The 56,601-nt window shown below is 38.8% G+C and overlaps 5 protein-coding genes across 5 annotated transcripts; all 5 read left to right on the top strand.

Annotated features, from left to right (window-relative positions):
• Nucleotides 1-7,452: 7,452 nt before the first annotated feature.
• On the top strand, nucleotides 7,453-8,394 carry LOC110149215 (olfactory receptor 52H1-like). The gene has a single exon (XM_020911602.1). It carries the CDS (start codon nucleotides 7,453-7,455, stop codon nucleotides 8,392-8,394), a length of 942 nt encoding a protein of 313 aa, XP_020767261.1.
• Nucleotides 8,395-19,236: 10,842 nt separating this feature from the next.
• Nucleotides 19,237-20,190, top strand: LOC110149213 (olfactory receptor 52H1-like). The gene has a single exon (XM_020911601.2). The coding sequence runs from the start codon at nucleotides 19,237-19,239 to the stop codon at nucleotides 20,188-20,190; it is 954 nt and encodes a 317-aa protein (XP_020767260.2).
• Nucleotides 20,191-28,830: 8,640 nt separating this feature from the next.
• On the top strand, nucleotides 28,831-29,781 carry LOC110149216 (olfactory receptor 52D1-like). Its single transcript, XM_020911603.2, has one exon. It carries the CDS (start codon nucleotides 28,831-28,833, stop codon nucleotides 29,779-29,781), a length of 951 nt encoding a protein of 316 aa, XP_020767262.2.
• Nucleotides 29,782-38,979: 9,198 nt separating this feature from the next.
• On the top strand, nucleotides 38,980-40,003 carry LOC110149218 (olfactory receptor 52E4-like). The gene has a single exon (XM_020911605.2). The coding sequence runs from the start codon at nucleotides 38,989-38,991 to the stop codon at nucleotides 39,964-39,966; it is 978 nt and encodes a 325-aa protein (XP_020767264.2). The 5' UTR covers nucleotides 38,980-38,988; the 3' UTR covers nucleotides 39,967-40,003.
• Nucleotides 40,004-54,203: 14,200 nt separating this feature from the next.
• LOC110149219 (olfactory receptor 52E4-like) lies at nucleotides 54,204-55,181 on the top strand. The gene has a single exon (XM_020911607.2). It carries the CDS (start codon nucleotides 54,204-54,206, stop codon nucleotides 55,179-55,181), a length of 978 nt encoding a protein of 325 aa, XP_020767266.2.
• Nucleotides 55,182-56,601: the final 1,420 nt, after the last annotated feature.

The following is a 56,601-nucleotide window of genomic DNA, read 5'->3' on the forward strand; positions in this document are numbered from 1 at the left end:
ATCACTTTTTGACTCATGTTTTCTTTTTTCTCAGTAGGATGTGAATGGCATCATGAAAAGCTACTTATGGGAAGACAGAGATGGTCCTTTTATACTGGTAAAATAATTTAAAGCTAATAGAGTTATCTGGTGGACAATTAAGATAAAACAATGCTCAAGGCAGAAAAACAAGAGTATATATTTAGCTTAGATTTCTGTTCACAAATCATGGCTAGATTGTTCTGTAAACTTTGAAAGGACCACATTCTATGGTAGAGAATTTTGGTCATAGGAAGTTGAAGAGTTTGGGTCAGGACCAGTATTAGGAATGAGATAGTATCAAAACCCTTTGGCTTCATAAATTTAACTCACACTGTGTGTTACTATGTAACTCAGGTTCCCATATTTAGTATGTGCTTGGCTTATCATGTGAAGGTTGAGTCTTTACCTGTGAAGCACCTAGAATTAGAGACAACTCCTCTATATTTAACTTTCTGCTATGGGAATAAAAGAGATACAGTTTTCCTTTATCTTTCTGTTTAGATTCCCCAAAACAGACTTGAATCTTAAGGAATATTCTAAATATTGCTGCAAAGAGTTGATTCAACTTGGGCACATAATTTAGGCGCCAGAATGGAACAGTGCCATCCATGTGTCTGAATTTGCACACCGATGTGCCAGCATCAGACTCTTTACAAGCACATGAGATTCAGACCACTATTCATTTAGTATTCATGATGTCTTCTCCAGTTGTTTGTAATTATTCCCAGAGATCATGAAATATCATGCTGTTCTGAGAACCTCCCTTTAAGGGAGCAGCCTTTGAAGATTTGGGGACTCTAGACTGTGTTCTCATACCAGATATGTCACAAACACCCAGGAGCCTGATCCAGCTACATCACATTCTGACATCTTCCTGGGAACACATATCTATGCAGTGATTCCACAAATTAAGTTTTCTAGGTACCAAAGTTTTGTTATATTTATCATTCCATTTAATATCATATGATCTCAAGGAGGAAGAGAGGGGGAGATTAATGATTTCATTTCGAAAAGAAAACTGTCTTTCTGACAGGTAAAGGTTATCTCAAATCACCCAAAGGTAACTGGGACATGAGCACTTTTTTTTTTGAGCACATTTCTTCTGGCTCCAAGGTCAGGCATCCACTCTTCCCTTTCCAAGGTTTCCAAGAAGACAGTTCAAGTGCATAAATGGAGTAAAAGTATTGCAAGTCAGTGGTTTTAGAGGGACAAAAACCCAACAGTGTGGGGATCAATTTTTGTTTTCTCTAGAAGTGAAACCTTGACTCTGAAGTAGCCAGAAACTTTCCCAAAGGAACAGAGAAGAGTATTTCGAGCTCCTGATTTGACAGACATACTATGAGTGTTTAATGGTGAAGCATGCTGCCCCAGAGGGTGTCTGTGTGATTCGTGTGATGGAGAAAAATGTAGGAGAAGACTCTATTTCTAAGTGTGGGTTGGGAGAGGGAAGCCAGACACTATCTGCTGATGATATGATCATTTTTATGGGAAGTGACCAGGAACTTTGTTCATCCTCTCTTTCACCACTTCACTACTTCACCATAATCTGAAAGAAATAGATTATAGTGCTGATTCCTTTGCTTATATTAAATATTGTGGATTTTTTTTTTTCTAATCATTTCAGAGCTGACAGATGTGTAACGCTACTGGGGTAAGAAGACATCATAGTATTATCAAGCCACCTTATTCTCAGCATCTTTCAGAATTTTTCATTTTCTAGTTGGTCTCATGTTTTGAGACCCATGTTTTCCCTCCCAACACAACAAATATTGTCTTTCCACTGAAGTTATTCTATAGATCCCGTTCAAAATGTCTCAAATAAAACTACGTCATGGCGCTAACCCAAAAGTGAAAGTGAAAGTTGCTCAATCCTGTTGGACTCCTTGTGAGCCCATGGATTATACAGTCTATGGAATTCTCTAGGCCAGAATACTGGAGTGGGTAGTCTTTCCCTTCTCCAGGATTTTCCCAATCCAGGGATCGAACCCAGGTCTCCCACATTGCAGGTAGATTCTTTACAAGCTGAGCCACAAGGGAAGCCCACCTTAACTCAACCCAACCCAACCCAACCCAACTCTATAATTTTACCGTAGTTCACGTGACCCTTCATCCTCCCATAGGTAAATCAAACATTGCCATTTCTGTGGGTCAGAACATAACATTTCTGCACAATAGGAGATATACCTATCAATGGGATATAACTGATTGCCAAAGACATAACTGATTGCCCAAAATAATCCCTGGCACTTGTGGTGCCAGGCAAAAGAAGCAAGCATATACAATGGAGAAAAAAGCAATCTCTTCAATAAGTGGTGCTGGGAAAAACTGGACAGCTTACATATAAAGCAATGAAATTAGAACACTTTCTCATATACAAAAATAAACTCATAATGGATTAAAGACTAACAATAAGACTTGAAGCCATAAAAATATCAGAAAAAAAACATAGGCAGAACACTCTGATATAAATTGTAGCAATATTTTGGGGGGATCTGTTCTAGGGCTTCCCAGGTGGCGCAGTGGGAAAGAACCTTCTTGCAATGCAGGAGACGTGAGTTCAATCCTTGGGTGGGGAAGATCCTTTGAAGTAGGAAATGGCAACCCTCTCCAGTATTCTTGCTTGGAAAATTTCATGGACAGAGGCATCTGGCAGGCTACAGTCCATGGAAATCACGTGACTGAGCTACTCTGCCCTCCTAAGTCAAAGGGAAAAAAAAGCAAAAATAAACAAATGGGACCTAACTTAAAACTTTTTGTAGCAAAGGGAACTATTGACAAAATGAAATACAACCTAGAAATGAGAGAATATTTTTATAAATTATATGTGTGATAAGGTGTTAATATCTAAAATGTATTAATATTAATATAAGCAGCTCATACAACTCAATATGAAAACAATCCAATTAAAAAGTAAGCAGAAACCATTTTCAGGGCAGCAAAGGAGACACAGAGAGAACAGACTTGTGGACACAGGGGAAGGCGAGAGTGGGATGAATTGCGAGTGGCATTGAAACATATACATTACCATATGTAAAATAGGAAGTTACCGGGAATTTGATGTATGACACCAGGAGCCCAAACCAGGTGCGCTGTGAACCTTGAGGGGTGGTATGGAGTGAGAGGTGGGAGGGAGATTCAAGCGAGGTGGGGGGAGGGAGGGATGTGTATATGCCTATGGCTGATAGATGTTGATGTATGGCAAAAACCAACACAACATTGTAAAGCAATTACCTTCCAATTAAAAATAAATTACTTGTAAAAAAAACTGAGCACCAAGCCTCAAGAGACATTTTTCCTAAGATACACAGATGGCCAACAGGCACATGAAAAGGTATTTAACACTGCTAGTCATCAGAGAAATGTAGATTAAAACGACAATGAGATATCGTGTCACATTCATCAGAAAGGCTATCATCAAAAAGAAGAGGAAGGCAGAAGAGAAAAGTCAGAGTGAAATGTGAATATGGAACATTGCTGGCTTTGAAGATGGAGGAAAGGGACTAGATGCTAGAAAAAGCTAGTGAACAGATTACCTTCTAGAATTTTCAGAATGGAATACAGTCTTCTCAACCCCTTGATTAAGTGACACATATGCAAGAATTTTGAATTACAAAACTATAAGGTAATAAATTTGTGCTATTTTAAGCCATGAAGTCTGTGATAATTTGTTTTAGCAGCTATAGGAAAAAAGTATTCCGCATCCAACAAAAAAGGGGTATTTGTATTTTTTAAGAACATATGGACATCTTAACCCATTATTGAGGAAATCAAAAGACTACATTAATTCAGTCACATATAATATTTATATTACTTATAATACAAATATACAGTATTATAAACATATAAAGTAGTTCCATATGAATGTATAGATTTCATGCATTCAAGATAAAAACTCTGAGTGTGTGTGTATGTGTTCTTGTAAGTTCAGAAATTGCTTTTAAAGCTATCATGGTAATGCAAAGTGTCAGGAATGGTTAAAAATTTTTGGAAGAAAAAGATGGAACACTTATATTCTAATATCAAGACTAGAAAATTTTAAGTGTAAAGAAAAGTGAAAGTGTTAGTCACTCATTTGTGTCTGACTCTTTGTGACCATGGACTGCAGCCCACCAGGCTCCTCTGTCCATGGAATTTTCTCAGACAAGAATACTGGAGTGGGTTGCCATTTCCTTCTCCAGGGGATCTTCCCCACCCAGGGATTGAATCTGGGTCTCCCACATTGCAGGCAGACTCTTTACCAACTGAGCCATCAGGGAAGGTTTTAAGTGTAAACCTACAATATTTATGCAAGTTTATACAACTAGAATAATTAATGAAAGCCAAAAGTAGGGGAACATTCTTAGACCTATAAGAATTCTGTCTCAACAGACAGAATTTTCTAGATTGAAACTCTCAGGGATCCAATATCCACAGTGTACTGAAACCATCAAACTTCATTCCATCTCAAGGGAGAGAAGTTAATATGTTTGATTTTATTCCTTGTCTGGGAATGGGAAATGGAGGGGGTATAACTTACGTTCTCTCTCCTGGGGATATAAGAAAATGCATAAATGTTTTCTTTCATCTCTTTCAGAATCTCTTCCAGCCTAAAATTTTGCTTTAAATGGAAACTTCCCACTACTTCTGTGAAGCAAGAGACAAGACAGAGTTCGGTGAGTTGAAAACTATAATCAACTAGAAAGAAGAAAAATGCTACACTGGCTCTGTGATTTTATCAAATAACATAGCCTTGAGTTTATCTAGTGTCCAAGTAGAGGCTGTGCCCTGGAGGACATGACTCTGGGAGGAAGATGTTCCCAAGTACTGTGACCGGTAACAGCAGGGGATTCATAAGCAAAGAAGACCTCTCTGGGTAAAAGGCTGAGGTCAGTCAAATGATTTTGACTAAAGCAGCAGACCGTGGTTTGGATGTTTCTTTTTGACTCCCCTTTGTAGTTTTAATGATTAGGGGTTTATTTTCTCCTTTTATTATTATTTTTTTCCCTGTGACCCTGACAAAATGTGCTTCTTTTCAGGAGGCAGTTAGTCTATCCTCCAAAGGACTGAGTTGCAATCTAGCTTAAATTTAGTTACATTTTTGAGCTTTCTTGGTCTATTTATTCTTCATGCTACAAGAGATGATGTCACCATCTTTTTAAGGGAGGATTTTGCAAGGTCTGTTGTTCTCTTTATTCTAAAAAGTTCAGTGCCTGTAAGAGTTCAGTCTGCATCAGATCTGGAGGAATAATTTAGAAAATATATTCTTGGGCTTCCCTGGTGGCTCAGTGGTAAAGTATCCACCTGCAACACAGGAGATCCGGGAAGATTCCACATGCCCACGTGCCACAACTATTCAGTCTGTGCTCTAGAGCCCAGGAGCTGCCGCTATTGAGCCCTTGTGCTGCAGCTACTGAAGCCCACACACCCTAGAGCTCATGCTCCACAAAAAGGAAGCCATAGCAATGAGAAACCCATAGGCTGAAACTAGAGAGTAGCCTCTGCTCTCCATAACTAGAGAAAAGCCCATGCAGCAACAAACACCCAGCACAGTGAAAAATAAATAAATAAAAGTATAATTATTTTTTTTAAAGTAAAGCAGCTTTAATAAAATAGAATATATTTAAGGGGCAAAAAGCTGTCTTTGGACAGTGGAGACTAGTTGCATTCTTCTTAAGTAGATGTTTTGTTCACTTAGGCTAATCCAGGGCTTTTGCAACAACCAAAACCATCCCTTGTGAGAAGCTCACTATGTAAAGCTTTGAGCAGGAGTAGGAAAGAGATATCTCAAAATTCTACATGGCTCAATCCACTTCTGCCTCCTTGTGCACAAAACTCTAGAAAACTGACAAATACAATGATATAGAGCTGTTATAGCTTGTCCACAAAGTCCACTTCCTTCTTTAAAAACTTTGAATGATTTTGTAAATATGTGATGGAGTGGAAGAACTAAACCTCTCCAAAACTGGCCTAAAGATGGCTCAAGTTGTGCTGGGCCTTTCTGATGCTGTGCTCCCTGGTAACTATGTTACTGATTGTCTTTTCAAAAGTACTTTATAAAATAAGTCACAGAATAGAGTTAAAACTCAAAGGATATTTCTAATACAAAAGTCATCTTAAAGGCCGGCTCTATATGTGTAAAACAGAATTCCCAAAATGGATTTGCAGTTCCAGTACTGGCAGATTAGAAAATGAAAACACTGGTCGAAACTTTATTAGTCTTTATTTCAACTCTTGGAGGTGAAAATCTCCTCCACTTGACTTCGCCTAGGTTAAGTCACTCTGGCTGATATCTAGAATGGAGGCATTCCCGGACCACCGATGAGGAGAGGTGTCTCCCCAGTTTATGTCAGGAAGCAGATCCCCCAAAGCATAGGGCATTGCCCCTGAAGTCATAAATTATCCTCTGAGCTCACTGCTCTCTATCTGAGTCACAGAAATGTTGCTCATTTGTCTTGTGCATTTCCTGACAGATGCCTTCTCTTATGGGCTTCCCAGGTGGCACAGTGGTAAAGAATCTGGCTGCCAGTGCAAGAGATATAGGAGACTCAAGTTTGATCCCCGGGTTGGGAAGATTCTTTGGAGTAGGAAATGGCAACCCGCTCCAGTATTCTTGCTGGGATAATCCCATGGACAGTGGAGCCTGGTGGGCTACAGTTCATGGTGTAGCAGAGTTGGACATGACTGAGTACCCATCCCTTTTCTTAATATTCTTAATATTTTATATTAATAATTAATTAATATTAATAATTAATATTCTTAATATTTTCTTAACATCCCAGTAAGCATACCTTAATCTGAACTGTATTTCAATCTCTGTGTAACAAAGCGCCCATATTACACACAATACTAGAATATGTCCTTTCTTTTTCTCCACCCCTGTCATTACTTTTCTGCTACTTTATTGAAACACCTCAGCTTATTTTATCAAACCCAGTGTCTAAGACATAGTATTTGCTCCTTATAGGTCAGTTACTCCTTTTTTGTCTTGTCTCACCCCATTTAATAATTTTAATATTTTTCTATTTTCCTCTCTCGCTTCCTCTCTCTCTCCCTCATACATGTCTCCTTTCTCCTCATACATAATTTATTTCTTCATTTGAACCTATGCCTATCCTAAATATTCTCCATTGGTTAAAGGGACATGGTTATTTAGGTTTAATCATATGAAATTGTTGACCTACAAAAATAACTATTTCACATGGCTTATTAACAAATGCATAAAGAAATGAAGTGGGGCCAATGGCGAAGCAAAGAGGGCAATAACAAGTCAATTCTACAGATACTAGCTCGTCCTGGGGAGAAGGTACTTCTCATAGAGGAACGCTGAATGTGACAGCTGCTCTCCTCAACAGTGCTCACCACCAAAGTGGAATTGTTATCTTTCATGTTGTATTCTGACAGCTGATTTGTCCGCAGGGCTCAAAAACCAGTGGATCCCAGGCTGAGAAGACCATGTATAACTTGAGCTGTTACAATCCCGGTTCCTTTACCCTTGCTGGAATACCTGGCCTGGAGAAGTTTCACATCTGGATTGGGATTCCCTTTTGTGTCATCTATGTTCTGGCTGTTGTGGGCAATGGCACCCTCCTCTACCTCATTGTCATTGAGGACAGCCTCCATGAGCCCATGTTTTTCTTCCTCTTTATGCTGGCCACCACGGACCTCATCTTGTCTACTGCCACGGTGCCCAAACTGCTCAGTAACCTCTGGCTTGGCTCCCAGGAAATAACTTTCACTGATTGTCTCACCCAAATGTTCTTCCTCCACTTCAGCTTTGTAGTGGACTCAGCCATCCTGCTGGCCATGGCACTGGATCGCTATGTGGCCATCTGCTTTCCCTTGAGATACACCACCGTCCTGGCTCCTCAGGTGATTATCAAGCTTGTGGTGGGCATTGTTGTGAGGAGTTTCTTGGTCATCTTGCCAGATGTCTTTCTGCTGAAGCGGTTACCCTTCTGCGGAACACGAATCATCCCCCACACATACTGTGAGCATATAGGTGTCGCTCAGCTTTCCTCTGCCAACATCTCCATCAACATCTGGTATGGATTTTCAGTGCCTGTCATGACTGTTGTCTCAGATGTGATCTTTATTGCTGTCTCCTATATCTTCATCCTCCGTGCTGTCTTTCATCTCTCATCCCAAGGTGCCCGCCAAAAGGCACTCGGCACCTGTGGTTCCCACATCTGTGTCATCCTCATGTTTTACACACCTGCCGCCTTCTCCATCCTCGCCCATCGCTTTGGGCACAGTGTACCTCGAAATATGCTCATTTTATTTGCCAACCTCTATGTGGCCATCCCTCCCGCTCTAAATCCTATAGTGTATGGAGTGAAGACCAAGAAGATCCAGGACAAATTTATTCTCCTCTTTACTTTGAAGAAGACACAATGAGTCTTCATTGTGGGGAGCACCACTGAAGGAGAAATTAAGGCAAAATTGATAAGATAAAATTTTACATAACATGGGAAGACATAAAATAAAGTTATAACTACTATTTATTTGAAATTTTAGAGTTCTACTCATGTAATAAACATATAAGCAGGAGGGAGAAGGGAGAAGTAAAGTCTTTGGGACTTCTAGAAAATCAAAGATTTTTTTGATTTAGCTTTTCTCACCACTTGTATGGAGAAACTGATGATGGGTACAGAACAGCAATAAGAGTAAGGTTTATATATTTCCTATTCCAAGTTTTGAGATTTGATGGCTAGATATTTCCTAGCATGCAACCTACCCCTGTGTTTCCCAGTTTTTTAATCAAAGGCAAAGCCTCCTGTCTTTTTAACTAGCTATTAATTCTTTCTACTACAACTAACAAACTTAGGGCTTCACACTTCAGTCTTGATTCTAACATTATTAATCCCTCCTCCTCTGCCCTTTATTGCTTTACTTTGCTATTTTCCCTACCAATATTAGATTACAAAAAGTGGATTATCTTTTATATCTATTTTCTTCAACTGAGTGCTCCAATAAAGTTTTCACTGCCCTTGGCCCATATTTTACAACTTTAATTTAATTTATAATAATTATATTTAACTTAAAAATTTACATTTGAATATTTAACTTAAAATTATTTTGAAAATATATTTCATTCAAAAATAATTTGAGAGAATATTAATTTATTTCACAGATGAGGAAACAGAAACATGATTACCAAAAGACAAAGAGAGATTTAAGATCAAAACCCAAGTCTGTCTGATTCTGTGTTCTTTATCCTATTGCTTCCTGGATAGCTACTCACTGAACTGGTTCACAGTCTTCTGAAACTTAATTTTCCAAAACTGACCTAGAAATTCAGTAGCTTTCTCTATAAAAAGTGTTCTTCCTTTCCTGTCTTTCTGTACTGGAAATAACACCACTTCAAACCTGAATTCCAAAGCAAGGTAACTGTAGTTTGTCTTTCATTTTTTCTATATCACCATCCAACAAAATGAACTCAATATTTGAGTTTGAAGAGCTTAAAAGCCATTACAGTGTGTATATACATCACATTCTCACCTTTATCATGGCCAGCTACTTTGGACCCTTATCTATTATTTGTCTCTCTTGAGAGCCTTTCAAAATCATCCTTTTAAGTGAGTTCCAACCCTATTCCATCCAACCCACTTTCTCTATAAAAGCCAAAGTGTTCATTTTACAAGTTAAATATGATTGTTTCACTATGTGCATTGAAACTCTTCAATAGTTCCATCCTTTAGATCATGAATAAGTATTGTCCTTATGATCACTTCAGGGAATGGAAGACTAACAGAAACAGCAATCTTCCATGAAAATCAGAACCTTGTACTTCATTCACACTTTATGTTTATTTTCATGTCATTTGCACTTCCCCAACTCTTTGACAAGTAATTTCAAAAACGTTGGGTTTTTTCTTTTGGATTGTCATACTCAATATTCTGTTATTTTGCAAAAAAAAAAAAAAAAAAACTCATTGTGGGTAGAATGCATGTTGGGTAGGAGTCATCCATTCTCTTAAGAAACTGTCCCAGGATAAAACCGACTGTTCTGAAATCTCAACTTAAAAAGAAGCCATGCTTTAATCAATATGAACAAATTAAATTCCTTAGGAGTAAATAAGAAGTGAAGAGTAAAACTGGAATTCTAAAATAAGATCCTTTGTGTATGTGTGTGTTGACTTTTTTTCTTTTTGTGTGCAACAACCTTTAGAGAATTTAGAAGAGACACATGCAAGGACTGTTTTATTCATAGCAGTCTCATAAACCATCATACTTATTTGCTTATTATTTATCAATCTATTCCTATATTATGAATTCCTTGAAGATAGAAACTTAGACCTAGGCCTCTTCTTTCACCCTGTCTTTTTATAAAAATACCTGACACACCATGTGTTCTCAATAAAGGTTTCATGCATACACAAAATTCATCAGGAACCCTTTCCTCCATGCCATTGTCTCTTGCTTTTCATTTCTCCTCTATCCAGTTTAGATTCCATAGTGTATCATTTTAGTTATCGTTTGTTTATCTTAAATGCAATTTGTCCTAAACTCAACTGTCTCTCTTACACACTCAGTTGACAAAAAATATTCCAGAAAAACAAAGTTACCCCTACATTTTGAAGAAGTTGGAATAAATGATCCCACTGGGCACATTGATACTACTGTTAATAAATTATGACAATATACCACCATACTTGCTGAATTTCAGCTTCTCAGATGTATCAGATTCTTCTTGTCTCTTCTACCTGTGTTTTCTTTTTATTCTTTGCTTGGAAATTCCTTTTCAGGCTTCAGTTGAAAATCCTTCCTCAGATATGTCTCCTTTAACTCTGTGTATCAGATTGGTGTCTATTGTATACATTCTCATTGCACAATGTCCTTTTTATTTCAGGACTTATCACAAGTTTAATAAGATGATTGCTAGTATACATAACTATGTCATTGAGGACCAGGTTAGTTTCTGCATTTTTTAATCACATTCCTATCACTTGCAAAGCTACTAGTTATTACAGGTATGCAATAAGTATTTGCATAAGAAAAGAGTTGAAGCATGATTTTTGCTTAATGAATAAAATCCCTATTTTGCATGATGGGAGTCCACCTGGATGTATGTAGTCACAGAAAAAGACATTTTGTCCACAGTAAGGTACTAGCTGTTTTTCCACTTATTCCTCAAACCTCTTCTTTAATCTTTTCCAAGTTATTACTTTTCCATAGTTGTGGAAACTGAACATTTCCAGAACAGTTTAAGTATTGTATTAGAGCACAAAGGAAGAGGTGTGTGGAACAAGGGATAAATTACGGATTTTGACCACTAGACAGTGAAAGCAGACTACCTCATTGAGCTGTTGGGTGGTCCTCTTGAAGGTCTTCTAATTAGAAGTCTATACCAATAGACTATACCTAGACTGGCTATCTATGATCTTCAGACCTGCACTTTGTGTTAGAGATTTGCACCACATTAACAAAGAATTAGCAGCTTGCAATCTAAATAATGAGTTGAACACAAAGTGATGATTCTCAACTGATGAAAGACGGAGAGAACTGCCAAGCAAGACTGAACACTGAAATAAATGTCTAAAAAGGTATTTCTTTTTAGAAATATCTTCCCACCTGGGAAAATGGTAGCCACAGTGAGAATTGTTTCCAGCATTTTATTGTCTAAGACTAGAAGTAGATGCATTTCCATTCAACAGACATTTCTAGATTATCCACTATGAAACAAGGGATTCAAAATAAAATGAAACATTCTCTGCACCAGAAGTTTAGGAGTTCTGGACTGGACCTGGAAGCATGGTGAGTTTCTTTATCAAATTACTTATCAAGCTAGGTCAAGACCCCACTGAAACGCAAGTATGCTACTATCTTAGATTCCAGAATTACCAAGTCACCACTCATTAAAGCAGAGGTGTCAGTTCCTAAACTGGGAAAGTGTTAATTTCATTGGCTCATGCCCTAGATTGGCCTGGGGACTTGGGACCTGAGAACCATACTTCCCTCTGGTTTAGAGGTCCTCTTCTAACTTGTCTCTAATCCCTGGAGATGACAAGGGAAGTACATTTGCACTCCACTCTTCCAGACTTTGTGTTTGTCCTTCTCTACTGTAAGCATGATCCTATGTCTTTCTCCCTTGTGGTGCCTATTATCACCATCCCTGGGACTGCTTTTTTCCCCCTCTGATCCATTTTTTGCTTGCTGTGTTTCTGCAGTCTCCAGTTCTTACCCTGACTTTGCAAAACAATTCCAGACCAGGACTTCCAAGGTATCAGCCAGTGGTGAACTTTATTGAGTTTTACTGAGCAGGGAATAAAGCTGGTGAGAAATGGAGGTGGTGGGAAGCAGAGAGGGGCTCCTAGAGTGGGCTCTAGGAAATAGGAAAGGCCAAGATTAGAACTTTGAATAAAATTCTATTAATAGAGATGACATTTATGGTAAGAGTATGACATGAAAAAGAATTATCTATTAGAAGTTTAATTCTGAGTCCCTCTCCCATTGCTTTCCCCAAAATGTTTCTAGATTTTTCTGAAAAGCAAAAGTGTTAAGTGCTAAGGATATTAAAAAAAAAACAAAAAACAAAAAAAACATTTAAAGAGAATAAATGGTCATGATAGACTTACGAATGGTTATAACCAACTGGGGCCCACCATTTGGAAATTAAAATTTGATATGCCACCTCAGGGGCTTCCCTGGTAGCTCAGCTGATAAAGAATCTGCTTGCAATGCAGGAAACCCCAGTTCAATTTCTGAGTCAGGAAGTTCCCCTGGAGAAGGGATAGCTACCACTCCAGTATTCTTGGGCTTCCTTGATGGCTTAGATGGTAAAGAATCTGCCTGCAATGCAGAAGACCTGGGTTCGATCCCTGGGTTAGGAAGATCCCCTGGAGGAGGGCATGGCAACCCACTCCAGTATTCTTGCCTGGAGAATCCCCATGGGACAGAGGAGCCTGACAGGCAATAGTCCACGGGGTCGCAAAGAGTTGGACATGATTGAGAGACTAAACACAGCACAGAACGCCACCTGAGAGACTTGGGTTATTTTGTGTAAACATGGGTTTGTATTTGTGAATGCATTTTTAAATGTGTCCTGTTTGGGGGGATGACGGAGCAAGCACTAAGATATCCACCTGTCCTACACACCATGGAGGGGCACAAACAAATACATAATGCAGGTGAACGGTTACTTTCTGAAGTGGGTCTTACAACAGTCCTTCTGTGACCCATGGACCAACCATGAACTTCCTCTTTCTCAAAAGGGGCAGAAAGGAGATCTTCACAAAGGCACATAGCATAAAAAGGAAAATAATCATAAGGCATAGATTATACTATTTCATGATCAAGATGTTATGGAAGGACCTTTCCCATATTTAACTTAGAGCTGGAGGAAACAGCATGTGGCGATATAGGACATGTTATTGCAATATACCTAACCTTAGGAGAGAGGAAGAAAATGCTCAGCAATCAGTCACAAATCAGTAAATAAGGTGGGACTAGAATGCATGCTGAAGACAAAATATTTAGGATTCTGTCATGAAAAGGACTGTAATCAAAGACAGAGACAGTACTGATTATTAAAAAGACTGCATCATAGTGACTACTGGACAGTTTCAACAAAGTATGAAAATGTAAATGCAGGGACCTTTCCATTGTTATCTACTTTGAAGGTAGGTAAGCAAGGTTCTACTAATTTTTCTCATCTAGCTCTGTCCTACCTTTCAGACCATCTCAGTGGTTTGTAGTGTCTGGTTTTCCTAGGTCTGTTGGTGGGAGTTTTTACCTGGTTTAGAAGTATTTAACATGAGAAGAAAATTTTCATGCTTTTCTAGATCTTCCATTTTCAGAGTTGAAGTGTAGGAGCTTGTTGTGTTTTGGTAGGCTGTGAAGGAGAAGATTGAGGGAGAAGAAGGTGAATGGTAGGGTAGGTACTTGAGTAAACTGTGGCCATGATCAAGTCAAGGAGAATGAAGAACAACAGGCCCCTCCTGTCACTCATTTATTCAACAAATATTTATTGAATGCTCTGTAGCAGACACTGAACAGGGATAGAACAATTAAATTAGCAGACATGATATCTGTCCTCTTAAAGTTTGCCATTTATTAAGGGAGAAAGCTAAATAAAATGTGATAAATATTCTGTTTGGGTAATGTGGAGTGCCAGGAATATACCTGGGCATATGATCTAATTTGAGTGTTGTTCAGGAAAGCTTGCTGTGTACTGTAGATGGGTAGAAGTTACCTAGAGAAGGAGAGTCTATTAAGTTGAAAAAATGTCCAAGATCAAATTTAGGTGCAAAATAATTCAGACAAAAATATTCCCAGAAACTGAAAGTCATATTGAGGGTGACATATTTGGTAGACCAAAGTTATCTCACGTTTGACATGGGAGACACTTTATGGCCTTTGCCACTTGGAATCTGGTGTTCGTTAATATAATACTTGTTTCAGACTGAACAGAAGAAATCACTGAGTGTCTTTAAAGTGGCATTGAGGAATACACGATGACAATGATATCAGTAAAGCCACGGGGCCTGATTAGGTAGAAAATCAAGAGCTGTATATAGATTCTTGTTATGAGGTATGCCAGCCAGAGATGTATAGATGTGGATACTAGTCACACAACCAGTTAGTGTGTCTTCAAATTAATATCCATCTGCTTACCTTATTAGATAGAAAACAAATGGGAATATTTTGAATAATCTTTCCAACCACTCTGTAATGCCAGGAGACAAAGTAGAAGACAAGAAAAGACAACAAGACAAACTGCTTCAAGGTTAAAGAGATGAAAGAACACTGATGTTTCTTTTACTACTACACTTTCCTTCAGTCCTCCATCAGTTGACACATTTTACCAATTCTGTCTTCTGTCTCCCAAAGAAGTTTATTAATCTCCTCTGTGACATTCGTTTAGGTCTCCATTGTCCACCTCACTGCGGCAATTATCACACTCTAGTGCTTTTTACACAATATGTTCTTTTTCCATCTGGGCACACATTAGGACTTAAAAAAATTTCACTGTTTCAAAGTTTATAAAATAGTTATAATGGTCTTCAAAAAACCCCTAGATTTTCTGGCTTCCTATATGCTCAGAAATCAATTGTATCCTACATAAAATATCTAGTCTTTAAAAGTAATATCAAATGATACTGTTGATTAAATTTAGTCTGGGCACTATTTGGAGGGAGATAGATCTCTGCCAACCTTTCCTTTTTATTTCATGTAAATTGTTTATTTAGGTTTTATTATTATCCATGAATCATATTTGTTAATTTATATTTTCCTAAGTATCATCAATTTTACTTTACTTATCAAAAGTTAGAATTAATTTTTAAAGTATCACTATTGTTAGAAAATATATATTTTTATCATTAGAGATTATTTTTATCTTGATTCTAATCATCATGCTTACGTCTTTCTCTTATGCTTTTAGAGACTTAATTGATCACATTTACCATATTTTTCTCTTTTTAAAATAATTAGTTTCCAATTTTTGACATAATATCAAGTTATGGAGCAAAAGATAATATTTATACTATTCATATTATAGTATTTCTCATTCACTTGAAGGTGAGTTTAAGACTAGAATTTTGAATATTAAAGCAGCATCTAATACTTTTTGAAGTTTTGCCATTTAGTGAGATTGTTAGTGCTATATCTACATTTTGTCTTCCTTCTTTATTTAATGTTTGTTGCTTACTTATTTACCTAAATGTATTTCTTAAAAGCATTCTTATATGGATTTTAGATACATACCTTTTAAATAAAATTTAGAGGTTTTATTATGACTTGAGTTACATGTATTTTTTTGATTCAGGAGGAATTTTGTTATAGCTAGTGTGAGTTGTGAATCTAGCTACATTTTTTCTACAATAGACAACAAATAATTGTCAAACTATCTGTGGAATAATTCCGTATTTTCTCACTGATTTTTGATTCCTCCAATTGCAAATAGTTTTCAAGTTATGACATTTGGCAGCTATATATTTTGCTCTTTAGGCATATTTATTCTTGAGCCATCATTATACTATGTAATTTATTTATGTTTATTTAATTCATTTTTTATATTTATATATTTAATAAGTATATTGAAGTTAATCATGCCATTTTATCTTTAAATCATAAATAATATAGGACTGATTTATTATCATTTAAAATATGTTCCTAACATGCATTTTATTAATTTTAAATATATTCTGAAATCATATTACCCTTTAAATATAAATCTTAAGTGGATTTTGTTAAAATAATTGGCAGTAATCATTTCTTAATATTTTATTTTTACAAAAGCTCATTTTATAAAACAAATTATATACATATGAAGTTAAAAGTTCAAATTTCTTTCCTCACCTTACCCTAAATTTGAGAAATATTGCTTAGAACAGTTGATGTATATTCCTCCAGCTTTTTGAATGCAAATACCATGAATACCAAATCAACATTAACGTAATAACATTATACTGCAATCTTTTTCCACATAAATATATTTTGGCATCTTTTAATTTACATAAGCATAGCTTTACTTTATTCTTTTTCTCAACTCTATATTCTTCCATTATATGAAGAGATTGTAAATGTTAAAGTCATTTCCATATTAAAAGCTAAACTGGTGTCACCTTTTCAATTTTCATATTTTTTATATTATAATTTCACTCAAATTTTAGATTATATGTTGCTACTGTGAATATCTTCATGCCATTTGTTTTATTTGTTTAACTGAATCTTCGGAAATATTCCTTAGTTGGAACTACTCTGGGCAATGAATATGTGCATTTTATGTTTTGATACATATTGCCAAGTTAGTTTCTAAGAATGTTACACAGTAAACTCTTGTAAAATAGTTATAATAGTTCTTTTTTCCTCAGACCCTTAACAGAGTTGGACATCAATGATATAATCAGTGTTTGTGATTTTTCTAATCCTACAATATACCATATCCTTGTTTTATATTGAGTTTAATTATTTATGAGACTGAGAATATTCTACATATGTGTTAAAGATTAGAATTTATTTTTACATGACTCTGTTTATAATTATTGTCAATTTTCCCATTGAGTCAAAGGACTTTACTGTAGTGATTTCTAAATATACCTTAAATAATTTTTTTAAGACAATGTTTTTATTTTGTAAATCTCTTTGATATCTGGCTTTATAGAAGACAGATGGATTCTCATGTCAGCGTCTACATTCCATCTCTCATAATACATTATTGTTACACATATATCTACTACTTTTTTAGAAGATTCTTTTCCCATATAGGCCATTACAGAGTATTAAGTAGAGGTCTCTGTGCTACATAAATATATATACTAACAGAATTTTGTATTTTTCATTTGGATTAATCTTTAATTATGCTATTTTTGTTATGTGATTCATTGCCTCCTGTGTAATTTTGCTTCTCTGTGCATTGGTCTCTCCTGTAAATGAATCTTTTTTTTTTTTTTTTAACTGAATCTATTTTTAATGAAATGGATCCTACCTAGATTTGAGCACAGATGATGCTGGCACAGCTCCTGACTGCCAGCCTTACCATTTCTCTCTGGAATTACAAATTTTCCACTCCCCTTTTCTCACTGGTTAGGATAGACCCTGCATCACATCTGCCTTTAATTTTTCAAGGCATATTAAGTATGTTTGAGTCAGCCTATGCAGAAGTCTTGGTGGGAAATGATGGTATGTAAGACAGAGCAGTCAATGAATGGGTAGTAAAAAGTGGATGTAATATAGAGATACTTAGGGAGTCAATGCCTGCAATGTGATAATTGTTTGAAAGATGAATAGGGTGACTGATATGAGGGAGTTTGACTAAGATAATTTCAAGGCTTTTAGATATAGAAATTGATGATGTTACACTATCATTTGCTGAGTTGAAAAACAGTATATTAGAAGCAGATCTGGGGCAATGAGAAGAGAAATATGGTAGTTTGGAACATACTGAGTTGGGTGCACTTGTGAGGTTTTTCAGTGAAGATGGCAGGCATAGGATAACTAGTTGCAAAAAGTATAAGCTAACTAATTCCAAGACTGAGGAGAGTAATATTTTCAAAATTATAAACTTAACAGTCTTCAACATAGGAGTCACAGTTAAAGTCATGGTGTTTGGAGATATTACCCATGTGGAGTTTGTCAACTTAGAAAGCAACAGACATGGACAGATCACTGAAAAATACCAACACCCAAGAACAGGTAGAAAAGGGTGGCTCATTCCCTGGTGGCTCAACAGTAAAGAATCCACTTGCCAGTGCGGATTTGGGAAGATTTAACATGCTACAGAGCAGCTAAGCCCGTGTGCTACAACTACTAAAGCCCAGGCATCTTAGAGCCCATGCTCCGTGGGAAGAGAAGTCATCACAATGAGAAGCTGATGCACATCACTGGCCACACAAAAAGCCCATGCATAAATGAAGACCCAGCACAGCCATCAGTAAATATTAGTAAATAAATAAAATAATATATTAGGAAAGAACAAGTAGAAAAATGAGTCAATACTGAAGTTGGAGTAAAAAATTTCTGTGTCATGTCACAAAATAAGACAGCTTGGAAGAAAGGCTCAACTGTTTTGATGAGGTTTCATAAGACTGAGTAATTTTACTAATTAGATAGGGTCAAGAAGATCATTGCATAGTGCTGCCAGGAGACTGGGCTCCCTTTGCTGGGGTAGTTTTCCAGGATTAAGGAGAGGGTTCTATTTTTTCACCAAGACAAATCTGACATAGTAAGTTACTGGAGAATGTCTGATATTCAAAACTTTTCCAACCTGGGCATATCTGAAGTGGCAGAGTAAACGACTTCAATCTTAGATTTTATAGAAGAATTTTCTTTGTCTTCTCTTTACATTTGTAGGGTGTAGAGAAGAATAAAGAAGAGACTGCATGGTCTGCTTTAGTTTCATACATTAAGCCTATCTTTTCAGCCCCTTGTGACCTTTGGGCTTCTCATTGAACTTTTTTCCAAATCCCTGACCAGTGATGTTTCTTTGCATAATATTATTTTTGCACATACTTTCTTAGAAAGTTTCCTGAGTTGCTGCTAGCCAGCAGGACTTGCTTTAGAGTTACATGACTTTTATCTCTGGGAAAAATTATTTCTATTATGACTTAAAATTGTGACTAAAAGCTTTGCAAATACTTATGAGTAAAGAGAAGAGAAGGATAGTTCATTACTTTCTAGAACTGAAAGTGAGCAGATGATACTGGAGAAGGCTCAGAGATGCATGTCTGTAGATAATGTTAACAATCAGTAATGAACTTTCCATTTTCAGTCTGTGAGACACAACCTATCCAAGATCATGATGGCTACGTTCAACTTGACCAGCTTCGTGAATCCAGGCTCATTCATCCTGCTTGGAATCCCAGGACTGGAGCACTTCCACATCTGGATCGGGATTCCCTTCTTTATCATTTACCTTGTGGCTCTTGCAGGCAACAGTGTCCTTCTCTATCTTATTTCCATGGAGCGCAGCCTTCATGAGCCCATGTTCTTTTTCCTCTCCATGCTGGCGGCTACAGATCTCATCCTGTCTAACACATGTGTACCCAAAACATTCAGCATCTTCTGGCTGGGTCCTCAGGAAATCACCTTTCCTGGATGTCTTACTCAGATGTTTTTTCTCCACTATAGCTTTGCCATGGATTCTGCCACCCTGCTGGCCATGGCATTTGATCGCTATATTGCTATTTGCTTCCCCCTAAGATATAACACTATTCTCACCCGTCAGGTTATTACTAAGATTGTAATGGGTATCATCAGCAGGAGCTTCTGTATCATCTTCCCATGCGTGTTCCTATTAAAGCGACTGCCTTTCTGCCAAACACTCATCATTCCACACACATACTGTGAGCACATAGGCATTGCCCAACTCGCCTGTGCAGACATCTCCATCAACATCTGGTATGGTTTTGCTGTGCCGGTAATGACTGTTACATCAGACTTGATCCTCATTGGCGTCTCCTACACTCTCATCCTTCGTGCTGTCTTTAACCTTCCATCCCAGGATGCCCGCCAGAAAGCCCTCAACACATGTGGCTCCCATATTTGTGTCATTCTTATATTCTACATACCAGCCATATTCTCTGTCCTCACTCACCGTTTTGGTCACAATATTCCTCACTCCTTCCACATATTGATTGCCAACCTCTATGTGGCCATCCCTCCTGCCCTCAATCCAATCATCTATGGGGTGAAAACCAAGCAGATTCGGGAAAAGATAATCCTACTCTTCTTCCTTAAAGGGACCCAGTGACATGAGACTGAGAGTTTGGGAAAGAAAACAGGTAACCATATCCATTTTGGAACACATTTCATTTTTTTCAAAGCTAGAATACAATGACAACTTAAATTTTTATGAAATCCTAGAATTCCACTGTGAGTTGAAAGTGGAACTTCAACTTCATTATAAGAAGCAATGAGACAGGATAAGAAAGTAGATATCAAGAAGGGAGACAAGATGTGAAGATGTGTACCTGAAAAGATAGATCAACAAAAAGTTTCTATACCATTATGAAGTAGATTTCTGAGTCTCATGGCATAAGATGAGGATCATGTATAATTTGGATAGACTATTAGCATTATAAATAAGTTGCAAGAGATAAGCAAAGGTCTACCAATTTGGAATATCTTTGTAGGACACTTTCCAGTTGAGAGTTATAGAAGCTAGCAAGTGATTACCCTCTTTTAAGAATCATTCAGGAAAATTATTAATCTAAACATGGTTCTCAAACATTGGTTGGTGCCACAATCACCTAGGGAACTTGGCAAAAATGTAGAAGTCCAGGCTAGATTGTAATTCACTGGGCTTTTGGGTTCTTTACATTTCTATGTATGATTCTGATACCTAAGAAATCTTGGATCCTTCCAGATCAAAAGTCCTGATCCTTTGAAAACCTGTAGACTTGGTTCTTGTAGTAACTTCCTGGGCCTGGAAGTAGCATAGTTCTTTATGTTCAGCATAGCTACTTTACTTCTTTCCTCATATTATTTATCCACCTCAAAACTCCACAACTTGAGATTTCATGTTCTAAAAATATACTATCAATTATATATACTTTTTGCAGTTTTTAAAGAACTTTGAGCACAAAAACTTTTTATCAATATTGTTGATTATTTTAATGTCCATAGAAATGATCCTTTAATAACTTGGTGTGGTTGATTGCATTTTCCAAAAATTGCCACAATAATAATATATTCCATCTTCTATGCTTTTCTGTAGTGCGAACTTGCCATTCCCATGTTAACCAGTGGAATATAATTCTACTTCTTTTGAACCTGTGCTAGACATACGGATTCTTTTACAAACAGAATTCAGTGTTAGTAATATTTGAAGCTTCTGAAATTAAACCATAATTTTTTTTTTTTTTTGCCGTTTCTAGCTGAGTCTCTTGAAATACTTGACCTTGGTGTGCTCCCTCCTAGAATTCAACTACTGTGCAATGAGCATCCCCAGCAACATGGAGAAGCCATGTCTAAATATTCTGGAGGGTGGCCCCAGTGGAGACTCCAGTTAACAGTCAGCAACAACTGCCAGTTATGTTGGTAAGCCATTTAGAACTTCCTGTCCAGCTGAGACTTCAAGTATCTATAGCATCTCAACTGACATCTCTCTGTAATGCATGAAAGACTAAAAGACAGAACTTGTCATCTAGTCAAAGCCAAGCCATAGAACCATGAGAAGTAATAATTTGCTATTTTAGGCCAATAAATATGGGAATGGTTAGTCATGAAACAATAGATCAATAATGTAGAATTTAGTAATAGGAAGTATGGTGTTGGTATACAAAAAAAGCATAAAACATGCTGCATTCGCTGTGGAATAAGGCAACAGGCAGAAGCTGAAAGGGCCTTGAGGAAGCTGTTAATGAAGTCTTGAAAAACAGTGAGAAAATTATTACTACAGGCTGGAGACAAATGAGGACTATGTAGTTTTAGAAAGTTTGGTAATGTCACACCTACAATACTGTGAAAAACAGAAAATATAACTAATTAACTGATATATTTGGCTGAGGAGATTTTGAGGCAGAATACCAAAAATATCAACATTATTTTTATGTCACTTATGATAAAGTACAGATAAAGAGATATAAGCTAAAATGAAAACATTCAGTGTTTAATCATTGTTAGAGTAAATGCAAAGGAGTCATGACTGCCTGGAATCAAAGTTTTATTTATTTTTTTTTAATTACCCACACAATAGTCTTTCCAAATGACAAAGGACTCGCAAAAGAAACAATGCTCTCAGGGTATAATGTCATCTTTAGGATGAGTCTGTAAGATCCTTTGTTAAGAATACAGAAAAAGAAGAAAAAAAAAAGAACACAGAAATATTTAGGGATATGCCTAATAAATCTTTTTAATTAGATAAAGAAGCTTCTAAGAATCTTAATCTTCTCAAGAAGAGTCATAGCTCATGATTCTTCTTAAGAAGATTTCTTTCTTAAGAAGAATTCTTCTTAAGAAGAATCATAGCTCAAGAATCATAGAGAATCATAGCTCATGCAAAATCAGACAGGTGGCAATCTGGAAGATATTTGTGGGTATGACTTTTGTCTAATGCAGTAAACACTCAAAGAGTCAGAGAAAATCACAGTTTTTAAGACTAAATAGATATAAGCACCATCATTTTGGACTAAAAGGGACAGAGTGCAAAATTAGAAGGGGATTTTGGGCTTTCAACTTTATTATTCTGGAAATAGACTGAAAAAAGTATTCAGATGTAAACACACTTTGTTTCTCATTGAAGTGCAAAGGTGACATGGAATATAGAGCTAATTGCCTAAAGGGCTAGCCTGGTGGTTCAGACAGTAAAGAATCTGCCCGTAATGTGCAAAACCCAGATTCGATTCCTGGTTCAGGAAGATTCCCTGGAGAAGGGAACGGCAACCTACTCCAGTATTCTTGCCTGGAGAATTCCAAGGACAGAGGAGCCTGGAGGGCTATAGTCCATGGGGTTGCAAAGAGTCAGACACGACTGAGTGACTAACATTTAACTTAGCCAAGAGCCATGGAGAATCATTCCCAGGGAGTAGAACTAGGTTCTTATTAAGAAACTGATGATACTTACCTTTGAACAAATTTTAAAAAACTACACTTAAAAAAAAAAAAAACTACACTTAAAAAAAAAAACTACACTTTAAAAAAAAGCTTTTAGAAAACTACACTGACTGTACGATGATTCTCTCAATATTTTACAAGTGAATATTGCAGTTATCTTATCTGCATATCACCATGGTATGTTGCCTGTGTGAGCAGTTGATTTGTTTCCCATTTCTTTACTCCACAGGTCTTGAAAGGAACTGCACTCAAGGATCTATATGCAAGGAACTGAACTCAAGGAGTCCTATTCACACATTGTCCAGATTTAAAGGTTGAAATCCTGGACTTTGAACTATTCCCATACTATGAACGAGACCTGGAAATCTTAGGGAAAAGGTAAATGCATTTTGCATGTAGGAGGAGATCATTATTGTGGCCAAAGCGTATGTTGTTGCAGGTTTTATTTTCCCAAAATGGCCAAAACAATATTTTGCATCCCATGTAATTTCTTCAATATGATCTTGCTATTGCTTCAAAAAGTCCAATTTAATTCTACCCCCTCTTATCTGGGCTGCCTTAGAGACTTTGGAAAAAAGAATGCAATAGATGTAATGTTTCAGAATATCCAAGACTAGATTTTAAGAAATCTTACATCTTCCTCATTGGTGTTATTGTATTTTTGGATATTCTCTCTAGAAGACAGACATTATATTGTGAGAATCCCAACCCACATGGAGAGTTTATGTGATTAATAGTCTGTCTGAGCTCCTAGTTAATAGCCAGAATCAACTGCATCAATTTTAAAGACACTTAGAAATGACTACAACTTCATAAAAAATCCGATTGCAGTCATTTGTGTGTGTGAGAGAAATCTCAAATGACAATAGCTCATAAAATCAATAACAGATAATAATAAATTGTTTTAAATCACTACCTTGGGGGAGTAGTTTGTAATGCAGTTACAAATAACTGAAACAGTTTGATTTTCAGTACTCTGGATTTTTCTCCAAAACTCTTAACCATTCTACTTCATCAATTTCATTGTTTGGAAATACATACATATATAATATGGAAATATATATATATATATGTATATGTGGAATGTATATGTGTCTTCACAATATATAAGCATTCAGTTCCTGACCCATTACCTCCTGTTTTCTAATTCACTTTCTCTTGAATCCCAATGCAATAATCCTTCAATTTCAATGCAATAATAATAAAACTCATTACATTTTCACATTGCCTCATTTTTTCTCCTCCTTACCAGCATGAATTTAAGGTTCATTCCTAGAATTACTGTTTAGTACAAATGCTTTCTCCTTTTCACTCTCCTTTACCTAGCATGCATGTGCACATGCACACACACACTTTATTGTACTTTTTCAGTAACAGGACACTTGTCATTTCTATTCTAACTTCATTGGCTAAAACCAGCCACATGTGAGCATGCGCACTCAGTTGCTCGGTCATGTTCAAACTCTTTGCAACCCCATGGACTGTAGCCTGCCAGGCTCCTCTCTCCATGGAATTTTCCAGGCAAGAACACTGGAGCAGGTTGCCATTTCCTCCTCCAAGGGATCTTCCCGACCCAGGGTTCGAACCTGGATCTCCTGAATCTCCTTCATTGGTAAGCGAATTCTTTACCACTGAGCCACTAGGAAGTTCAGCCTGCCACATGGCCCCATCTACATACATCAGAAGCACATATACAGAAAGGAAAGACAAGTCAGACATATGAGAATTAAAAAACCTCTACTGCAGAATCCAGCCAACCTTGCCTTTTTGTCTCTGGTCTCATCTACTCCTGTTTACCCGCCCCCCTCACTCTTGCCTTACTTGCCTTCCTGAATCTCAAACACATCAGATACAGTATAATTCATGGCCTTGATAATTCACTTGCTGTAAATGTCCAAGTTTCATGTTGCATCAATTAAATCAGCATGGTTATGGGTAGGATTAATGCATCAGCAGTTTTCATAATAAAAAGCCCCAGGAGTTTCCAGTCTACAGTAAAGTTTTGGAACCACCAACTTTAAGTATAATTAATAGCTTTATTTTACAGATGAGGAATCTGAGAATTTGAAAAATTGAAAATGTATTTGAAATTTCTCAGTTAGTAAATATCAGAGCTAGGACTCAAATTTGTATATCTCTCAGTCCCATCTGCTATATTTCCTGTATAAAATAGATTCTTCTGTGTGTGAGCACTAGAATAAAGGAAATCATCTTTCAAGTTTCTTTATGCGTGTGTGCTAAGGCCCTTTAGCAGTATCCAACTCTAAAAGTGTTGCAACCCTATGGACTGCAGCCCACAAGGCTCCTCTGTCCATGGGATTCTCCAAGCAGGAATACTGGAGTGGGTTGCCATGCCCTCCTCCAGGGAATCTTCCAGAGATTGTACCCTTGTCTTTTACAACTCCTTCACTAGCAGGCAGATAGATTCTTTACCACTATAGTCACCTGGGAGACCCTAAGTTTCTTCATACTTACTCTCAAATAACTTTTCAAAAATCTTGCACAAATTTAAACACCAACTTGCATGAAATTCACAAACAAATTGGGAATAGCATTTTGCACTGAATATGTATTTATAGTTCAATACCAGTGAATCAGATACTAGATCTGGGGCGTGAGAGGGAGAAGAGTGGTGACAGGATAACTAAGATGTTTACGATGATGTGAGATCTGCCCAGTGAGTACACTTGAAATAAATCTGAGTTCGCCGTGTCTCTTTTTCCTTGGAAAGCCATATTCCCATAGCTCAGAATCACTCTAGTCCTAGATAATCTTAGATGATGGTCCTATTCTGGGAGGAAATGCCATTGTTTCCTGTCACATATTTCCCAAGTACACACTTTCCATGTTGCCTTAATTTATAGGAATTTTTCTTGACCCAATCAACCTAACATTCAATTTTGCATTTCCCCTCCAGGATACCTAGCTGAACCAAGTGAGAGTTTGATGGAAAACACTGAAGAATATTTCAGAAGACTAATATGTAACTTCCTTAGAGCATTGTTGGAAAAGCATGTATGTTTTACTGGACTATAACTAACAGTACCTTTGTGTATATAGCTTATCATCTGGTACAATTAGATGAAGGAAAAAAGAACAAACGTTACCCAAATGGAGTCACAAAATGTTAAGAGAATAACGATTCAAGCTCAAGCTAGAGGAATTCAGATCAAACATAGTGATTATTTTCTTGAGAACAGGAGACCCAAAGGAAGTTGTGCAAAATCCAACTCCAGGTAGATCTCTTCCCAGTCTATTTTTATTCCATGTTGCCTCCTTTCTCTTTGAATTTCCCTTCTCAATAGTTTGATACAATTTGACAAAATACAACTTTTTCTCAAGGGCTGAGTGAGTATTAACTTACTGTGAGGCAGTGATGATCCCTCCTGACTTAAAAAAATGCCCAGCATTTAAGAGAAGACTCTGACATGACTGTGTTTCCCCAGAGATCTTCTTTGCAAATTCGCTTTTACTTTTAGCAGCCGGGAGCACTGGTGCTCTGAGCCACACCACAGCCCCTTTGGGTCTAAAAAGCCTTCAGAGGGTAGAGATAAATGAGATCAAATCTCAGATCCTGGACATACACTATTTTGTGCTGGATCAAGATTTCTCGAGTGCAACTGACCACCAGTGCTGGGAGTAAGTGTTTAATGGACAAAAAGGATAGAAAAATGTTGAAGACTGTTCTGTAAAGCCAAGAGCAGAGGTAGGGAGGAGATACAGAGGGATAACAGTCCTACGAACATATTGATGTCCTTGTCTACTCCAGAAGTCATCTCAGATTGGCATCCAACTCCAGTACAGGAGGTATAGTTTCTTGAAGCCTTATTGCATACCAAAGTGAGCCATCAGTAAGTCTTTCTTTTATTTTTATCTCAGTTGTTTTGTTGCAGTTGGAGATTTTAGTCCCTTACTATTTCACTTATGGGTTCAAGATAAGTCAATCCAAGCTCTAAGAGTAGCTTTTCTTAAAGCAATAATGAGGTAAGAACGTCTCATTCTGCATCTTGTTCTCACTATCAGTCAGGCTAGCCAGGCGGGAGTAAAGACACATACATTTGTTAGAAAGCAACCTTGTACCTGAGTACCTAGGACCCTAGAGTGCTCTCAGAAAGCATAGGGAATCAGCAAACAGATTTCCAATTTCCTCCATGCCTGAGGATTCCATCCTCCAAGTCTAATTCTCTTAATTCTGTCCTACAATTTCTCACACAGAAAGTTTCAGAGTCCACAAAGCTAGGAATACCTGTTGCATTACCCCAGGTTCTGTTTGTCCTGTTCATGGCAAAATCAGATCTCTCTCTTATTGAATAGTCTAAGAGAAGTTCTTTCTTTAACAGAAATGATATGCATGCCTTCATCTTTACTCTTTCTTGGTGGCAGCACAAAACACATTCCCTTTATTTTAAAAGACTCATATATCAGAATTGTCTTTTGCTCCCAAGGAAGATTAATGAGGGGACCTCAATGACATTGCCATGTTGATGAGCTCATTGAGGAGCCATCCATCTCGTATCTTGAGAGTCCACCTAACCTAACTAACTGAGGACTAGTTTTGGCTGTCTCTGAGAACAGTTCTTGATTTAAAAGAGGGTGAAACCACAGTGCCTTCAACCATGGCTTATAAGCTCAAGAAAGACCAATATGTGTTTCAAATTGAGAGACTAAATAAAGTTTCCTCTTCTGAAAGGCAAATATATAGTTAAACTAACTGACTCAGACATTTGCAAAAGCACAAGAAGTATCAGTGAGTATTGTAACAAATGTTTTTTAAAATATAGGACTGCACTATATACTTTATATGATTTTCTCAATTAATTATTTGAAAAAACCCTAAAATATTATTATCTGAAATTTATATTGGAAAACTGAAGACTGAGGAGAATAAAATATTTGCTGAGGATAATACAGTTAGCAAGTAACAGCAACCAGATCAGATTTTGAACCCAGCTGTCTAAATCTAGTCTCTTATTTTCCGGACTGGACCACATAAAGAAGGTGACAATCCTGGAAACTGAGTTGTACAAGAGATGCTTGAATCATTTGAGGAAAACTCAGATTTGGAGACTAAATTTAATTTCCTCAGAGGAGCTTTCTCTAAGCAGAAACTGGCTTATGTATCTTTTCTTCATAGCATACATAACATGGAAACCACTTTCAAAGGTGTGGGTATAAGTGTAAGAAAACTACAAGTGCGTATGAAGTTATTGGGTTAGTGATAGCAGGCACTGTCACAACCCTTGGACCAAAGGAACAAGAGGAGAAGTATGGCTAAAAGAGAAAACCAAGGCCAAAAAGGCTGCTAGCAGAGAGGTGTGTCCAGCTTGCAGCAACCTTGCTGGGGGAAAGCTGAAGGAAAAAATCCCTGACCTCCCTCCAGTTGCCAGATGGTGCTTCCCATTGTCACATCAAACCAGAAATGAGAGGGCAAGGAAATCTGTCAATGTAGCCCAGTGTCTCAGAGACCAGAACAAGATAGAAAGTGGCAGAGAATCGACCAAAGGAGAAATATACAAGATATTCCTCACAGCATGCACTAAGAAAGGTTATATTTGCATGATATTAATAGTTGATGATTTTCACATGTTAGAATATTAGGCAGAAATGGAGAGGTTTCACTGGAAGATGAAAATCTTAGAAGTGGGCATATTAGTTACAAAGCTGTTTTAATTACTCAGGAAAGAAATGTGGAAGGAATGATTTGGAGTAGAACTGGTAGAAATGGAAGAAAGGTATGAAATTAAAGATTTGTAGGAGAAATAGATTGTTTCTAGGATGAATTTATTTCACCTTATAATAGCTTTCAAAAAGATAAAGCCTGATTCTCTGCATCATTATGGTTTCTGCATCTGTCCCCAATGACACTACCTTCCATCCTCCCACATTTATTCTACTTGGGATCCCTGGGATGAAAGACCAGCACATTTGGGCTGCCATCCCCTTCTGCTCCATGTATATCCTCGCTCTGGTTGGCAATGGAACTATCCTCTACATCATTATGAAGGAGAGAACTCTGCACGAGCCGATGTATCTCTTTCTGTGCCTGCTGTCTATCACTGACCTGGTACTCTGTTCGACCACATTGCCCAAAATGCTAGCAATCTTCTGGCTTAAGTCCCACATAATATCCTACCAAGGCTGCCTCACCCAGATGTTTTTTGTTCATGCAATCTTTGCCACAGAATCAGCTGTTCTGCTGGCCATGGCTTTTGACCGCTATGTGGCTATCTGCTGTCCACTTCATTATGCATCCATCCTCAGCGCCATGGTGATTGGGAAGATTGGTCTGGCATGTGTGGTCCGTGGCCTTCTCTTTGTTTTCCCCTTTGTCATACTCATAGAACGCTTACCTTTCTGTGGACATCACATCATCCCTCACACCTACTGTGAACATATGGGCATTGCCAAACTGGCCTGTGCCAACATCAGGCCCAACACCATTTATGGTCTCACCGTGGCCCTTTCAGTCACCGGCATGGACATGGTCCTCATCGCCACTTCCTATGCCCTGATCCTGAGGGCTGTGCTGCGCCTGCCCTCCAAGGATGCCCAGTTCCGAGCATTTAGCACTTGTGGAGCTCACATATGTGTGATTCTTGTATTCTATGTACCTGCCTTTTTTTCCTTTTTCGCCCACCGCTTTGGCCAGCAAATACCTCCTCACGTGCATATTGTACTTGCAAATCTCTATCTCCTTATGCCCCCTGTCCTCAACCCCTTGGTCTATGGCATTAACACCAAACAGATCCGCCTGAGAATATTTGACTTTTTTATGGGGAGAAGATAGTTACCTCTCTCCATAACCCAAGGAAGAACTGGTAAAGCTATAACTAATTTGCTACTTTCTCAAACATCTCTTATCCTTGTACTAGAAGTTGCTGCTTCTGCCAATCCTAGCAAGTCAGTTGTTGTTGTCCAGTCATTAGGTCATATCTGACACTTTGTGATCACATGAACTACAGCACACCAGGCTTCTCTGTCTGTCCTTCACTATCTCCTGGAGTTTGCTCAAACTCAAGTCCATTGAATCAATGATGCCATACAACCACCACATCCTTTTTTGCTCCCTTCTCCTCCTGCCCTCAATCTTTCCCACCATCAGGGTCTTTTCCAATGAACTGGCTCTTTGCATCAGGTGGTCAAAGTATTGGAGCTTCAGCTTCAGCAACAATCTTTCCAATGAACATTCAGGATTGATTCCCTTTAGGACTGACTAGTTTGATCTTATTGCAGTCCAAGGAACTCAAGAGTTTTCTCCAGCACCACAATGAGAAAGGATCAGTTCTTCAATGGTCAGCCTTCTTTATGGTCCAACTCTCATATCAGTACACGACTACTGGAAAAACCATAGCTTTGACTATATCGACCTGTGTCAGCAAAGTGATATCTCAGATTTTTAATATACTGTCTACGTTTGTTATAAATTTTCTTCCAAGGAGCAAGCATCTTTTAATGTTGTGGCTGTTGTCACCATCTGCAGTGATTTTAGAGCCCAAGAAAATAAAACCTGCCACTGTTTCCACTTTTTCCCCACCTATTTGTCAATGAAATGATGGGACTGGATGCTATGACCTTAGTATTTTGACTGTTGAGTTTTAAGCCAGTTTTTCCACTCTCCTCTTCACCTTCATCAAGAGGCTCTTTAGTTCCTGTGTTCTTTCTGCCATTAGGGTGGTGTCATCTGCATATCTGAGGTTATTGATATTTCTCCTTGTAATCTTGATTCCAGCTTGTGCTTCATCCAGCCTGGCATTTCGCATGATGTACTCTGCATATAAATTAAATAAGCAGGCTGACAATATACAGCCTTGACGTACTTCTTTCCCAGTTTTGAACCAGCCCATTGTTCCATGTCCAGTTCCAACAGTTGCTTCTTGCCCTGCATACAGTTTTCTCAGGAGGCAGGTAAGGTGGTCTGTTATTCCCATCTTTTAAAGAATTTTCCACAGTTTGTTGTGATCCACACAGTCACAGCAAGTCAGTACCACATATTATCTGAGAGGTTTTGAAGAACAACTCATTTATACCTGCTAAATATATAGAAAATTATTTTCCTATAATGCTATTACAAGGCCTGTTCATGTTCCTGTAAGTCTTGAATCTTCCTAGGAAAAGATCAGGAAGCAATGTAGTAACTTTAAATTGATAGTAAGAACCATAGAAAGCTATTCTTTCTATAAAAGAAATCCCATGTGCTGGAAGTAGAGAAAAAGTGGTCAAAAAAGAACTATTTACTAAGAGCCAGCCTTAAGAAATTAAGAATCACACACACACACACACACACACACACACACACACACACTGATTAAATGATTGTTCACACTTTCTTTGACCAAGAGTGTTTGCAGTAGAAGTGTCAGTCCTAGGTCAGAGATGGCTGTGAGAGGGCAGGATCCTTTGGATCTGGAATTAGATTTGAAAGAGATGAGATGGCTGCTGGGTGCTTTATTGTGAGAAGTCTGGAAACACATATGTCAATGGGAAAGCTACAGCACAGGTTTCTCAACAAATTACTTCAGAGTGAGACTTTGTAGCTAATACATTTACCTTATGACCAATGACCTTTGCATTTTCCTGATATTGTCAGAGCAATTAAGTTTTACATGTAAATTATTTTGTGGGTCACTATGGACACATCCTGATCTTTTCTTTATCTCATATAGTCAACAACACATTGTATATCCTAGAATCCCCAGGACACAGTTTTCTGCTAATGTTATCCAAATTGACATAATAGAACAATGAAAAGAAATAGGCTTACAATCACACAGGAAGAAAGACAAATATCTTTACTAACGAATGACAGGATTTTTCTACAGAGAAAACCCATAAACCTCTAGAGATAGATTTTTAAAACTAATGATATTTCAAGAAATTTGCTGAGTTCAAAGCAAATAAATAAAATCACAAACTAACACATTTTTATGTAAAGCCACCATTAGGAATGCATATTTTAAAATTTATAGCAATAGCAACAAAATCTATGGTACTTTAATCCAACAGAAATGTGCATGGTCTCTATGTTAAACAATTAAGAAAGTAATTGAAATATAGTTGAAAAAATAAAAAAGAATATACAGGATCGCCCTGCGGAAAGCCAGGTCCTGTAACTGATTCTCTTGACTCCAAGATTGAGCTTCAAAGGTTGGTCCCAGACACATTCCAGAGAATTTTGTACCAGAACTCAGATGAACCATCCAGTTTACTACTGATACATGCCTGAACACCGTTTCAGGAGAGGCCCTTCCCCCGTCGGCTACTCTGTCTCTCATCAGTTAGAAGAGCTGGATGTGGGGGGAGGCAGGAGCCCAGGGCCATGCTTGATTTCTACTGACCCTTCTTGCCATATGGGACTCGAAGTGTGCCCCCCGGCCCCACCCTGCCTGCCCCCTTCTCATGGAGCTTTAAAACCTTACTACTTTTATTTAAAGAGGAACCGATTGGAGCAAATGGCTTCCCCTGCCCTGAACTCCCTGCGTTCCCTGTGGGGGACGCAGGAGGCATGGGAGGTAGGGGAGTGGTGCATGAACACCTTCTCCCAGGGCTTGGAGACATCTTCCTGGAGACATGGCTACAGGCTGTTGCATATGTTTGTTTGGAAACCAAGCCGAATGCCTGCCGGGCAGCCAGAGGTCTGGGTGAAGGCTGACTCCCCTGCTCAGCTCAGGGGCGCATGTCCTAGGCCAGCCTGCCATCCCTGGAGCAGGGGGGCCACCTCCCAGGGTCCATTCCTGGGTCAGGGTGCCTGGGCGTGTGGTGGGAGGCTCACCTTGGAGAGTCCTTGTCCCAAGGGCCAAGGCCCCTGAGGGCTGGAGGGTAGCTGAGCAGCCGTGCATTGTTGGAGGCAGGGCCGCTATGGATCCCACTGGTCAGGAATCAGCCTGGGAATCTGTATGCTGGGTGCACTCGGGGTCTCAGCCTCCCTGGCCTTCTCAGATGGCCCTCCTCCTCCCAAAGCTATTGATGGAGCTTCTCTGAGATTGTTTGCCAAATCCCACGTTAGACTCCAAGGGTCCAAGACCATTTCCATCTGAACACATGTTTTCCTTACCTGTAGGAACTTGTGTTTTTTTTTTTTTTTCCAACCAGCACCACACCATGCTTCCGAAGGCCACATTTCTCCTTTCCCCATCTACACTGAAGTAGTCCAGTTTTACAGTTCCCAGTCTTGCCTTGGCTTGCTTGGATAAAACTTTGTATGTATTTTGTAAGACATAGATTCTATATTGTAATAATGCCCTATGCAAAAAGAAAAAAAAGTTAATGAAACTGTAAATTTTACTGTTTTAACGTGTATGCATGTTTAGTGAAGTTTACATTTTGAAGTCAAATTTGTGATTCATTATTTTTAGAAATTAAATAAAAAAGAATGTATATTATGAAATTCATGGATATGAAAAATAATAAAAATAGGAAAAGTAGAAATAATGAAAGATAAAGGCATGCACTTACCAGGAGAAATATAGGCAAAAATTTTTTATCAAATCAACCTCAACCATCTCAGTACTAAGAACAAAGCAGTGAAAACCACTTTTACACTACTTAAATTGGCATATACTTAGAACAAAAATCAGAAAATACTAAAAAAGGAGAGGATATAGAGAAATAGTAATACTTATGCATTGCCAATGGGATATTAAATGTACGTCCACTGGTTTCAAGATCAATTTAAAATATTTAGCAAAGTTAGAGATATGCATATCTTACAAACCAAAAATTTCACTCCTCAATATTATCTTTTGAGGCACACTGCAAAAGTGAACAGATATCTTTAAATAAGAATATTAAACACCATTTATTTTATCATTATTATCTTCAAATGTTTGTTTTTACTGTTGAATTTCAGACTCACTTTGGCAAGATTTCAAATAAAATAAATCATTAAAATGTGTTTGGATTTGCCATTAATTTATAAATTCATTTAAGAAGTTATAGCCTTTAAATAGTTGTGCTGGATTCCCTCGTGGTACAGTGGGTAAGAATCTGCCTGTCAATGTAGGGGAAACGGGTTTAATCCCTGGTCTAAGAGGATTCGACATGGCTTAGAACAGCTGAGCCCATGTGTCACAACTACTGAGTCCATGCTCTAGAACACTTGAGCTGCAACTACTGAGCCCAAGTGCCACAAACTACTGAGCCCAAACGCCCTAGAGCGTGTGCTCCATAAGAGATGCCACCACAGTGCAGAACCCTTGCACCACAGCAAAGAATAACCCCTGATCATGGCCACTATATAAAGCCCATATGCAGCAATGAAGACCTAACGTAACCAATAAATAAATGAACAAATAAATTATTTTTAAAAGTTTTGCTTTTGGTGTCTATATACATGGGAAAACAAAAACAAGTAAAATCTCATGAACTAGGAAACATATTTAGCTAATATTTAAATGACATTATTTGCCTAGTCTTTCATTCATTCATTTGGCAATTACATATGCCCACTATGTACCATGAAACTAGAGATCTCTTCAAGAAAATTAGAGATACCAAGGGAAATTTTCATGCAAAGATGGGCACAATAGAGGACAGAAATGGTATGAATCTAACAGAAGCAGAAGATATTAAGAACAGGTAGCAAGAATACACAGAAGAACTATACAAAAAAAGATCATGACACAGAGAATCACGATGGTGTGATCCCTCACCTAGAGGCAGACATCATGGAATGCAAAGTCAAGTGGGCCTTGGGAAGCATCACTACGAACAAAGCTAGTGGAGGTGATGGAATTCCAGTTGCACTATTTCAAATCCTAAAAGATGATGCTATGAAAGTGCTGCAATCAATATGCCAGCAAATTTGAAAACTCAGCAGTGGCCACAGGACTGGAAAAGGTCAGTTTTCATTCCAATCCCAAAGAAAGACAATGCCAAAGAATGCTCAAACTACCACACAATTGCACTCATCTCACATGCTAGCAAAGTAATGCTCAAAATTCTCCAAGCCAGGCTTCAACAGTACATGAACCATGAACTTCCAGATGTTCAAGTTGGTTTTAGAAAAGGCAGAGGAACCAGAAATCAAATTTCTAATATCCATTGGATCATTGAAAAAGCAAGAGATTTTCAGAAAAACATCTACTTACACTATATTGACTATGCCAAAGACTTTGGCTGTGTAGATCACAATAAACTGTGGAAAATTCTGAAAGAGATGGGAATACCACACCACCTGACCTGCCTCTTTAGGAATCTGTATGCAGATCATGAAGCAACAGTTAGAATTGGACATGGAATAAGAGACTGGTTCCAAATAGGAAAAGGAGTACGTCAAGGCTGTGTGATGTCACTCCGATTATTTCACTTATATGCAGAGTACATCATGAGAAATGCTGGACTGGAGGAAGCACAAGCTGGGATCAAGACTTCAAGGAGAAATATCAATAACCTCATATATGCAGATGACACCATCCTTAAGGCAGAAAGTGAAGAAGAATTAAAGAGCCTCTTGATGAAAGTGAAAGAGGAGAGTGAAAAAGTTGGCTTAAAGCTCAACATTCAGAAAACTAAGATCATGGCATCTGGTCCCATCATTTCATGGCAAATAGATGGGGAAACAGTGGGAACAGTGGCTGATTTTATTTTTCTGGGCTCCAAAATCACTGCAGATGGTGATTGCAGCCATGAAATTAAAAGACGCTTACTCCTTGGAAGGAAAGTTATGACCAACCTAGACAGCATATTAAAAAGCAGAGACATTACTTTGCCAACAAAGGTTTGTCTAGTCAAGGCTATGGTTTTTCCAGTGGTTATGTATGGATGTGAGAGTTGGACTATAAAGAAAGCTGAGTGCCAAAGAATTGATGCTTTTGAACTGTGGTGTTGGAGAAGACTCTTGAGAGTCCCTTGGACTGCAAGGAGATCCAACTAGTCCATCCTAAAGATCAGTCCTGGGTGTTCATTGGAAGGACTGATGTTGAAGCTGAAACTCCAATACTTTGGCCACATGATGCAAAGAGCTGACTCATTTGAAAAGATCCTGATGCTGGGAAAGACTGAAAATGGGAGGAGAAGGGTTGACAGAGGATGAGATGGTTGGATGGCATCACCTACTTAATGGACATGAGTTTGAGCAAACTCCGGGAGTTGGTGATGGACAGGGAGGCCTGGCGTGCTGCAGTCCATGGGGTCTCAGAGAGTCAGATGCAACTGAGCAACTGAACTCACAGATGTGCTGTGCTGTACTTATCTCAGTCATGTCTGACTCTTTGCAACTCCATGGACTGTAGCCCACCAGGCTCCTCTGTCCATGGGATTCTCCAGGCAAGAGTACTATAGTGGATTGCCATGTTGTCCTCAAGGGATCTTCCCAACCCACAGATCGAACCCAGGTCTCCAGCATTGCAGGCGGATTCTTTACTGTCTGAGCCACCAGGGAAACCCAAGAATACTGGAGTGGGTAGCCTATCCCTTCTCCAGGGGATCTTCCCAACCCAGGAATTGAACTGGGGTCTCTTACATTGCAGGCAGATTCTTTACCAGCTGAGCTACCAGGGAAACCTACTATGTGGCATATAAGATGCTAATGAGAGGGACAGACTATTTGCAGAGAAATCAGATGGGGCTATTATCCCAGAGTGGTGTGATTATCCAGAAAATTAAGGTGAAAAGTTTTGACTAAAGTGAGAATCCTCTGGTTGATAATAGAAAGTGCTTAATGGAATTAGGGGCATACTATGAAGAAAGGTTTCTTTAGTCATTGTGTTCAGGTATTTGACAGGCCTGAGGATAAAATAATGGGGAGCAGGACTAGGAAGAAATGGTTATTTTTGGTTGCTACCTGTCATTCAGGACCACCTTGGGACACAGAGAAAAACAAATGACTGAGGTCAAGATTTCTGCATGCTATTAGAGTTAGAGCTTTCTGTAGGGGAAGCTGTGTGGATGTGTCTATGAGCAGGTGCATCTATGTTTGCCCTTATGGTGATGCAATGATAAAGAATCTGCCTGCCAATGCAGGTGATACAAGAGATTTGGATTAGATCCCTGGGAAGATTTCTTGAATTAGGAAATGGCAACCTACTTCAGTATTCTTGCTTGGAAAATTCCATGGACAGAGGAGCCTAGTGAACAACAGTCTATGAGGTCGCACAAAGTTGGACATGACTGAGCAACTAAGCACGTAAGTACATTGATGTACTCTTTCTACTGATGTACTGACTGACCCAGCACATTTATTTTGTCACTCACATTCCTTTGCCATTGTTTCACTCTTAGTGACACCTGACTGTGAACAAAGTCTCCCTACAGAGCCTGTCTGCAGGCAGAACTTGCACTACATCGGGATTTAGAATCTGGCTCCCTGAGGCCCATTTCTGATACATCTTTGAAAGATTTTATGATGGTTTTGTTCTGTCTTGTGCATTTTGCAATGGGCTTGGAGAGATATTTTTGAAGACTTTAATGATTTTCTCTCTTTGGAACCATGAGAAAGGAAACATGGTCACATTTGGACTCAGAGATTGAGAGGATGCTGAGACAGGAGAGGCTGTGCGTGCTGAGTAACATAGGTGGTATCGAAGGAAATGCCCTGGAGGTGTTTGGATCAAAACTATTAACCTGAGAAAAAAGCTAGAGTGAAGTCAGAAAGCACTGAGGGATAGACAGAACTCGAGACTACTAACACCACTTTACCAGGGTATCAACAACAGGGTTTGTGCCTCTGACTATTTCATGAGCTTGAATACTTCAGCCAGGAAGTAAAGTCTCCCTGGTTCTCAAATGCTCACACATGTGGGAATGGGGTCTTTGAGGGTGTCCAAACTGCAAAATCCTAATCTAGTTCCAGACTCAGATTTAACTTTACCCCCTCTTCTCCAAGATCCCCTGGAGAAGGAAATAGTGACTGACTCCAGTACTCTTGCCTGGGAAATCCCATGGATGGAGGAGGCTGGCAGACTATAGTCCATGGGGTGGCAAGAGTCAGACACAACTGAGTAACTTCACTTTCACTTTTCCCTCTCTCAGGCTCTTTTAGGACTGCCAGATACAGTGTTATTCCCAACATCCCTAAGGTCTACCAGCATTATCTTTTGGGAGCTCAAGGCAACCTTCAGCATCAATCTTACAATTAATAGCAGTAGTGTGTATGTTTAGGGGATGAAGGAGTCACGAAGAGCTAATTTTGGATGCCCTGGGGGCCTTTACTTAAGTTATTTAATGAGACACACCATGGATTCTGTGTGCCTGAATGAGAGGAGTAGAGAGATGCTGGGCTATGAGTGTGCTCTTCAAGAGGCAAATGAATGTTTGCTAAGCCATGCCTACATACCTGTGTATGTACTCACTCACAGACATTTGAAGACGGTGTGTGGGACTAGCTTTCCACTCTCTTATTGCCTCACATTCAGGTAAATGATTCTAGGTGAGTATGGACTTGATATTCACATTCTGGTGGCCTCATCTCAGAGATTCAGATGATCAGAATCTTACTGCCTGCTTTATTCTTGTTCAGCATTTTACAGTTCCCATGATTCCTAAGCCTGTAATAAATGTGTATTATTTAGCTTGTGGATAAGAATTCTACTGTAAGTTTTCAAGTTCTCTTATTTTATAAATAGTTTTTTGTTGAACTGTTTATTTGGCCTTTGGTTTATTGAGAAAGGAATGTGATATTTTATCAGTTGTTCTCTGTATTTCTATGTATGTTTGTTTCATATACTTTGAGTTATAGTCTTTAAGTGAAAATACATTAAAAAATATATGCAATGTATTCTTGTAAATTTAATGGCATGTTTTGGTAATTATGAATCCATCTGTCCTCAATAAAATAGCTACTATAAAATATATTCTATCAGCTATTAATTTTATACCACATTATTACTATTCTGCCATAGCATATAATTCTTTCCTATTCTAATAAAAAATCAGAATTATTTTTGTGTATCTTAATATTCTAACTTTTATTACTACTTTGAAAATCTTGATTCTTTTTAAAATCCAGACTCAGTTGTTTCTGAATTGCCCTTTTCAGGTATTCCACCAGGGGACCAGCATGACTGGCTGCAATGCCTCCCAGGGCCACCCCTCTTTCTTCCTTCTCCAAGGCATTCCTGGGATGGAGAACAAACACAAGTGGATCTCTATTCCTTTCTCTTCCATGTACTTTGTCACCATCCTGGGGAACTGCACCATCCTCTTCACCATCTCCACAGAGCGCTCCCTGCATAAGCCCATGTTCCTGCTCCTTGGCATGCTGGCCCTCACGGACCTGGGCATGTCCACAACCACCATCCCCAAGGTGCTGTGCATCTTCTGGTTTGACCAGAGTGACATCAGCTTTGAGGGCTGCCTGGTCCAGCTGTTCTTCCTCCACTTCACCTCTGCCTTGCAGTCTGCCATCCTCATGTCCATGGCCTTTGACCGCTACGTGGCCATCTGTGAGCCCCTGCGCTATGCCACCATCCTTTCCAACAGCCGCATCGGGCTCATCGGCCTCGTGAGTTTAGTGAGAGCTGTCCTGCTCATTCTCCCCATGCCCATCCTCCTCCAGCAGATGCCCTTTCATGCCAGGCATGTCATCCCCACCACCTACTGCGAGCACATGGCTGTGGTGAAGATGGTGTGTGTGGACACCACAGTCAACAGGGTGTATGGTCTGGTGGTGGCCTTGTTGGTTGCTGGGGTAGACATCTCAGCTATTGCCTCATCTTATGTGCTGATCATCCGGGCTGTAATGCGGCTCTCTTCTAAGGAAGCCCACCAGAAAGCAGTAAATACCTGCACCACACACATTTGTGTCATGCTTATCTCTTACACTCCCTCACTGTTTTCTTTTCTCACTCATCGCTTTGGCCAGGGAATCCCACTTCATGTGCACACCATTCTTGGCAGCCTCTACTTCCTTGTACCTCCAATGCTTAATCCTATTATTTATGCAGTGAAAACCAAAGAGTTTCGGGACAAATTGACAAAATATGGGTGCTGGAAGAAGAAGCTTGTAAACATTATCCATAATCAGAAACCTCTCTGATTATTAGTGCTGGTGGGTATGAGAAAAAAAAAAAAAATAGATGCTGTTCCTGGAGAAATTGGCTCATGGGAAAAATATATCATACTTGCAGATTAGCAACCAAAATCATTCGACAGATGGGCTAAGACATAGGAGACCCACCTTGTTCACAGTAATTTAAAAGAAAGGCAGTTATCCTCGGTTAAATAAAAATAATGACATATTCTTCCATAACAGACATACATGTTGGGCAAATTATATGTGGTCATACATCTAAGTACAAGCACTTGGAACAATAACATACTGTACATATAAAGTAGGGTGGTATTTTTCCATAAGAACATAAGAGCAAATAATAACTTGCTCACCACTTTGTCACTTCAAGGCTAAGGTGTAATGTACCTGCATGTTTAAGGAGAAATAGAAAGTGGTGAAAGCTGAGGTGAGTGAGAAGGAACAGGGAAAGTTCTAAATTGCATTTAGGGTCATTATTTTATTATCTCTTCTGCAGAAGGCTTACATTTAGGGATCAAGAATTGTTGTTTCCTTGAAGAAGTAGGCAATTTGGGTGTGAATATCACCTCCAGCAGTTAACAGAGAAATTTGAACAGATAATAAAAAATGGGAAAATTCTAATTTTAAAAAGATTTGTATGTATCTTAATTAATTTCATATTTTAATTCTTCAAGTCAACTCTCCTACCCTTTCCAACTAATTCCAGTGTCTGTCAGAATCTCTTAAAAAGAAAGAATTCTGAGAAATTCTGCTGATGGTTATAGTTATAAAAGTTGGTTTTATACTGAACATTTTTGACTACAGATATCTACAAGGCAGTTTCTCTGGGAACATGGGAGGAAGTCAAGAACAAGAACTTGAAGCAGCTTTTGGAGCTCTGAGCCTCTGCTCAGACATGGGAATTCATTCAATTTAGAAGTTATTGTTTAAGACTTTTAGACAATGATTATGGATATTCTGCAAATAATTAAAGATGCGTGGAGGCTGAAACAAAAATGATTCTAGGATTTGTCATCCTATTGTAGAACCAATCTATGAAGGCAGAATTTGGAGAAAAAGAATACCCACCATAGGGTCAACATGGCCACTATTTAAAGGAGAGTCATGATACTTAAACTAGAGGGGAATGAAAAACTTCTCCAGTGTAGTACCAGCTATAATAAATAATAATAAAGGCTTCCAATACACTGAATAATTCAATAACAAGATCTGAGAAAGGAGGCATATTTCAAAGCTTGAAATAATGCAACCTCAAGGAGAAAAAATAAAATTATGGATTGCGTAGGAAGTGTGTCTTCTATGAATGGAGAAAACTTGCAGAAGCAATAATGGTTGAGCACTGCCTACCTCTAATGCATACCAAGAGCAGGTATTTAACCTACCCACAAACATATAGATTAAAAAGACCCACAAATTACTCAGCACAATGCTTTATGATTAATCATAATATTTATATTACATGTTGGAAATGACTAATGTGAACTTTTGAATCTAGTTATAGAAGGAAATACAGACTTGTTCTCTCCTCTCCCTGAGCTTTGCCTCCCTTCCTTATCCTTTTCGTCTCTTCCTCCTCCATCTCCTCCTTCTTCTCTCTCTCACTTATATGTAAGCATTCCAGCTTCCTCGAAGCTGCCATGACATCCTGTATGGATGGAGAGAGATTAATGAGGATTCCTAGCTGTTCAAGCCCTTACCTGTTTATATTCATTCAGACCAGACACCAGACTTTGGAGTAAGTCAGTATTTAGATGATTTAAGCATTCTATCTGATGCCAAGTTGAGCTAGCCTTCAAATGCTCCAGCCGGTACCTGCAGGAACAGAAACAAAGTCTCCCTCTGAGCATTGACTAAAAAGTCAGATTTGTAAGCAAATTAAAATTGTTGGTTTCTGCTACTAGTTTTGACTAAAATTTATTTATTTTTATTTATTTTTTGGTTGCACTGGGTCTTCATTACTGCATGCAGGCTTTCTCTAGTTGAGGTGAGTAGTGGGTACTCTTCATTGCAGTGCATGGGCCTCTCATTGAGTGGTTTCTATTGTTGCAGAGCAGAGCTTTATAGTGCATGGGCTTCAGTAGTTGTGGCCCATGGGCTTAGTTGCTCCATGGCATGTGGAATCTTCCTGGACCAGAGATCGAACCCATGTCCCCTGCATTGGCAGGTGGACTCCCATGCACTGTACCACCGTGGAAGTCCTCAATGACTAGGTTTGAAGTGGTTTGTTATCAACAATAAGTAACAGATACTGTGATTTATATTAAAAAATTTCCTTATGTTAATTTAGCCTAATATGACTAAGAAAATATTTCTCTACCCAGTGTTTATAGTTATCTAGAATTAGCCAAACTGTAAGTTCTGAGAGAGTAATTCCTACAAGATCACTCTCACTTCAGATGTCATCAGCTAGTTCAGGTTCCCCCAGCCAATTAAAAATTTGGGGGTCACAGTGATTACCCTCATGTTCAATACTTTTCTAGAGAAATCAGGAAAATGTAGAAAAATATACTTATGATTAAAATTTTATTATAACAAGATGATAAAGAGTAAAACAATGGAAGTAGAAGATATATAGAACAGAGTCCAGGAAGGGTCCAAATGGGGAGTTTTAATCATCTTTTCCCTGTGAAATCATTGTTGTTCAGTTGCTAAGTCATGTCCAACTCTTTGCAACCCCATAGACTGCAGCACACCAGGCTTCCACATCCTTCACTATGTCCTGGAATTTGCTCAAACTCTTGTCCCTTGAGCTGGTGATGCCATTCAACTATCTCATTCCCTGTTGCCCCCTTCTCCTCCTGCCCTCAATGTTTCCCAGCATCAGGGTTTTTTCAAATTAGTCATATCTTTGAATCAGGTGGCCAAGGTATTGGAACTTCAGCTTCAGCATCAATCCTTCCAATGAATATTGGAAGGGTTGATTTCCTTTAGGATTGACTGGTTTGATCTACTTGCAATCCAAGGAACTCTTAAGGGTACTACTTCCTCTTGGTCACCATTTGTGACAATATACAGGTACTGCCAACCAGGGATACCCATATGAGCCTTTGAGCATAGAGAGTAATAAATATATTAAGCTTTCCTTAACCATCTGAGTAATAAAGTAATTTAGTAAGAACCACTTTCACACTTCTCAGATGAGTAAAATTAAAACAAAATAATCAAATAATCAAAGGGACTAGATCTGATAGACAGAGTGCCTGATGAACTATGGATGGAGGTTCGTGACATTGTACAAGAGACAGGAATCAAGACCATCCTCAAGAAAAAGAAATGCAAAAAAGCAAAATGGCTGCCTGAGGAGGCCTTACAAATAGCTGTGAAAAGAATGGTAGGGAAAAGCAAAGGAGAAAAGGAACAATATACCCATTTGAATGCAGAGTTCCAAAGAATAGCAAGGAGAGATAAGAAAGCCATCGTCAGTGATCAATGCAAAGAAATAGAGGACAATAGAATGGGAAAGACTAGAGATGTCTTCAAGAAAATTAGAGATACCAAGGGAACATTTTCTGCAAAGATGGGCACAATAAAGGACATAAATGGTAGGGACCTAACAGAAGCAGAAGATATTAAGAAGAGGTGGCAAGAACATAGAAGAACTGTACAAAAAAGATCTTCATGACCCAGATAATCACAATGGTGTGATCACTCATCTAGATCCAGACATCCTGGAATGTGAAGTCAAGTGCGCCTTAGGAAACATCACTATGAACAAAGCTAGTGGGGGTGATGGAATACCAGTTGAACTATTTCAAATCCTGAAAGATGATGTTGTGAAAGTGCTGCAATCAATATGCCAGCAAATTTGGAAAACTCAGCAGTGGCCACAGGACTGGAAGAGGTCAGTTTTCATTCCAATCCCAAAGAAAGGCAAAGCCAAAGAATGTTCCAACTACCACACAGTTGCACTCATCTCACATGCTACAAAGTAATGCTCAAAATTTTCCAAGCTAGGCTTCAGCAATATGTGAACTGTGAACTTCCAGATGTTCAAGCTGGTTTTAGAAAAGGCATTGGAACCAGAGATCAAATTGCCAACATCCATTGGATCATTGAAAAAGCAAGAGACTTCCAGAAAAACATCTATTTCTGCTTTATTGTCTATACCAAAGCCGTTGACTGTGTGGATCACAATGTACTGTGGACAATTCTGAAAGAGGTGGGAATACCAGACCACCTGACCTGTCTCTTGAGAAACCTGTATGCAGGTCAGGAAACAATAGTTAGAATTGGACATGGAACAATAGACTGGTTCCAAATAGGGAAAGGAGTACATCACCCTGCTTATTTAACTTATATGCAGAGTACATCATGAGAAATCCTGGACTGGATGAAACACAAGCTGGAATCAAGATTGCCGGGAGAAATATCAATAACCTCAGATATACAGATGACACCACCCTTATGGCAGAAAGTGAAGAAGAACTAAAGAGCCTCTTGATGAAAGTGAAAGAGGAGAGTGAAAAAGTTGACTTAAAGTTCAACATTCAGAAAACTAAAATCATGGCATCTGGTCCCATCACTTCATATGCAAATAGAAGAGGAAACAGTGGAAACAGTGGCTGACTTTATTTTTCTGGGCTCCAAAATCACTGCAGATGGTGATTGCAGCCATGAAATTAAAGATGCTTACTCCTTGGAAGGAAAGTTATGACCAACCTAGACAGCATATTAGAAAGCAGAGACATTACTTTGCCAAAAAGATCTGTCTAGTCAAGGCTATGGTTTTCCCAGTAGTCATGTACGGATGTGAGAGTTGGACTATAAAGAAAGCTGAGTGTCGAAGAATTGATGCTTTTGAACTGTGGTGTTGGAGAAGACTCTTGAGAGTCCCTTGGACTGCAAGGAGATCCAACCAGTCCATCCTAAAGGAGATCAGTCCTGGGTGTTCATTGGAAGGACTGATGTTGAAGCTGAAACTCCAATACTTTGGCCACCTGATGTGAAGAACTGACTCATTGGAAAAGACCCTGATGCTGGAAAGATTGAAGGCAGGAGAAGGGGACGACAGAGGATGAGATGGCTGGATGACATCACCGACTCAATGGACATGAGTTTGGGTGAACTCTCTGAGTTGGTGATGGACAGGGATGTCTGGCATGTTGGGGTCGCAAAGACTCGGACATGACTGAGCAACTGAACTGAACTGAACTGAATCAAATAATACTAACAATTGGTGTCAGTGTTGAGAAGCAGAAACACTATCATCTCTATATCCTCACCAACTGTTAATATAGAGAAATAAGAATCACAGCTAAATATGGATCAACTACTTTCAAGATCAATTTATTAATCTTTAGGAAAGTTAGAGATATTCTACACCTAAGAAATTTCACTCCAAATATAAGCACTTGAGGCACACTTCACAAGTAAGCAAGATAGCCTCATATAAGAATATTAATAACAATATTATATTTACAAATAATTATAAACCACCTAAATGCTCATCAAAGAAAAATGAATTAATAAAATACAATCTTTTCATTCAAATAAAGGAATGAACTAAATGTGGTATCTTCACTGAATAAAACATAGGAGGAGCATATAGATGCATATAGTAGTAATAAAAAACTTATAGAAGTAATGAATATTTCTCTAGCCATACATGCAGAAACATAAATGTGTTCCACACATAAAATGTTATACATGCATAAACATGTGTGTATCTCACAAATAAAATCTCACAAATGAGCAAAAATTAAAGTTCAGAAAAATGGCATGGCATACCACTATCTATATACAGTTTTAAATATGCTTTAAAATATTATGAATTAACTAAGGAATCATACTTAATTAGTGAAAATAAAATATATAAAATGTTATGGAAATGGGAGTGATGTAATTCAGCTCTGAAGAATAAAAGTAAAACAAATATTACATGAAAAGACTGCATAGGAGGCTGTTAATATTTTTGTGGCACTCTGTTTCTTAGTCTACATAATGAATGTAAGAATGTATGCTATATTATTCTTTATAAGCTTTGTGCGTCCAAAATAGACTAAAATAAAAGAAACTTAGATTTGACATTGGTAAGCATGAAAGCATAAGTCATCTGAAAACATACATTTAATTATTAGTTATGTTACCTAGAATCTAGCTTTTCTTCAGTGTTTGGAGATATTACCTTAGTTGCATAATAGATATTATACACTTGGGCATCTATGTTGATGCTCTTTGCCCAGTTATTTATTTCTAAACCATAACCTAATTGTTCAAAATATAGAGTTTTATAATGCATTTTAATTTCTAGTAGAATAAGCTCCCCTCTGTTAAATTATTATCTTCAGATATTTGTTTTTCCCATTCAATTTCAGAGTCATTTTGCCAAAATTTCAAGCAAAGTAGATAAAAATTTATGTTAATTTTGCCTTGAATTTAAGGAGAAGTTATAGTCTTCAAATACAGGCACGCTTTTGTAGTTTATAGACACAAGAAAACAAAAACATGTGAAATCTTATGAAATAGGATGCATTTTAAGTTCATATTAAAATGAGCTGATTCATCTGCCTATTCATTCATTTGACATTTATATATGCCCACTATTTGGGCTTACCTGGTGGCTCAGTAGGTAAAGAAATTGCCTGCAATGCAGGAGACTGCCGGCAATGCAGGAAGCCTGAATTCAATCCCTAGGTCAGGAAGATCCCTGGGGAAGGAAATGGTAACCAACTTCAGTATTTCTGTTTGGGGAATCCCGTGGACAGAGGAGCCTGGCAGGCTTCAGTCCTTGGGATTGCAAAAGTAGGACATGACTGAGCAACTAAGCTACCTACTATTTGCCATATATGATGTTGTGAGAGGCATACAGGATCTGGAGAGAAATCAGATGGGAGTGATTGTCCAGAAAGCTCAGGTTAGAAGTTTTGATTAAAGTGAGAATCCTCTGGTCAATAACAGAAGATGCTTGATAGAATTGGGGGCATATTATGAAGAAAAGTTTCTTTAGTAGCATTCATGTATTTGAGAAGACCAAAGATAAAATAACGGGAAGCAGGACTAGGAAGAAGTGATTATTTTTTGCTTCTTACCTGTCATTATAGCCGCTCATGGCCAACTTGGGACAGTGAGAAAAGCAAACGGCTGAGCCCAGAATGTTTGCAGTTATTAGAGCCACAGCAGCCGCAAGGCACTCGAGCAGCTGCTGAGCGGCCCTGGAGTGACTGTGAGGCGATTCCCCATGTCCAAGGGCAAAGGAGAGCCCCAGTAAGATGGTAGGAGGGCAAAATCACAGTAGAATCAAACCCCATACCCACCAGACATGCTCAGGGCGCTCAATCATGTCTTGTACGTGTCAGGACCCAGAGACCTCACAGAGACTGAGACAGAGCTGTGTGTGCGTGTCTCCTGAAGAGGTATGGGTCAGCAGTGGACTGCTGCAGGGGCAGAGGCTCTGGGTGTGCAGTAGACCGGGCTATGAATAAGTCTTCTTGGTGGAGGTCACCATTAACTCCACCACAGAGCCACTAGAACTTACACAGCACCAGGGAAACAGACTCTTGGAGGGCACAAACAGAACCTCATGTGCACCAGGAACCAGGGGAAAGGAGCAGCGACCACAAAAGAGACTGACCCAGACTTGCCCATGAGTGTGCAGGAGTCTCTGGTGGAGGCGTGGGTCTGTGGTGGCCTGATGCAGGGTTGGGAGCACTGAGTGTAGCAGTGCATGCATGGGATATTTTGAAGGAGGTCACCATTATCTTCATCACCTCCACCATGGTTTGGCCTCAGGTCAAATAACAGGGAGGGAACACAGCCCAGCCCTTCAACAGAAAATTGGATTAAAGATTTACTGAGCATGGCCCCGCCCATCAGAACAAGACCCAGTTTCCCCCTCAGTCAGTCTCTCCCATCAGGAACTTCCATAAGCCTCTTATCCTTCTTCATCAGAGGGCAGACAGAATGAAAACCACCATCACAGAAAACTAACCAATCTAATCACATGGACCACAGCCTTGTCTAACTCAATGAAACTATGAGCCATGCCATGTAGGGCCACCCAAGATGGACGGGTCATGGTGGAGAGTTCTGACAAAACGTGGATTCCACTGGAGAAGGGAATGGCAACCACTTCAGTATTCTTGCCTTGAGAACCCCATGAACAGTATGAAAAGGCAAAAAGATAGGACACTGAAAGATGAACTCCCCAGGTCGGTAGGTGCCCAGTATGCTACTGGAGATCAGTGGAGAAATAACTCCAGAAAGAATGAAGAGACAGAGCCAAAGCAAAAACAACACCCAGTTGTGGATGTGACTGGTGATGGAAGCAAGGTCTGATGCTATAAGAGCAATATTGCATAGGAACCTGGAATGTCAGGTTCATGAATCAAAGCAAATTGAAAGTGGTCAACAGGAGATGGCAAGAGTGAACATCAACATTTTAGGAATCAGCAAACTAAAATGGATTGGAATGGGTGAATTTAACTCAGATGACCATTATATCTACTACTGTGGGCAAGAATCCCTTAGAAGAAATGAAGCATAGCCATCATAGTCAACAAAAGAGTCTGAAATGAAGGACTTGGGAGCAATCTCATAAATGACAGAATGATCTCTGTTCATTTCCAAGGCAAACCATTCAATATCACAGTAATCCAAGTCTATGCCCTGATCAGTAATGCTGAAGAAGCTGAAGTTGAATGGTTCTATGAAGACCTACAAGACCTTCTAGAACTAACACCCAAAAAAGATGTCCTTTTCATTACAGGGTACTGGAATGCAAAAGTAGAAAGTCAGGAAACACCTGGAGTAACAGGTAAATTTGGCCTTGGAGTACAGAATGATGCAGGGCAAAGGCTAATAGAGTTTTGCCGAAAGAATGCACTGGTCATAGCAAACACCCTCTTCCAACAACCAAAGAGATGACTCTATACATGGACATCACCAGGTGGTCAATACCAAAATCAGACTGATTATATTCTTTGCAGCTGAAGATGGAGAAGCTCTATATAGTCAGCAAAAACAAGACTGGGAGCTGACTGTGGCTCAGATCATGAACTCCTTATTACCAAATTCAGACTTAAATTGAAGAAAGTAGGGAAAACCACTAGACCATTCAGGTATGACCTAAATCAAATCCCTTACGATTATACAGTGGAAGTGAGAAATAGATTTAAGGGACTAGATCTGATAGACAGAGAGCCTGATGAACTATGGACGGAGGTTCATGACATTGTACAAGAGGCAGGGATCAAGACCATCCCCAAGAAAAAGAAATGCAAAAAAGCAAAATGGCTGTCTGAGGAGGGCTTACAAATAGCTGTGAAAAGAAGGGAAGGGAAAAGCAAAAGAGGAAAGGAAAGATACACCCATTTGAATGCAGAGTTCCAAAGAATAGCAAGGAGAGATATGAAAGTCTTCCTAAGTGATCAGTGCAAAGAAATAGAGGAAAGCAATAAAATGGGAAAGACTAGAGCTCTCTGCAAGAAAATTAAGGATACCAAGGGAACATTTCATGCAAAGATGGGCACAATAAAGGACATAAATGGTAGGGACCTAACAGAAGCAGAAGATATTAAGAAGAGGTGGCAAGAACATAGAAGAACTGTACAAAAAAGATCTTCATGACCCAGATAATCACAATGGTGTGATCACTCATCTAGAGCCAGACATCCTGGAATGTGAAGTCAAGTGGGCCTTAGGAAGCATCACTATGAACAAAGCTAGTGGAGGTGATGGAATTCCAGTTGAACTATTTCAAATCCTGAAAGATGATGTTGTGAAAGTGCTGCATCAATATGCCAGCAAATTTGGAAAACTCAGCAGTGGCCACAGGACTGGAAAAGGTCAATTTTCATTCCAATCCCAAAGAAAGACAATGCCAAAGAATGCTCAAACTACCACACAATTGCACTCATCTCATACACTAGTAAAGTAATACTCAAAATTCTCTAAGCCAGGCTTCAACAGTATGTGAACTATGAACTTCCAGATGTTCAAGCAGGATTTAGAAAAGGCAGAGGAACCAGATCAAATTGCCAACCTCTGTTGGATCATGACAATGGACTCTTGAAAAAGGAATAGAGTTCCAGAAAAAACATACTTGATGCTTTATTGACTAGGCCAAAGCCTTTGACTGTGTGGATCACAACAAACTGTGAAAAATTCTTCAAGAGATGGGAATACCAGACCACCTGACCTGCCTCCTGAGAAATCTGTATGCAGGTCAGGAAGCAACAGTTAGAACTGGACATGAAATAACAGACTGGTTCCAAATAGGGAAAGGAGTATGTCAAGGCTGTATATTGTCACCCTGCTTATTTAACTTATATGCAGAATACATCATGAGAAACGCTGGGCTGGAAGAAGCACAAGCTGGAATCAAGATTGCCAGGAGAAATATCAATAACCTCAGATATACAGATGACACCACCCTAATGGCAGAAAGTGAAGAACTAAAGAGCCTTTTGATGAAAGTGAAAGAGGAGAGTGAAAAAGTTGGCTTAAAACTCAGCATTCAGAAAACTAAGATCATGGCATCTGGTCCCATCACTTCATGGCAAATAGATGGGGAAACAATGGAAACAGTGACAGACTTTATGCTTTTTTGGGGGGGGGCTCCAAAATCACTGCAGATGGTGACTGCAGCCATGAAATTAAAAGACACTTGCTCCTTGGAAGAAAAGTTATGACCAACCTAGACAGCATATTAAAAAGCAGAGATATTACTTTGCCAACAAAGATCTAGCTATTCAAGGCTATTGTTTTTCCAGTAGTCATGTATGGATATGAGAGTTGCACTATAAAGAAAGCTGAGTGCTGAAGAATTGATGGTTTTGAACTGTGGTGTTGGAGAAGGCTCCTGAGAGTCCCTTGGACTGCAGGGAGATCTAACCAGTCCATCCTAAAGGAGATCAGTCCTGAATATTCACTGGAAGGACTGGTGCTAAAGCTGAAACTCCAATCCTTTGGCCACCTGATGCAAAGAACTGACTCATTGGAAAGGATCCTGATGCTGGGAAAGATTGAAGGTAGGAGGAGAAGGTGACGACAGGTGATGAGGTAGTTGAATGTCATCACCGATTCAATGGACATGAGTTTGAGTAAACTCCGGGAGTTGGAGATGGATAGGGAGGTTTGGCATGCTGTAGTCCATGGGGTTGCAACGAGTCAGACATGACTGAGTGACTGAACTGAAGTGTACTGAAGAGCCACAGCTTCTGCAGGGGAATTTGTGTGGATGTGTCTATGAGCAGGTGCATCTATGTTTATATTGATGTACCCTTTCTGCTAATATACTGATTGACCCAGCACCTTTATCTTGGCACTCACATCCTTATGTCACTGTTTCACTCTTATTGACACTGACTCTGAACAAAGTTGCCCTACAGAGCCTGTCTGCAGGAAGAACTTGCACTACATCAGGATTTAGAATCTAGCTCTCTGAGTCCTATTTCTGTTTAGTCTTTGCAAGATTTTGTGATGGTTTTGTTCTGCCTTGTGCATTTTGCAGTGGACTTGGCAGCATGCTTTTTGATGAACTTTAATACTTTGCTTCCTCTGGACTCACGAGAAAAGAAACATTGGCCAAATGTGTACCCAGGGCTTGAGAGCATATAAACAGGCTAGCAAAGATGTATCTGCTTAGAGACACAACCATACAACTTCCACTGCAGAAGGTTGGGACTCTAATAACATGAGAGACTATAAGGGCTGGGGAAATCTGAGTTGCAGAGAATGACCTGGGAAGTGTCCATGAAAAAGCCATTGAACTGCAAAAAGGTTAGAGTGAAAGTCAGGATATCAACAACAGGGGTTCACCTCTTTTGCATTTATGAGCATGACTACTCCAGCCATGGAGTGAAGCTCTCCTAGCTCTCCTACCTACACATGTATGGGAATGAGGGCCATTGGCATACCGAAACTGCAAAGCCTACTCTAGTCCTAGATTAAGTTTTAGCTTCACTTCCTGTCTCTCAGGCTCCTCCAGGACTGCAAAATACTGGGAGTTTCCTAGAATCCCTAAAGTCAACCAGCTTTATCTACTGGGAGCACAGGGAAACCTCCAGAGTCAATGTTACGCATAATAGTAATGATGCCTAGTGTGTACATTTGGGGAATCAGGGCGTAAAAAAAGAGCTAATTCTGCGCATTTTGGGGGCCTTCACTTAGGTTACTTAAAGAGCCATATCATGAAGAAAGCCTGAAGGTGAGGAGTGGAGAAATGCAGGACTGTGAATGTGCTCTCCGAGAGGCAAATTGATGTTTGCTAAGATAATGCCTACATACATGCGTACACACTCACATGTACATATTTGAAGACAGTGTGTGGGACTAGATTTCCACTCTCTTACTGTCTTACATTCAGGTAAGTGATGCTAGGTGAGTAAGGGCTTTATATTCACACTCTGGTGGCCTCATCTCTGAGCTTCAGGTGATCAGCATCCCATCCCCTGTTTCATTCTTATTCATTATTGTGCATTTCTAGTCACTAAGGTCCCCTTGAGTCCCATATTGACAGTAAACCTGTATTTTTTAAATAATTGTGGATTGCTTTACTGCGTGAAAGTGATACATGTTCTTAAAAAATTTTCCTCATTGATAAATGTATATATTCTTTATCTGCACCATAAGTTTTCTTTTTCTTCCCTTTTTTCCTTTTTTACAATACATTTTTTTTAAATTAAAGTGTAGTTGACTTACAATATTGTATTAGCTTCAGGTTTATAGTCTAGTTGTCCAATGTTTTGTAGATTACAAACATAAAGTTTATTATAATATTATTGATAATATTCCCTGTTCTAGGCATTACATCCTTGTGACTTATTTATTTTATAATCAGTAATTTGTACCTTTTAGTCTCCTTCACCTTTTTCACCCATTCTTCCACCCTCCCCTCTGACAACAGTTTGTTCTCTGTATCTCTATTTCTTGCTATTTTTTTTTTTTAGATTTCACTTATGAGTGAAAATATACAAATAGATTCCAAATAAAAGTGAAAAAGAAAATATAGTTTTCTTTCCCTGTCTGACTTATTTCACTTAGCAAAAAACCCTCTAAATCCATCCACATTGTCCCAAATGGCAAGATTTTTTTATGGTTGAATAATATTACACTGTATATATAACATCAGAAATATATATATTTAAATTTTTGAATGGAAAATTATATTATAAGCCTGTTTTATTATTTTTTAAAAATTTTGTTGGCCTACTTGATTTTGTTTGTTGAGAGCTTTATAATATTTTATTAATTTCTCATTGAATTTGTTTTTGTTTCACATATTTTAAGTTATAGTCTTTAAGTGAAAATTCATTAAAAATAGATGCAATATATTCTTAAGATTTAGCATGTTCTGATAATAAACAATGAATCAATCTGTCCTTAATAAAATAGTTATGATAAAACACATTCTCTTAGATATTAATTTTATGCCACATTATTACTATTCTAATACTACAGTGTGCTACTATATTATATTGATTATATATATCATGATATCAGAATTATTTTATGCTACTTTAATCTACCTTTTTTTCTCATTTATTATTATTTTTTAATTGGAGTCCCAGGTTGTTCTTTTAGACTGCAATATAGAGGGGAATCAAGGAGTATGAAGTCAATAGCAGTATTACCACACCAAAGTGTTATTACAAATTATAGCTTATCTGAATATAGACTAGAGAACAGGGGACTCAGTGCTTCATAGGATATTCTCAACCACGACAGTCTAAATTTCTTGCCAGGTGGACACATGCGGGCTTGCAGGAAAATCCAAACTGTGTTGAATCTTCAGTGTTGAACTTTAGAAAACACTGTAGAAACCTACAATTCTGGTCAAATGGAAGTCAAACAGTCTGTGGTGGTTTTGAAGATATTCTCTTTTTTTCAGTTTTATTGAGATATAGTTGATATACAGCACCTGTATAAATTTAAAGAGTACAGCATAATTTAACTTATATACCTCATGAAATGATTATCACACTAAGGTTTGTGAACATCCATCCTCTCATGCATATGCAAAATTTTAAAGAAATAGAAAAAAATATTTTTCTTTTTGATAAGAACTCTTAGAATTTACTCTTAACTGTCATACATATTTATCATATTGCACATTACATCCCTAGTACTAATATAGCAGAAAGTTTGTACCTTTTGATTGCCTTCATCCAATCTCCCTCAGAATTATTTTTGTGTATCTTAATATTCCAACTTTTATTTCTACTTTGAAAATCTTGATTCTTTTTAAAATCCAGACTCAGTTGTTTCTGAATTGCTCTTTTCAGGTGCTCCACCAGGGGACCAGCATGACTGGCTGCAATGCCTCCCAGGGCCACCCCTCTTTCTTCCTTCTCCAAGGCATTCCTGGGATGGAGGACAAACACAAGTGGATCTCTATTCCTTTCTCTTCCATGTACTTTGTCACCATCCTGGGGAACTGCACCATCCTCTTCACCATCTCCACAGAGCGCTCCCTGCATAAGCCCATGTTCCTGCTCCTTGGCATGCTGGCCCTCACGGACCTGGGCATGTCCACAACCACCATCCCCAAGGTGCTGTGCATCTTCTGGTTTGACCAGAGTGACATCAGCTTTGAGGGCTGCCTGGTCCAGCTGTTCTTCCTCCACTCCACCTCTGCCTTGCAGTCTGCCATCCTCATGTCCATGGCCTTTGACCGCTACGTGGCCATCTGTGAGCCCCTGCGCTATGCCACCATCCTTTCCAACAGCCGCATCGGGCTCATCGGCCTCGTGAGTTTAGTGAGAGCTGTCCTGCTCATTCTCCCCATGCCCATCCTCCTCCAGCAGATGCCCTTTCATGCCAGGCATGTCATCCCCACCACCTACTGCGAGCACATGGCTGTGGTGAAGATGGTGTGTGTGGACACCACAGTCAACAGGGTGTATGGTCTGGTGGTGGCCTTGTTGGTTGCTGGGGTAGACATCTCAGCTATTGCCTCATCTTATGTGCTGATCATCCGGGCTGTAATGCGGCTCTCTTCTAAGGAAGCCCACCAGAAAGCAGTAAATACCTGCACCACACACATCTGTGTCATGCTTCTTTATTACACTCCCCCTCTTTTCTCTTTTCTTGCTCATCGCTTTGGCCATGGCATTCCACCTCATGTGCACACCATTCTTGGCAGCCTCTACTTCCTTGTACCTCCAATGCTCAACCCTATTATTTATGCAGTGAAAACCAAAGAGTTTCGGGACAAGTTGACAAAATATGGGTGCTGGAGGAAGGAACCCATAAATATTACCTATGGTCAGAAACTGGTCTGATTATCTGGCACTGCTGATTATAAGAAAATAAAAAATATCAACATAAATGAAGTTCCTTGAGGAATTAGTGCATGGAAGAAATATGTCATATTACAAATTATCTGCTCAAATTCTTAAACTGAGGGTCTGAGACACAGGAGAACTTACTCTCACTATTTCCAAAGCAAGGCTACAATCTCACATTAAATGAAAAAATAACATATTCTCTCCATCTTGACATGGTAGTTGGCAAAACTGAAAGTGACGATGTGCATAAAAGAACTTTGAACAACACACACTGAATGCAAGTAAAATGAGGTGGAATGTTTCCATATGAAGAGAATAGTGGTAGAACTTGTCTACCACTTCGCCAGGAGCAGGAAATGGCAACCCACTCCAGTTTTCTTGCTTGGGAAATCCCATGGACAGAGGAGTCTGGCATGCTGCAGTCCATAAGGTCATAAAGAGTCAGACATGACTTAGTGACTAAAACACAAACAACCACTTTGCCAAGGTGGAGTCAAGTTGTGTGGGAAGAGGTTAAGATTATTTGAGGGGGACTGAGTAGGTCAGGGAAAGTACACTAATTTATTATACATGCTGCAAGAGTCTTATGTTTGGTTTACAGGACTTGCTTCTTTGTAGAACTAGGGGGAATATGGGAAAGAAACATAATCTCTAATTCCTAGAGAAATTCCAGTGGAAAAGGAAAAATGGGAAACTCCTAAGCTTAAAAGGTGAATATGCCTTTAAACTAATTTCACATTTTAAAAATTCTTGTTGTCAACTCTCCTGCTTGTTTCTACTAATGCCAGTGCTTCTTAAGAATCTCCTACTGAGAAAATTCTGAGAATGTTTTATAATTGCTTGTAGTTATAAGTCAGTTTTATACTGGAAGTCATTGGCTATAGACCTCTGAAAGACAGTTTCTCTAGAAACATGGAAATGTCATGAGCGAGTACTTGGACAGTTTATGGAGCTCAGATCTTGTGCCCAAACTAAGGAATTCATAAAGTTCAGAGGATATTATTTATCACTTTCAGACAATGATTTAGGATATAGTGCACATCTTTTAAGATGCCTGAAGGGTAAAGTCCCAAAATTCTAGGGTTGATCATTATATTGTAGAACTAATATTTAAAGACAGAACTCAGTGAAAAGACACCCTTGAAGCCACATAGCTACCATTTAAAGAAGACATTTTTTTGTTTTGTTTTGTTTGGCCATGCCTCGCAGCATGTGGGATCTTAGTTTTCTGACCAAAGAATCAACCCGTGCCCTCTGCAGTGGATGTGCAGAGCCCTAACCACTGGATCACCAGGGAATTCCCTAAAGGAGACTCTTAAAACACTAATCTAGAGGGAAATAAATGATACTCCTCCAGAGAGTTATACCAGCTATAATAAATACCAATAAATTATTTATTGAACAATTATATATA

This window comes from Odocoileus virginianus, unplaced genomic scaffold (assembly GCF_023699985.2).
Source record: "Odocoileus virginianus isolate 20LAN1187 ecotype Illinois unplaced genomic scaffold, Ovbor_1.2 Unplaced_Contig_20, whole genome shotgun sequence".
NCBI classification, from domain to species: Eukaryota; Metazoa; Chordata; class Mammalia; order Artiodactyla; family Cervidae; genus Odocoileus; species Odocoileus virginianus.

Bases quoted from the DNA above. Each gene is read 5' to 3' on its own strand.
- LOC110149215 (XM_020911602.1), top strand. From the start codon at position 7,453: ATGTATAACTTGAGCTGTTACAATCCCGGTTCCTTTACCCTTGCTGGA.
- LOC110149213 (XM_020911601.2), top strand. From the start codon at position 19,237: ATGATGGCTACGTTCAACTTGACCAGCTTCGTGAATCCAGGCTCATTC.
- LOC110149216 (XM_020911603.2), top strand. From the start codon at position 28,831: ATGGTTTCTGCATCTGTCCCCAATGACACTACCTTCCATCCTCCCACA.
- LOC110149218 (XM_020911605.2), top strand. From the start codon at position 38,989: ATGACTGGCTGCAATGCCTCCCAGGGCCACCCCTCTTTCTTCCTTCTC.
- LOC110149219 (XM_020911607.2), top strand. From the start codon at position 54,204: ATGACTGGCTGCAATGCCTCCCAGGGCCACCCCTCTTTCTTCCTTCTC.